Consider the following 72,089-nt stretch of genomic DNA (forward strand, 5'->3'; position numbering starts at 1 on the left):
GTTAAGCCCAGTCGTGCATTTCGAGGATCATTTGTAAATTCTAGATGTAATAGATCAAATGCTTTCCAAGCCTCGAATCTCTAGGATGCCTCATCAACCCATCTTGGTTATCCTCTTATGCATGCCATGTCATAGATTCAGTTGTCTTATAACTCAAACAATCGTTGCAATCTTGATTTTAATGGAAAGTAACGCAAGATTTTTGCATATTGTTTCTTATCTTTATCTTTCCACTTAGACGTTTTTCACCGTTTACATTCTTTTAAGCTTTCATTCTTTTTACCCCAATATAGCATGCAATATTTTGGACAAGCTGGTATTTTGACATAATTAAGACCAAGTTTGTTGATCACATTTTTGGCCTTATAAAATGAGTTAGGAAACTTATCATGTTCAAATGCATCCTTTAGCAAATCTAGAATCATGGTCATTGCTTTATCACTCATTATAGACATGCATTTTATATGACACAACTTCAACATGAATGATAACTTAGAATACTTGGTCCAACCTTCATATAATGGTTCGTTATTGTCCTTGAACAACGCATCAAAGTTTGTATTTCCTTCATCACCCACCATATTAGTTTGCAGACCCTAAACTTCAGTATCCTCATCATGCCCCGCAAACCTTAATGCATCATTTGACATGTGTTCTATTGGATTTTGAGATTTCAATAAATCTTCAATGACATGTGCACTTGTAGCGACCATAGACTCAGTTACACTTGGTCCTTCCCCGTGCAAATACCAAGTTTTGTAGTTTTGAGGGAAAGTTGTACATGTTAAGTGTTCTTGAACTACATCCCTTGTTTGCCACTTTTTGAAACCACACTTTGCACATGGACACTTAATTACAGGACCATTAGCAAGTTGAAATGCAATATCCAAAAACATGTTCAACCCATTTGCATACTCAATGGTGTTTCGTGGTTTACAAATCCACGATTTATCAATTGGCATGACTACAACAAAACAACAAAATAAAACATTACTTATCTAGTAATGCGTACATATATCAAACTAAAGTTAACTTTGTTAAATAAAACAGAGTTAACTAAAATAAGTAATTACATGTCTGGTAACTAAAGTTAACTCTGTTAAATGAAAAAGAGTTAACTAAGAGAAATACTTAACTAAAACAATAGTTAATTGGGTTGTAAAAAATAGTTTATTCAAACAAGTAAGAAATAAATAGTTAAATAAAAAAGCAAAATTACCTGAAGTGATGGTTGTAAAAACTGAATCAGTTGCTAAATGATTGTGAAGATGAAAAATGTCCATTAGACACCAAAGATAGACGTTATCATTAGATTACTTCACCAATCAAAAGAGAAAAAAAGCATACAGAATATGTAAAACTGTAAAATGTTCTATATATTAACTGTTGCTACTGCATTTCAGTGCCATATTACCTCATATCAAACTCATATCAAGGTTGTTTATTTTGATCCATTTCAAAATTTAGTATCTAAATATTGATTGATTCATTACACCCATAAATTATTAATCCATAGTAGACTTTTTAAGGATTTACTATCCCTAACCTATTTTTATTTACAAGTGTAAATTAATTTTTAAAATAATCAATGAAATTATTATTTTAAAAAAATAAACTATAAATACTAGCAAGAAAAAGTTATTCAAATAATAATATTTCATAATTTTTCTGTAAGGACCATTACAAGAAAAAGCTGATTTAGCTGGAAAAAAAAACTAAAGGTCTTAGGTCGATACTAAATAGTGTCAAATAAGCCTTCGCTATAAACAAAATTCAAATAAAATGTGAGAAAGCGTAGATTATACCCACACAAACTTTTAAAAAAAAAAAGAGGCTTGTGTGGGTGAAACAGCCACTATTAAAAGCATAAAAATAATAAAAATTTAAAAGTTTGAAGGTTTAGCCCACGCTAAACATTTTAAATTAAATTTAAATAAATAATGAAACTTTGAAGGTGAAGCCCACGCAAACAATTAATTTTTATTTATTTGAAATCTTCTTAATTCTTAAGGTTTCGAATATTTTGAGAAAATTTTAAACCCTTTTCAGAGCGAGCGCATTTCCACGAGTGAAATTAATGTGAGTCACCGTTCTTACAGAGAGAAGTCACCGTTCATAGCGCTTGAGCAGCGTGCCACCGTCGTTCATACAGGGAGTAGTCACCATTCATAGCGCTTGAGCTTGAGCAACGTGTCACCATGATAGAGTAGCCATGCCACCGTGGGAACACAAACGGAGTCTTCGTGGTTTTGCCCTAGGTTTTCATCTCGATTCCTTTCTTTCTATGTTGTGTGTAATTTTATTTTTGATTCCTACTCTCGGTTTTGCCCTAACATTGTGTTATTGATTTTCAGTGATTCTCGCCCTAACACCTTATTTAAGTGATTTAGCATTAATTTAAATTTTGCGTGCATCTCTCATGGTGGCCAATAATTTGTATTTTGCGTGCATCTCCATGACAGTCCAACTCAACAAGGTCATTGTATAAGCTATGGTGAGGGTAAACTTAATGTTGTTTCCAGAATCATAAAATCACCAGTAAGATCAGTCTTAGCCGAATCCCCATCTTGTAATCCTGAATCTCCTCGAAATTTCAGTAGAGTGTTGGTGGGACATCTAATACACATTTACAAAATCAGGTTCATTATTTATTACTTTTGATCATATTTTTTTATTTGAAAAACTTTTGATGCCATGCTCTGTTTGGATTATCTATTTGTATTGCCAAAGATGTCAACTAGCATTTATTTATAGCAAATAAATTAATAAAGAAAAACTATCAGCAATAAACCACATCAAAAAATAGAACAATGATCACAATCAATATACCATTATTTATAGAACAACCATCCACACTTGTCTCCACATACTAATGCATCATTCTCTTTTAGCTGTTTTTTGTAGAATTCAATTAACTGAGTGTTTCATGATTCATCCTTGTATGTATCAGAGGTTTTGTGTGATTACAGAATACCATATTTTTTTTGTATAATTTCAAATAGCTTATGGGTTGTATTTGGGCCTATAGATAAAATGAAGGAGATGAGAAAGGAGAGACGGGAAAGTAGCTAAGAAAAAGACTGTCACAAAAATTAGAGGTGTAAGGAAGTGTTCACAAAAAAAGCATAATGAACAATAGAAAATACAAAAACATGAAATAGTATGGTATTCAAGCAGTCATTAGAGCCATTTATTACTGTCCTCTTTTTGCATATCTTGTTTTATGCAGCAAAGCATCTTCAACAACCTTAAATGGAGAATCAATAAATTAATCATCATGGATTTAAGATGTGAATGAAAAGGTGTTAGACACAAATTATACTCTTTGCAAAACTCAAATGGAAGATATCATTTTGGTTAAAGGGTTATTTATTGGATTCTTGTTTGAACATTTATATCATAACATTGTAAGAGATAATAGTTATAATACAATGTATGAGTATAAAAAAGACTAAAATTTAATCTTGAATATGTTAAATATTCTTGATATTATTTTAAAAGAAAACATACCATAAGGGTATGACAGTTAGTATGCAGAGTAGATTAGTCAAACGATATTAAATAAAGCAAATTGAATAGTAAGATGTTGTCATTGGTTTAACAATAAACATATTTGTTGGTGCCCAAAGAAGTAAATGTTGTACATATTTGTTGTTCACCAACACGTCCATCTACAATTTAGAGGTCCCCCTGTTTTTATTACTTTAGGGATTCCTCAACTGACAAGCAATGCAACATTGACCTTGTCTCTGCATGATATAACTTCTTAGTTTTTTTTTTTTTGGACACTGCTGGTGGCATTATTATGGAGAGGAGATTGCTATATTTGGATCTGTTGAAGAAAAAACTAAAATGAACAAAATAAATCATCTATTCTCATAGAAGAATTTGGCTTCTAGTTTTTATCTAAACTAGCTAGTTTTGCCAATAAGTATGTACACACATACAGTTGGTTCAGAAACAAGGCTGAGAAATTTGGAGAATATGATCTTATTTGTTGGTATATGGTTATGAATAATTCTTATTTGCAAAATTTTTAGCCTCACAACTAATCATATTAACTATACTATTGCTCTTATCTGAGTTTAGCTTTCACCCCCACAAATATAAGCCTTCAAATATGCTGCAGAAAGTTAGAAAATAATTTATGTATAATAATGTATATGGTGTGTAAACTAAGAGATACAAAAGTTCCATTATTGTGAGACTGTCTAGTTAATTACTAATGTAACTAAACTATGTTATTAGCTACACTACAGATTATTTTATAAAATAGTTATTTTAATAAGAAAATTTCATATTATTGGTTGTGTTGGTGAGTTGGGTCATGATAGCTCATTGGAATTGATTTGGGTTGATATTCCACTTGATTGCTGCGAAATCTTTTTATGTGAGATTTTGTAAAGGATACATATGCTGCTACTACATTGTTATGGTCATTGTTATGTACTTTTCCTCTATACAATACCATTGTCTATATCACGCGTTTAGACTAATAAGCAAGGCTACATAGATCCTATCATCTTATATGATTCCAAACTTTCATAAGCAAGCTAATTAATTTCTCTTTTTATGATAATAATCCTTGTGTGATTTTAAAAATCCACTATTAAATCTAACTATTTGACTTGCCTCTTCAAATACATGCAAACTGTTATGAGCTTAAGTTTTACAAGAGTATTTTTTTAAAAAAATTATGACCCACTCCACTTTTCTTTGACGGTGTCATTTCAGGATTGTGTATGAAATCACGATTACCCTACACACTTCAGTAGTCGCTTTAGCCACGTGGTACAATGGAACCTCTATACACAGGTAAGCGCATGCTTGGTTTAACTTTTTTTTTCTTGTGTTATATATAGATCTTTTTAAGAAGGTTGGTTCCAAGCACAAAAGTAATGCTAACATATAAAAAGAAGCTTCAAGATGATGAAAGAAAACTAGAGAGAATTTTAAGTGAAACCATGTCTAAGTAAAAATGTAGAAGATACAGCTATTGGCTACACTTATAGGCATTCACTATAGAGAATTTATTCTACAGATAAAATGTTCATATTCTTTTTCTGTTTTCATTTTCTCAGCAATTAGACAAAGAAAACATAAAATTTATGTGAAAAGTCTATATAATTGGATGTAGAATTTGGACCAGACTCGTTCATAATGTACTTATGTGACCATTTGACCATATTCACTTATGTCATTTATCTCTGTCATGGCACTCCTGTAGTTTCTTTCTGATAACTTGAAAATATGGTATAGAAGTTCTGGAGAACCCTCTTAAACTTTGCTTGAATGAAACATTTGCTTGTTTGGAGAATGATCAAATGATCTTGTTTTGTGCTTCTTTATTGTAGGATGGACGCCGAGTACATGTGATTGAAAGGGATTTGAGTGAACCTGACAGGATCGTGGGTGAATTGCTACAACCTGGGGGATATTTGAAGTTAATTGAGTTGGGTCTTCAGGGTAAGCAACCTGAAAATATGAAAGGGTTTAATTTTCATAATGTAACTGTAAAGATTGTTAGACCATCAATTAAATAGAAACCTAAACATACAAACACGTAATTATCCTAGGAAGAGAATTACAATAATAGGAATAGAAATCGGAATTATGGAAAGGGTTAGTTACCAATGGAAGATTGCAAAAAAGGAATTAAATTTGGATAGATGATGAGAGAGGTAAGAAGATTAAACAATGTGTGGTTTCACATGAAGATCAATAGTTTGTAGCTTGACCATTCAAAGGAGGAATTATAGAGATATAAGTTGGCGACCCACCCATAAGAAAAATAGTGTATGAGGCATGATATATTATCCCTCTCACACCACCTGAGCCTGCGTTTTTTGCTTATTAACCATCAATTACCATTATCATTATAATAATAAAAGTGCTCAAATTTAAGTTAATAATATATTATTACTATTAGTTAGTATAAATTTATGGCCAGAATAAATATCTGGGTTTTAATTATTATTTCTCATATATGTATGGTAAAAAGAACTATATGTATTATTATGTGCTTTTTTTAGTAGATTTTAAGGGCATGGTTAGTTTATGAATGAAAGTATGGTATGTGCAGAGTGCATGGTTATGATTCTCCATTGTCATCATGGCTGGTTCTTCAAACCACAATTTTGTATTAGATGCTGTGAAAATTTGGCTTATGCATTGTTTATAAAGTAATTTGCTTCAAGTTACTGTTTATAAAGTAGCTTTTTCTCTAAACAAAATTTCTGGGGAAGAGGTTCTTGTAAATAGAATCTTAGGCTCGAAGGTTCTAGTAAAAAGACATAATAATAGTTAATAAAAAACAAAAAATAGCCTACAAAATTAAACTCACCCAGACCTATTCACTGTTTAAGTATCTTAAAAGTGAAAGAATTCACAATTTCTTTCATTTGTCTAGTGATCAATTCATTCTTGATCCAACATGTGTTTCATATTTTGGTAAAAATATCCTTACTATCAAGTTCATTACAAACTGAATTATGATATGGTATGATAGTTTTGTTTGATAATTCTTATATATCACTACTCATAGAGCGGTGTTATATTGGCTAATAATTTATTCACTACTATATACATATATTCTATGCAAAAAAATGAATCGAAGTTGGATGTATGAACGACTTGATCCTTCAAGGAGACTTAGCAAACAATTCATTATTGGAGTGAGTGAATTTGTTTCAAAGGCAATGGATCAAACTTTTTATACTTTAGAAGGAGGGATAAGGTGTCCTTGCATAAAGTGTGTCTGTGAGAAAATTCTTCCACCATCACATGTGAGGGCTCATTTGCTACGATATGGTTTTAAACCTAAATACACACTTTGGGTTTAACATGGAGAAGAGATGTCAAGTGTGGACAATGTTGGTTATGCATCCAGTAACTATGGAAGAATGAAACTTGTTGATAACATTGGTTTAATGACCAATATGGTGTATGATGCATACATGCAAGAAACAGACATAACAAGTCATTATGATCACATGGACAACGACGGTGCATATGTAGAAGAGTCACCTAATGCAGAAGCCCAAAGGTTCTATGATATGTTAGCAGCTGCAAATGAACCCATTTATGATGGTGTCACCAAGTCAAAATTATCAGTAGCCATCAGACTACTAGCAGCTAGAACGAATTGGCATACACCTGAAAAATGTTTAGACCATTTCATAAAATTGTTAGTTGATGTAGCTCCCAAAGATAATTGCATACCAAAGAACTACTACGAAGCTAAAAAAATTCTGTCAAGTCTTGGATTAAAAGCCCAAAAAATTGATTGTTGTGAAGTTGGATGCATGTTATATTACAAGGATGACAACCATTTAACTGAATGCAAATTTTTTCATCTTCCTCGGTATTTTCCTCCTAAAGGTGACAAGGGAAGATACAAACAAATTCCAAGGAAGAGAATGTTTTATTTGCCAATCATCCCAAGATTACAAAGACTGTATGCATCAGTAGAATTTGCTAACCAAATGAGATGGGATTTTGAAAACAAAAGAGAAGATGGCATACTACGACATCCATGTGATGGGGAAGCTTGGAAGCACTTTGAAAAGATATATTTGAATGTTGTTGTTGACCCACAACATGTGAGACTTGGTTTATATTCTGATGGGTTCACTTCTTATGTCCAAGCTTCAACATCCCCATATTCTTGTTGGCCTGTATTTCTTACTCCTTATAATTTGCCCCCTGGAGTGTGTATGACCAAACCATATATGTTTCTAACTAGTCTCATACTTGGCCCAAGTAACCCAACTAAAAAAATAGATGTCTACTTGCAACCTCTTATTGATGATCTTAACCAATTGTGGAATGAAGTTGTAATGACATATGACATCTCTACAAGAGAAAACTTTGCCATGCGAGCTTGCTTGATGTGGACAATCAATGATTTTCCAGCTTATGGCATGTTGTCAGGATGAGGGACTAAAGGGAAATTATCATGTCTTCATTGTATGGAGGACACGAAAGCTTTTACATTACCACATGGTGGTAAAAGTAGTTGGTTTGACTGTCATCGTCGATTCTTGCCTACTGATCATCCATTTAGGATAAGCAAAAGGAGATTTATGAAAAACAGGACTGAGTCGGATGGGCCTCCTAATTTCCTAAATGGAGAGCAATTGTGGGAATTTATTCGAGACTTTCCAAAGGTGATTGATGGTCCATTTGATACCTTATTAGGGTATGGACAATATCATAATTGGACAAAAAGATCAATATTTTGGGATCTGCCATATTGGAAACACAATTTGATAAGACACAATCTTGATGTCATGCACATTGAAAAAAACTTTTTTGATAATGTCTTCAATACTATGATGGATGTCAAGGATAAAACAAAGGACAATCACAAGGCAATAATGGATGTTGCTGAATTTTGTGGACAAAGTGACTTTGAATTAATTCAATTACGAAATGGGAAGTTAGGAAAGCCAAAGGCAAACTACACTTTCACAAAAAAGATGCAAAATCAATTTATAAATGGATTACATAGTTAAAAGTGCCTGATGGATATGCCTCTAACATTTCCAGGTGTGCAAACATTGATAAATGGAGTATGCATAGTTTGAAAAGTCATGATTGTCATGTCTTCATGGAGTGTTTACTACCAATTGCATTTCGTTCATTACTATAATTTGTTTGGAATGCAATAGTTGAAATAAGTCGATTTTTCAGAGATTTATGTTGTAACTCTTTGAGGATGGATGATTTAATTCAAATGAAAGCTAATATATATATATATATATATATATATATATCATTATATGTAAATTGGAAAGAATCTTCCCACCAGGTTTCTTTGATTCAATGGAACACCTGGTTATTCATCTTCCTACTGAGGCAATACTTGGTGGTCTTGTCCAATATAGATGGATGTATCCATTTGAAAGGTAATCACCCAATCCTCAGTTTTATTGTTCATAATTATTGTTCAATACTTAAAATTTAACATGTGGTGTAGGTTGATGAGAGATGCAGAACGATCAGTGGCTAATTTAGTAAGGGTAGAAGGTTCAATATGTGCATTCTACTTACACTGTGAAATAACTTATTTTTGTTCTCATTATTTCCAACATGTAAGCTTGTTGTCAAATACAAGTTTGATAAATGATCCTCGGACTAGTTCAAATGAGGGAGTTGAATCAACATTGTCTGTTCTCAACAAATGTGGTCGTCCTAGTGGATCATACAAAGAATATTGGCTAAATGATGATGTATATCGTTCTGCCCATGTACATATCCTCATCAATTGCAATGAAGTTAAACCAATACTTGAGTAAGTTAACAACAACACAATCGTTCTGCCCATGTTTAAAGTGCAATTTATGACTGATTACTTATTTATTTCAATATTGTTCTTGCAAGTTAGCAACAACACCGAAGACGGTTCAATGAATATACATAGACATTTTCCATAATGGTTTAAAAACTATGTAAGTATTATTTAATTTAACAACTAAGTAAGTGTTACTGAATTTAACAACTATGTAACTATTTCATAGGTTTCTGATGAGAGGAATATGGTGATTGACCCAAACATGAAAGCATTAGCTTGGGGACCTAATTCATCTACAACATCGTGGAACATGTACTTCGTTAATGGATACAAGTTCCATACAAAGTCATGGAGTGAAGGCAAGAATGAGGACAAAATGACTTCTTTGACGTCATCAAACATATTTATGAATTAGAATATCTTGGTTTGAGTAAGAAGATTCCTCTTTTCTTTTGTGATTGGTTTGATCCAACCAATAATAGAGGCACCAAAGTTCATTCAGAATATAACATTGTAGAAATCAAAATGAGTGGAAGATATATTCCATATGATCCCTTCATTCTTCCACAAAAAGTAAGACAAGTTTACTATGTGCCTTATCCAAAGATATGTAGGAACTTGCGTGGTAGGAGCGTGGCAATCACAACAAAACCCCGAGGTCATGTTGAAGTTGATAACATACAAGATGATTTACCTTATCAGTTTGATGAAATGCCTAACATGTTACCAATTACAAGAATTGAGGAAGTAGAAGGCTTAGCTGGCACATTAATTGTTGAACTCGTCAATGATGATGTTATCGAAACAGTATGTGATGATGATGATGAAGATAAGGTCAATGAATCAAGTCAAGATGATGAAGAACACGATGATAATGACATGAACAATTGGGACTTTGAAAATATTTATGATTAATGTATAATATATTTTTTATTATTTGACAACTAATATGAAAATGTACCCAACTTAATTGATGATGCCATTTTTTTTTCAGGAGAAATGCCTAGGACTAGAGGAAGGGATGGTTCTGTTATCAAACATAACAATACTAGGTTTGGAGTTCACACATCTATGCATGGTCGTCTTGCAATAGAACTAGGGTAAGTTTATGATCACATTGAACTTTATTGTGAATTGTTTGCTATACTTCATGTTTAACATTTTGGTTTGCATGTTTTGCATATGGACACCTAATCATTGTGCTACTAAGGCAATTGGGCATGCAATTAGGTCACAATTTAGGGGTCCTTACTATCACTACGACGAAACACCAGAGGAAGTCCAACTTAAATGGTGGACTGAATTTAAGGTAATCTTAACATAACATTTTCACTCATTTCCATTTAAGCATTTATTATATTCATCAACTTTTATTTAAATTTTGTTGTTCTTTTTACATACTCGAGTGACTTGGGCCCCTCATGATGAGTGGCAAATTAGAAAAGTATAGGAGTCAAAGGTGAGAAAACGCCTTTCTGATATGCTTGGTAAAGCTAGGATGAAAGCGACTAGACCTAACTGGATTAGTGAACAAGCATGGATTGGTCTTTTGGACTATTGGGATTTAAAAAAGTTCAAAGAACAATCAATCCAAAATAAATTGAATAGGTCATCGACTCGAGGTGCGGCATTGCACTCTACTGGTCGTAAATCACACCTTGACATTACATTGGGCCTAGTAAGTATCTATATTTTTTTGCATAAGCCTAAATTTAGTAGATAATATCTAATGTTGGTAACTTTTCCATTTATTTTAGGAATGAAAATTTGGTCGGTCGGTTCAACCCGACGAATTATTCATAGCCACACACACTAAGAAGAATGGACTTTGGTAGATAGTCGTGCCAAACACACTTACGTAAGTTATTACTCTACTTTTGTATACATGATTTATATTTCTAACTTATTATTTGTTGAACCAAGTGTTGTTCAAGCTTTGAAGAATCCAAACCCTTTGAAGGATGTTGAAGGCTAGGTTGTGCTTGTTGTTGCTGAGTTGTCTTAGGTAGGATCTGGGGTAGATTGAGTTTTGTAATCCACTCTTGATTGAATCCAAAGCATAGGCATTCTCAATCTTTTTAAAAGAAAAGTGTTTTTCAAACTAAGTGAAAAACAACCGATTGTTTTGTCGAAACAACCGATTGATTCAAGGAAACAACCGATTGTTTGTTTTGGTACCATAACAGAAAAATGGTTTGTGATTTGACTAAGTATTAAATGTTTTTCTAACTGTTTACTCCAGTTTTTAATTCTTTGACCAATCTTTAAAGGAAATTAATAGTTTGTTAATATTTGATAACAAACAACAACTTTGATATATACAGAAAAACAGATTTGAGTTTTTCACTGATTTTGAGTTTTGAAAGAGTTGAGATTGCTAAGTTTTTTAGATTGATCAAAAAGTGTAAGCTAGGATTTCTGCTTGTATTGATTTCAGATTTTCTTCTGTAACAAGTGTAATCCTTGTATCTGTTGAAAGAAACTTTGTGTGTTTGCTGAGAAGTGTTGTGTGTTCTTGAGGGGATCAAGATCAGCATTCTTAGTGTTGGTGTGTTGGCCAAGAGAAGTGTGTTTCTTGAGGGGATCAAGGTCACTTTCTTGGTTGTGTTGTAAGTGATCTAGGTTTGATTACTTAGTGGTGTTCCTCAGTGGTTTCTGAGAAGACTGGATGTAGCTCTGGGTTTAGAGTGAACCAGTATAAATCTATGTGTGCATTTTCTCTATCCCTTAACTCTTTAAATTCAGTTTTGATATTTGCAAACTGGTATAAACAACTGATTGTTTCTTCGAAACAACCAATTGTTTTTCTGGTGCTGTGCTTTTTGCTTTGTGTTTTGAAAAACTGATTTCTTTATCAATATATTCTCGAAGCAATTTCATTCAAGGCTTAAAAGTTTTCGAAATCCCTCTTTAAACCATTCACCCCCTCTAGTTTAAAGCCATACATTCTAACAATTGGCATCAAGAGCTTGGTTCTTGAAAGTTATTCAAGTTGATCCAAAAACCTTTTTCTATGGTTGGAAAACAATCTTTTGAGGAAGGTGCTTCAATCTACAAACCACCTTTATTCTGTGGATTGAATTACAAGTATTGGGAAGCCATAATGAAAATCTTTGTGGAATCTATTGATCAAGGAATTTGGGATTCAATTGAGAATGGTCCTTACATTCCAAAGTTTAAAAAGAATGGTTCTTTCATTGCAAAACCTTGGTCTCAATGGACCAATGATGAATGTAAAATGGCCAAGCTTGATTGTACTGCTCAAAACATCATAGCTTCTGCACTAGATACTAATGAGTTTTTCTGGGTATCAAAATGCAAAACTGCTAAAGAGATGTGGGACACACTCAAGGCTGCTCATGGAAACAATGAACAAAAGGAGGCAAGGTCAAAGAGTCAAGCAAGAAGGAAAAGAAGGCAAAACAATAAAAGCCTCAACCTCTGCTTCATGGCCAGAAAGGAAGATGACTCAAGCAGTGTAAGTTCATCTAACTCATCAAATTCTGAAAATTATGGTCAATTGCTTCAAGCCTTTCAAGAAACGCATGAAGAAGCCAACCAATTGGCCCTCTTGAACAATCAGTTAAAGGAAAAGAATAGCTGGCTTGAAAACAAAGTCAAATCACTGGAAGAGGAATTAGAAAATTCAAAAACATATTTTGAAAACCTTGAAATTGTTTACAAAAACTCCTCTTGCAAGTGTGATACTCTTGTTTGTGAAAATTGCGAAAATCTTGAAAAGAAGGTCTACTATCTTGTTAAAATTGTGGATAAGCTTTCCAATGGTCAATCCAACTTTGAGAATGTCTTGGCATCTCAAAACTGTGTTTTTGGAAAAGCTGGATTGGATTTTAACCCACAAAACAAACAAGATAGATTTTTGTTCCGTCCGGTTGACCGGGACGTCTTCGTGCGCGACCTCAACCGTCAGCTAGGGACTCCTTCCCACTGATTGCCTGTGGATTCCTGCAAAAAAGAGGACAAAGAGGCGCCCTAGCGGCCGTTTGCACTCCGACGCTCAAGTCAGCCAGCAAGAAACACCAAAAACTGTCCACCTACGTGTCTGAGCACCGCGTGTGGTACTCTGAAGGTGGTAAAAGAACTGTGTATATTTGTGTGTTGTCTCCTTCTGGCAAAAATATTTCCCCAGTCACTTGTACGTAACCTTAAAGCACGAGCAAGCAACTAGAGAGTTCTCTGGTAAATTTGCCGAAAGTTCCAACCCTTTTTCCAACATTCTCCGCGCTATTTAAACTACCCAAGCATTTAAAGCGTCTTAAAGCGCTTTTAATCACAAACGTAACGCACTCATTAAAGCGCTTAATTAGAAAACGTAGCGCATTTAAGACGTTGAAACGCTCGGGAGCCATTATAGTACCTGAATGCTCAAAAGGGAAACTGTATTGAATGACTTTTAATTACCTGGCACCTGACTGAAAGGTGTTTCTATTCTGGCATGGCTGTCGTACACGTGGAGGGCCTCACGACGCCATGACCCCATCTGGGGCGCTCCTGCCCACCTGGGGACGTTTCTACGTGTGAGTCCTCCTGTTGGGAGTGCTACTGCGCTAGGGGTGACTTTTTGGGTGCCAACTCATGCCCCCAAGTATCTAGTCACTTACTTTGAGAGCGTATCTGCCTTCCTTTTGTACTCTGCACCCGGTTGCCCTGGGCGTGACTTTCCTCTTGAGTCGTATCTGCCCCACAGGCGTCTCTGGGGCGGCAGGAGCACTTCACGAGTGATGGATATCCACTAGGAGAGGATTTTATTAATGAAGGAAGAGGATTTTCACCTACACATTTGAAGTTCTTCCTTCTAGTCTTCTCACAAATTAAAAGAAGTCAAAGAGAAGATCAAGCCTAAAGATAAAGAAGTCTACAAACTCTCAAATAATAGGCTTCATATTAAATATCTCTCTTTATAGTTTCTTTTAAATTGTAAATAATATAGAATAATGTTTAGAAAGGTGCTTAGAGGGAAACATGAGACACCTCTTTTGTAAAAGCATCTTTAGGCTTTAGCTTAGCAAATTCTAGAAGCTTGGGGAGTGAGCTTAGTAAGGGGAGTGTGATCTTAGGAGTTTTTTGGGTAGCTTAGGGAATAAGCTATGTAAATGACCAGCCCTTACTCCTATAAAAGGAGGGCTTAGGTCCTTCACAATTCAGATTGGAATTTTATAGTAGAGAGACTATACTCAAATTTGGTGAGAATTTGTGAGTTTTGAGTCTTCTTCTTCTTTGCCTTATCTTGTGAGCTTTGGTGAGCTTCAAGTGGTGGCACTCCATCACTTATCTTGGTTCAAGGTTCCAAGTGGCGTGAATGGCTTCTTCCAATTCTCAAAATCCAGCAAGCATCTTCTTCTATAAGTGTTCTTCTTCCTTTTGTCCAATTTCCATTCGGTAGCTTAATTTCCTAGTGTTTTCCTTCATTTTTCTACCGTTTACATTTCTGTTTTCAGCTTGGTTTCCATTTATTATATTCGGTTCAGTAGCTAGCTTTTCAATTCTGTCCAGTTTTTAATTCTTGTTCTTCATTCCTTGTGTTTGATTCAATTTGACAATACATGGACTTCCATATGAGTCTTGGTTGGTGCTAAGTTTTGGTGAGTTCTTGAATTTAGAACATTGATCCAATTCTAAAGTAAAGTGCCTTTCAAATCCAGCTCAAGTTGCTCCTAAGAATGTCAAGAATCATGTGTTCTTGTAGTTACATTCACATCATGTGGTATCTAGAGTCTAGGCTTGTTTTTGCTTAATTCTTGAGTTGTATTGCACTTCACTTTCAAGAGCTCTTTAATTCAAGTTGTTTACCATTCTGTTTTAGGATTTATTTTGAGTTTTCTTGCTGTTTTCTTTTGTTACACCATGTTTTTGTGAAAAGGACTTTAGCACTCATTGTTCATATGAGTATGGCTGCTCTTTTGGAATGGCATTCTCCTTCCTAGAGCTGACCTTAAGCTTCCTTTCACTTGTGGTTATATCTTGTTATATGTCTTTTAATTTTGTAATCATGTCAAGTTTTGTCTTAGTCATGTTATTCCATAATTGTCATTACTTCTAGTAGTACTTTTATTGCTTTAATTGTTTCTTGCTTTGGTTTACTTTCTGTTTTTTGATTTTATTGCTTGATCCTTTGTGCATTTTCCTTTTTAGATTTGAGTTCATGCTTGTATTTTCATTCTATACAAGTTCCTTTACACAATTTCCATTATGTCTTTGCTAGTTCATCATACTGTTTTTCATTCCTAAATAGGCTCCTCTGTTTTCTTACAAACGTGCTACTGTTTTCAATTTACTGCAATTAATTGGCTCATAGGAAATTTCTGAAAATTTGGATTTACACACTTCAAAGTGTTACAAAAGCATAGAAAAAAGAATCACTCAAAAATTCCAAGTACACAAAAAATGATAAATAAAATACGAAAAGTGTACAATACTGCCGAAAAGAATACGGTAATTGGGCAGCAATTTTGAAAAATTTATTTCTCTCAATTGGCTTACTGTTTTTACCTCATTCCAGTGCCATTTTTGAGTTAAGACATTGAAGTTTCTGTGGTTAATTTTTCACATTCCAGTTCGCTTTCAATCGGTACAGTTAAATCTGTAAACATAGCACAGTTTGCTTTTAAAAAAAAAAATTCCAGTAGCTGTTTTCTGTTTTCTTTAATCTACTCTAGCACTTTTCTTTAGGACTCTTTTTGTGTGCCTTCTTTATTCATTGAGTTCCTTATTTTTCTTGATTGTCTTTCATTCATATTCTTTCTAGTTTGTCATACATTACTCTCTGTTTTTGGTTTAGCTTTTATTGTTTACACCTTTTTCTTGCTTGTCTTTTTGTTCTTCTTAAAGTTGTGTGGAGACTTGTTCTTAAGTAAGTTGGTTTGCTGTAACATATTTCACTTGAAGCTACTCCATTTCACAAGCAAGGCTTGGTTGAGGACAGAATATTTTCTTGGAGTGGTTTGAGTGCTTTCTTGGGCATTTTCCAGCAACCTATATCTCACTGTTTTTAATTGTTTAACAAGTTTCTTTCACTGTTTTTGTTTGCTGTTTTTGTGTATTTTCTGCTCATGGCTCATTTCTCTAGTGGAGAATCCTCCAAACCGTGCTCACCACAAAAGGCAGCCCTTTATGAAGACTTAAAGAATGCCAAGCAATCCAATGCTCACTATCTTGAGGTGATAAGGAAGATGGAAGCACGGCTCCAAAGTTTGGAGTTAAACCGAGAAGAAATGCATCAAAACCGTGAGAGAAGAACTCCTCCTCCTAGTCGGCATTCTTCAAGGCACTCCCATGGTTATTATGAAGATAATCCAAGGCCAAGACATCATCACCATGAAGAGAGGCGCCAACATGTGGCTGGCCCTTGTTCTCCAAATGTAAAACTTCCTAGTTTTAGTGGTGATAGTGATCCCAATGTATACTTAGGATGGGAGGCTAAGGTTGACCAAATTTTTGATGTAAATGGGGTTAGGGATGAGCATAGGGTTAAGTTAGCTTCTTTAGAATTTTTGGACTATGCCATGCAATGGTGGCATCAATACCTCATGGACATTGACCTACACAAGAGGCCGCCCGTGGTCTCTTGGAACGATTTGAAAGCATGTTTACGCGCTAGATTCGTACCCCCACACTTTAGGAAAGACCTAATGTTGAAACTCCAACGGTTTCATCAAGGCACGCTAAGTGTGGATGATTACTTTAAACAACTAGACACGCTTTTAATTCGACTTAATATGGATGAGAGTGAGGAAGCTAAGATAGCTAGGTTTGTGAGTGGCCTTCGAAGGGACATTCAAGACGTGGTAGAGTTACAAGAATATTCTTCTTTGGAAAATGTGGTGCACCTTGCTAGCAAAATTGAAAATCAACTTGCAAGGAAAAATGCTTTCAAAAATTCTTCTAAGGATAACTACTACCACTCTTCTTGGAAAAATAAAAATAACTCTTTTTCAAATATCCCTTCTAAGGACTCTACTTTCAAACCTAGAGAGTCTAAGCCTTCCACTTCCAATTCTAGGCCTAAATCACCACCTAAATCGTCTAGTAAGAAGTGTTTTAAATGCTTAAGCTATGGACATATTGCTTCTAATTGCCCTTCTAAACGAGCTATGTATATGCATGATGGGGTAGATAGTAGTGAGCATGGGTCCGAATCTTCTAGACATTCCTCACCTTCTAGATCCCCAAGTGAGAGTGAAAGTGAAAGCCCACATGAGGGTGACCTATTAGTATGCATGCTTGGACAAGTTTTAAAACCTTTTGATGAAACTCAAAGAGAAAATATTTTTCATTCAAGGTGTCTTATTAGTGATAGAGTATGCTCTTTGATTGTGGATGGGGGGAGTTGTGCGAATGTGGCAAGCACAAGAGTGGTAGACAAACTTGGATTGCCTACCATCTCTCATGCCAAGCCCTACAAGTTACAATGGTTGAGTGAGGTGGGTGAGATAGTTGTTAACAAGCAAGTCCTCATTACATTTTCTATTGGTAAATATAAAGATGAGGTCTTGTGTGATGTTGTCCCAATGGAAGCCACACATATTCTTTTAGGTAGGCCATGGCAATTTGATAGAAAAGTTTTTCATGATGGCTTTACCAACAAAATGTCTTTTCACTTCCATGGACACAAAGTCACTCTTAAGTCTCTCTCTCCAAAGGAAGTACATGAGGACCAAGTTAAAATGAGAGAAAAAAGAGAGAAAGAAAATGATATAAAAAATTCCAAGAGAAGCCTTCTCATGTCCACACAACAAGTTAAAAGGGTAGTAGTTACTCAAAAGCCTATTTTTTTAGCTATTCCTAGGACTATTGACTGTGAGTCGGCTAAGGATAGTCCCACATGTTTGGACAATTTGGTAAAGGACTGTGAAGATGTGATTCAATATCCTCCTAAAGGCTTACCACCTTTAAGAGGGATTGAACACCAAATAGACTTAATGCCCAGGGTTTCTTTACCACATCGTCTAGCATATAGGACCAATCCCAAAGAAACTCAAAAAGAAAATGAAAAGGAAATTGAAGTACATGATAAACCGAGTCTTAATACCTTCTCAACTCAATCACTTTTGTTGACTCGTGCTACGCCTACAAGGTCTTCTTCTTCTTTCTCATTTTCATTACCTAAGGTTCCTACTTCCACACCATATTGGATAAAGAATGTTAAGGATGATTTTTTCATATTTCCTATTTTACCAAATAATATCATTCCTAAACAATCTTTTCCAACATGGTCTGTGTATAGACCATCTTTTTCTGAACTCCCAACATTTCAAAGTGATAAGTCATGTTTGCCCATTTCTTCTTGTCTTCTCTTATATAATAGCAAACTGACTTTGTTTTATGCAGGAGTACTGAATTCGTGGACGAATTCTCTCCAACTCGGGGAGTATGATGGATATCCACTAGGAGAGGATTTTATTAATGAAGGAAGAGGATTTTCACCTACACATTTGAAGTTCTTCCTTCTAGTCTTCTCACAAATTAAAAGAAGTCAAAGAGAAGATCAAGCCTAAAGATAAAGAAGTCTACAAACTCTCAAATAATAGGCTTCATATTAAATATCTCTCTTTATAGTTTCTTTTAAATTGTAAATAATATAGAATAATGTTTAGAAAGGTGCTTAGAGGGAAACATGAGACACCTCTTTTGTAAAAGCATCTTTAGGCTTTAGCTTAGCAAATTCTAGAAGCTTGGGGAGTGAGCTTAGTAAGGGGGGTGTGATCTTAGGAGTTTTTTGGGTAGCTTAGGGAATAAGCTATGTAAATGACCAGCCCTTACTCCTATAAAAGGAGGGCTTAGGTCCTTCACAATTCAGATTGGAATTTTATAGTAGAGAGACTATACTCAAATTTGGTGAGAATTTGTGAGTTTTGAGTCTTCTTCTTCTTTGCCTTATCTTGTGAGCTTTGGTGAGCTTCAAGTGGTGGCACTCCATCACTTATCTTGGTTCAAGGTTCCAAGTGGCGTGAATGGCTTCTTCCAATTCTCAAAATCCAGCAAGCATCTTCTTCTATAAGTGTTCTTCTTCCTTTTGTCCAATTTCCATTCGGTAGCTTAATTTCCTAGTGTTTTCCTTCATTTTTCTACCGTTTACATTTCTGTTTTCAGCTTGGTTTCCATTTATTATATTCGGTTCAGTAGCTAGCTTTTCAATTCTGTCCAGTTTTTAATTCTTGTTCTTCATTCCTTGTGTTTGATTCAATTTGACAATACATGGACTTCCATATGAGTCTTGGTTGGTGCTAAGTTTTGGTGAGTTCTTGAATTTAGAACATTGATCCAATTCTAAAGTAAAGTGCCTTTCAAATCCAGCTCAAGTTGCTCCTAAGAATGTCAAGAATCATGTGTTCTTGTAGTTACATTCACATCAACGAGTCAGGCTGCCCTTCACTGGTACTATTACTATGGCCTTGAAGCCACCTTTTCCTTCTCTTTACCACTGCCCCGTGCTATTAGGACCTGAGGCCTTCCCACGGCGTCGCTCCCTCCATGGTCTTTCCTACCCATGGGTATCGGGGAACCACACCGCGATTGCCTTACTTTAGCGCTGTTTGATCTCGCGACACCTTGGTTGGGCGACGCCTTTACTTAGGCGACGCCCTGCCTTGGCGACGCTTCCTCTTGGCGTCTCTCCAGCGAGGCGATGCCTTGCCTTGGCGACGTTTCCTCTTGGTGTCTCTCCAGCTAGGCGACGCCTCGCGTTGACTTTGACTTTGACTTAGTCAACGCCCGGGTACGGGACGGTACACAAGCCCCCCAGTCTTAAGCTGAAGACTTGTCTTCAGCGTAAAGACTAAAGCCTCGCCTACGCCATCCACGTGCCCTCCCGGTGACGTGCCATTCTCTGCTGACTCAGCAATTTTTCGAATTACTGAAGTGACATTTTCTGAACCACAGGGGCATTCTTAATGACTGATTGGACATTCCCTGAAATGAGGATGATAATACCTTTTGGGCTACCCTTGATCGCGCGCCACGTGGCCCATCGCGCGGCCATCCTCTAGGGACCTTTGCGTTTCCCTTGGGTAATTGATCCTCTGACGCGTGGCGCGATCCCACGGCCTTAGGTTAGCGCCTCTCGAGTTGCGAGATGTAACGTTTAAGTTACTCCAAGCCCCGCGCTTACCCTACTGTTACATTCATCCACTCTGTAACTCCACACTGTTCATCGCCTTCAAAATCCCTTCTGCAATCGCGATTCTCTCCTTGCTGCGCTCGTCTACTGCCTCCACTCCAAGAACAAAGGTACGATCTCGAGCATTCACGACTCTTCCCTTTCATCGCATTATAGGATTCATTGAACTGCCTGGGACTGTTGTTATTCTCGTTATTACTGCATTTCTCCGCTTCTTCTTCCTCCTCTGATTTTTCTCGCGTGGGTGACGCTTCCTGGGGTTCTTTCCCCTTCTTGCCATGGCGAAACTTGCTAAACCCTTTTTCTTCTCTTCTTTCTCCAGCTATCTATTTTCACCATGACGCGCACGAACGCGGAGCCTGATCCTTCTCCCACGACCCCCGAGTCCAACTACAAAGCCTTCTACCCCTGGGCCCCCGACGAGCTCCTGAGTGAGTGCACCAGCCTGACTTCCTTCCAGGACCTGGAAGCTCACCGGGGGGATCCTCATTTGTACAACTTTAACGCCTTCTGCCGCACCCACGACGCCCATATTTCCGTCCGTCCCGGCAGGCCTGGGGAACCTGTTTGTTTGGACGACAGACCTAGAAAGGGGAAACCCTTTTTCTTCATGTTCCAGACCGTGTTCAAGCGCGTAGGAGTGCGTCTCCCGTTCACTCCCTTCGAACGAGAGCTTCTTACTGAAATCAACACTGCCCCCGCCCAGCTTCATCCCAACAGCTGGGCATTCGTGAGGGGCTTTCAAATTCTTTGTGGATACCTGGGCATTCCCCCTTCTATAGACATCTTCCTACATTTCTTTGAGGTGAAGAAACAGGGGAAAAGCTTCTGGGTAAGCTTTTCCGGGATCGCAGGCAGGATCCTCCTATCCCTTTTCTAGAATTCTTATAAAAACTGGAAAGGGAAATTCTTCAAGGTGTACAGCGCCAAGCACGATCCTACAGCTTTGGATGGCTTTCCCCTTTACTGGACGGAGCGCCCTAAATTGCTCAGGGCCAAAACCCTGGAGGAGCTATCTCCCGCCGATAGGGAGGTAAGCAAAGCCTTGGCGGGGTTGGGGATCGTCTTTGATACCTTGAAGCTGGTCGCTAGCGAGTACAATGCTCACGCCCTGACAACCTATTTTGGTAAGGGGTTCTTCCCTCATCTTTCTTGCTGTGAACAGCCTGCCATCGAGTGTTTGTTTCCCCATACTATTATGCTCGTTTTACGCTGTACAATGTTACTTGCATTTCACGTCTCTTCATGTATCGTGAATTCGCATAGCTGCTTTAGTACTAACCCTTGCTGTTTGGCCTGTCTTGATGTAGGATCGGTGATGGGCGCTTCCAAGAGAATGATGCTGGCGAAGGCAATGAAGGAGGCACGCGCCGCCAGGGCGGGCGCCTCCTCCACCCCTGCTGCCGATCCTGTTCCCCCACCGACCGTGTCACCGCCACCTCCCCTCACTGCTGAAGCTCCCTTTAACCCGCCTCCGTCATCTCCACCTGGTCCTGAAACGCTTCCAACTCCCAACTCTCCTCCGCCTATCGCCGCCGTTCCCCTAGCTGCAGCCTCGTCACCAGCTCCAACCCCTCTTGACAAGGAAAAAAGGGTTTTGGAGATTCTATCAGATGATGAGGACTCCGAAGGCGTGGCACCCTTCAGAAGAAGAAAATCCGCGCGGGTTCCTCTTCTGGTAGAGACGTCGCCGCAGGGAGGGAACCCCTTCATGGACAACCCTCCGAGTGCAACCTCACTCCCTCCCCTGACACTCCAAGAGGAAAAGGGCGAAGGCGCCGAGTCTGCCCCGCCTCCGCCGCCGCCAGAAACCACTGCTTCCCCGGCTCCCGGCGCTGCCGCCCCCGATTTCATCGCCATCCCTCCTCCAATCATGCATCTGATGAGGGGTTTCAGTGGCGGGAGTATGCCAGAGGGTACCGACAGGAGGGAAGGCATGCCTTTCTACTTGGGGGCCTTCTTGGCGGTGGCTCTTGAATGGCGCTCCCAGGCCAGAAACGCGGTCTTGCAAGCTCAAACTCTCCAGGCCTTGGAAACAAAGGCAACTACCCTGGAAGAGGAAATGAGGACCCTGGGACGCCAGAACGAAGCCTATCAAACTTCTCTGAAACAAATACAAGAGTCCAAAGCAGAAACAGAGAGGCAACTGGCAGAGGCATTGGAGCTCCAGGCTGGCTTCTACACTCGGGAGGTTGCTCTCCAAGTACAGGTAACAGGTCTTCAGGAATTGGTCAAAGCGGATGCGGAAACTCAAAAGGACCTGAAGGACCGCTGCTGCGAACAGGCTGCCAAGATGGAGCGGATGGAGGGGGAAATGGCCACCCAGACCAAAGTTATGGACCTTCTCCGAGCTGACTACGACAAACTACAGGTCGAGGTTAGCCGGCTTCGCGTGGAGAAAGAGGCTCTGGAGAAGCAGGTGACCTCTGGAGATGCCGCCATTGAGGAGCTGGAGAAGGAGAAAAAGTCTCTTATCCAGGAGATGGCGGGTACTTTCGAGGAGGGGTTCCAAGAGGCCCTGACCCAGGCGTCCTGCGAGAATCCTGGCATCAACCTTTCGAACTGCGACCCCACACACCACGTCGTCGACGGGAAGGTCGTGCCCATGGACTTGGATGACTAAACCGCTGCCTCTCACCCGCCACCTTCCCCTTCGAGCTTGACTCCTTTATTCTTTACCTTCGTTTTTTGATTTTATCTGTTAAAATTTGTAATTCTTTGAACTATCCGTACTCTTGTTACTGATTTGGGATGTTCGTATGATTGCCTTTATAATCTTGCCACATACGATTCTGCTTATGCGATCTCATTCTCATCTTTTCCCTTCACGCGCTTCGACTATTTTATCTGTGTTTCGCCCATTTCTTTCACTTTGTTGGGCGATTTTGTATGATTGGGAAAGGTTGCACGTCAACCCTCACGCCCATGGAGAGGCTCACTTAATGATGCCACATCGTCCACGGGACGTCTCTGATACCGAAAGGTCCTTTCTCTGATCCTCAACGCTCGGCGCCCACGCCTAAGGAGAGGCCTGCTACAGCAGCACCGTATCGTCCCCGGGTGTCTAAAACGCTGAGTGCTATGGGGGGGGTATGTTCCCTCCATGGTCTTCCCTTCCCATAGGTATCGGGGAACGCCCTGCCAGTGATTTGCTGGCGTTTGGCGGTCTCGTCTCCCTCCACAGTCTTTCCTACCTGTGGGCATCGGGGAGGCGACGCCTGTGTCTAGCTTTGCCTTCTTTGATTTCGTCTCCCTCCACAGTTTTTCCTACCTGTGGGTATCGGGGAACGCCCTACCAGTAATTCGCTGGCATTTGGCGATCTTATCTCCCTCCACAGTCTTTCCTACCCGTGGGTATCGGGGAAACAACGCCAGTAACTAACTCTGCTTCCTTCACTTTCGTCTCCCTCCACAGTCTTTCCTACCTGTGGGTATCGGGGAAGCGACGCCGGTTGATATTTGGGTTGGCGACGCCCGTGACGTCTCACGCTGGTGTCGCCCTTCACATCCTTCCGGGCGACGCCTCGGGCGTTACCTTTACTTCGACATTGACTTTGATTCTTGCCTTGGTCGATGCCTGATGGCAGCGAAAAGCCCAAGGCTTTGTCTGTGCCATCTACGTGGCGCTCCTTGTATAGCTGATGGGACATTCCGTCATTCGACTTGATCCACGTGGCGCTGCTTGTATGGTTGATGGGGCATCTAGTCATTCCATTTTCTGACTCCTGCTGTACCCCTGACTCACTTTCGACGGCGCATCGTACCACTGGATATTCTGCTGATACGACGTTTTCTGATTTAAACCAGTGGTGCCAGCGTCATCCTTTCATCTTCTGCCACGTGTATCAATCGTGCGGGCATCCATTCACGTCGTGTGGCGCTCTAACCGCTTTATTTAACTCTTCAAGCTCTGGAACTATCTTCATCATTTTCTCACTCTTCATAACCTACTTGCGTTCTTTCTTCTTGCACCCTTCCTTTTTGCACCCTTTCTTCTCTGTCGAAGGGTTGTTCTAGTCTTTGCTCCCCTCACTCAACTCTTGCATTTCTGGCAGTCCTAATCTTGTTAAAGAATGTCATCTCACGCTGCTTCCTCCAGAGTTCGTCCCAAAGACTTGTACCCTTGGGCTTCGAATGAACTTCTTGACGAGTGTTCGTGCTTACTCTCTACCAGGGCCATACGGGAGCACAAAGGGGAGTCATGTTCCTATGACCACCGGGCCTTCGCGAGGAGGCATGACGACGACATCGCCGTGCTCCCCTGCACTCTAGGGGAGCCAGTATGTGGAGACGAACGGGCCAACGACGGGGTCCCTTTCTTTTACTTTTACCAGGTGGTGTTCAAGACCATCGGGGTGCGCTTACCCTTCTCCTGGTTCGAGAAGGAACTGCTGTCGGAGATCAACGTCGCTCCGGCTCAGTTGTACCCCAACAGCTGGGCCTTTGTCAAAGCCTTCGATGTCCTCTTCGGGTTTTTGGGTTGTGCACCCTCGGTTGACCTCTTTCTTCACTTCTTTGAGGTGAAGAGGCAGAGACACAACCTCTGGGTAACTCTCAGCAATGTACCCGGAAGAGTTCTCTTCACACCCTTTCAAAGCTCGTTCACGGGGTGGAAAGGCCGGTTCTTCAAGATCTGCCGTACTGATCTTGTTCCCGACGCCCTGGATGGGTTTCCGCTGTACTGGGTGAGAGAGGAAAAGGTCCTCAAAGCCAAACCCCTCAAGAATCTAGCTCCAAGTGATCAAATAGCTTGCCGGATTCTTGCTAAGGCGGGAGGTTTTGACTCTGCTACGGTGATCAGCCTGGAGTTCAACGCTGGGACTCTTGAGAATTACATACATAAGAACCACTGCCTCAGGAAACTCGACCTTCGCTGCTTTCTAACTGTGCCTGTCTTTCTTCATGGTGTCTCTAACACGTCTTTTCCCCTGGTGCAGGTTCGAAGCTAAACCAAGAAAAGAGGACACGACTTACTCGAGCGCTGCGGGCTGGAAAAGAGGCTTCGCCTTCCTCCAGTGATGACTCTGATGAGCGCTGAGAAATGGCCTGTTCGTGTTTTTGCATGATTTGTAGCGTTTGTGTCGTTTGTGCTGTTCCCATTGTACTGAACATTGCTTGTAACAACAATTTTTCAATGTCATACTTGATTTTTGTAACGCTACTTTACTTTGCATATGCTTCATGTACTGCGCGCTTTCTTTTCGTCTCGTTCTTCCAACGATGCATGCCTTCACTTCACTTGGGCGACGCCCTTATCTTAGGTGACGCCTTCTTTCTGGGCGACGCCATGACCTGGGAAACGCCTTCTTTCTTGGCGACGCCAAGACCTGGGCGACGCATCACATTACTTCTGACAAGGAAAAATAAAGGCTGAAAACCAAGGCACTTCTTTTTCTCAACTGGTTTTTCCTTTTATTAGGGTGACCTCGTTAAAAAACCCCCGAAAGGGAAAAAGAGCGTCCCCTTCAACTAAATTGTTACATACTGCTTACATAAGTCAACTGAAATAAAATTTTAAGTTGGCTGCATTCCAACTGCACGGGATAGGGCCTCCATCTAAGGTCTCCAGGTTGTACGAACCATTGCCCTTAGCCTCAGTAACCCTGAAGGGTCCAGTCCACTTGGGAGACAGCTTATTCTCCAACTCGTATGGGTGGGCTTTCCTCATCACTAGGTCGCCCACCTGAAACTGTCGCGGCTTTACCTTAGAGCTATATTGCCGCTCTACTCTTCTCTTCATCGCTTCAGCTTTTATTCTCGCTTCTTCCCTGGCCTCTTCTAGCAGATCGAGGTTTACCCGCCTCTCTTCATTGGACTCCTCCACCACGAAGTTTTGAAAACGTGGTGAGCTTTCATGTATTTCTACTGGAATCATCGCGTCCGACCCGTAAACCAAACTGAAAGGCGTCTCCATAGTAGAGGATTGGGGGGTGGTGTGATAGGCCCATACGATCCTTGGTACCTCTTCCGCCCACGCCCCTTTGGCTTTCTCCAACCTTCTTTTTAACCCCCTCGGCAGAACTCTGTTTGCCGATTCTACCTGCCCATTAGTCTGGGGGTGCTCAATTGATGCAAACACCTGTTTGATCCCTACTTCAGCACACAGATTTCTCAACTGCTGGCTGGCAAACTGGGTCCCGTTGTCAGATATCAGGCGCCTAGGTACGCCGAAGCGACACACAATGTTTCTCCACACAAAATGTTGTACCTTATGCGCAGTGATCTGTGCCACGGGCTCTGCCTCTATCCACTTAGTGAAGTATTCGATGGCGACGATCAGATACTTCATTTGCCTGATTGCCAGTGGGAAAGGGCCCAAGATGTCAATTCCCCATGTATGAAAAGGCCACGGGCTGTATATGGACCGCAACTCTTCTGGCGGCGCCTTGTGCCAGTCGGCGTGCTTTTGGCATTGCTTACACCGCTGGGCGTGCCGTGCGCAATCCTCTTTCACTGTTGGCCAGAAGAAACCTGCGCGTATTACCTTGGAGGCTAAGGACCTTCCTCCCACATGGCTTCCGCAGATGCCTTCGTGTAGCTCCGCCATTATCCTGGTGCACTCATCGCCACTGACGCATGTTAGGATAGGGTGAGTGAAGCCGTGCCTGAACAGCACCCCATCCACCAAAGTATATCTTGCGGCATTTCTTTTGACTTTTTTACCCTCTTCAGGGTCCACTGGAAGAGCCCCATCCGCCAGGTATCGTTTATAGGGCGTCATCCAGGTGTCTCCCCTGGACAAAACGCAGACCTGCATCTGCTCTTCTTCAGGCACACCCGCGTATATGCTGATGCGGGGCGCCCTCTGCGTATCTTGGGTCAAAGAGGAATGACTCCTCGGCCTTCCCCTTGATGTATAAATCTGGAGGACATCCACCCTGTTGTCTTCCACGAAACGACGCGGAGCTTTGAGGGTTTCCTGGATCACTGTCCTCTGTCTACCCCCCTTGCCTGAGTTGGCCAGCTTTACGAGCAGGTCAGCTCTGGCATTCTGCTCCCTCGGGACGTGTATCAACTCAAGAGCATTGAACGCCCCCCTCAACAACTGGACGTATTTTAGATACGCTGCCATCTGTGGGTCCTTCGCCTGGAACTCACCCGACACCTGTCCTGTAATCAACTGAGAATCGCTCTTCACCAGGAGGTTCTGTGCGCCCATCTCCTTGGCCAAGAGCATTCCTGCTATCAGGGCCTCATATTCTGCCTGATTGTTACTTGCCTTGAAGGCAAAACGCAAGGCCTGCTCGATCAGTATGCCGTCGGGTCCCTCCAAAACTATTCCTGCACCGCTCTCTTGTTGGTTTGAAGAGCCATCAACCGAGAGCAGCCACTGCGAACCCGCTTCCACCTCTTGCTCACCTCCGGGCGAAAGTTCTGCTACAAAATCTGCATACACCTGCCCCTTGATGGATCCCCTAGGCTCGTACTGGATGTCGAATTCTGACAGTTCCACTGCCCAGCGTACCATTCTTCCTGCCACATCGGGTTTCTGCAGCACTTTTTGTATAGGGAGATTGGTCATCACCACCACCGTAAAACTGTGGAAGTAATGACGGAGCCTCCTAGCAGAGAACACTACCGCCAGCGCCGCCTTCTCTAGTGCTTGGTACCTCGTCTCAGCCCCCTGTAAGGCCTTACTTACGAAGTAGATGGGCTTCTGACTCTGGTCCTGCTCTTGGACCAACACGGAACTGATGGCCCGCTCTGTTACAGTAAAATACAACCGGAGGGGCACGCCCGTTACCGGCTTGCAGAGGACTGGTGGCGTCGCCAGGTACTCCTTCAGTTTAATGAAAGCCGCTTCGCATTCATCAGTCCATGCAAAGCGACTGTTTCTCTTGAGGCACTGGAAGTATGGGTGCCCCTTTTCTCCTCCGGCCGAAACAAACCTCGAGAGCGCCGCCATCCGCCCCGTCAACTGTTGCACCTCCTTAACTGATGTCGGGCTCCGCATGGCGATAATAGCCGCACATTTGTCGGGGTTCGCCTCTATCCCCCTCTCGGTGAGCAGAAAACCCAAGAACTTACCGGCCTCTACCCCGAAAACACACTTCTCGGGGTTCAACTTGAGGCGGTACTTGGATATTGTGTGGAACAGCTCTTCCAGGTCTGCCATGTGCTGCACCTTATTTTGCGACGCCACCACCATGTCGTCTACATAAGCGTACACATTCCTCCCAAGCATTGGCGCCAGGACCTTGTCCATTAGTCTCTGGTATGTGGCGCCCGCATTTTTCAGCCCGAAGGGCATCACCTTATAGCAGTAACTGCATGTCTCGGTCATGAATGCAGTCTTGCTCTCGTCTCTTGGGTGCATCTTAATTTGGTTGTACCCTGAAAAGGCGTCCAAGAAACTTAGCACCTTGCTGTCGGACGCACTGTCTACTAAGGCGTCGATGCTGGGCAACGGATACGAGTCCTTTGGGCATGCCTTATTCAGGTCCGTGAAGTCAACGCACATCCTCCACTTTCCGCTCGCCTTTTTCACCAAGACGACGTTGGCGAGCCACTCAGGGTACTGAATCTCCCTGATGTGGCCAGCGCTCAGCAACTTCTGCGTTTCGTCTTTCACCACCTGTTGTCGTTCCTCATTGAACTTCCTCCTTCTCTGACACACGGGGCGGACCGTGGCGTCCATGCTGAGGTGGTGACACAGGAAATCGGGGTTGATGCCTGGCATATCCGAGGCAGACCATGCGAAGGCATCCAGGTGGCGTGAAATCACTCCTGCCACCCCCTCCTGTTCCTCTGGGCTTAGCGAACTTCCTAATTTGAAAGTTTTGCCGCCAATCTCCCTTTCTATGGCGTTAGCTGCAGGCTGTTCCCTGCTATTATCTACGACGGGCGCCGCCTCTTCCGCGAGCGCCGCGGCGTCAGGGCCTTCCTCCATTGGCACATCTGCTTCGGGCATCGGCCCAACGGGCGTCGCCTCAATCATCGTCGCGTCCACGCTTGGCGGACGCTCATACACCATGAATACGCCTCTCTTCGCTTTCAGACTGTTTTCATAGCATTTCCTCGCCTCCTCCTGGTCTGACCTGATGACTATCACCCGACCACTGAGGTCCGGCAGCTTCATCTTCATATGACGGGTGGAGGACACCGCGCTCAGACGGTTCAACGCCGGTCTGCCCAGCAAAATATTGTAGGCGGAATTAGCGTTCACGACGAGGTACCGAATGCCCTCGGTGCGGGAGGCCTCTCCGTCTGTGAACGTAGTTCTCAACTCCAGGTACCCCCGGACTTCTACCTGGTTATCCCCGAACCCATACAGGCACCCAGTATAGGGACTCAACAGATCAGGGGACAGCCGTAACTTATTAAAGGTCGACAGAAACATGACGTCTGCCGAGCTCCCTTGGTCAACGAGCACTCTGTGGACCTTCCTTCCAGCTGTGACGACTGAGATGACAACGGGGTCGTTGTCGTGGGGTACCACATCCCGGAGGTCTCTTCTCGTGAACACAATATCTGACTTCCAAGGCTCCCCCAAGAGCCTCTCTTCGACTGAATTCACCCCCCTCGCGTATTTCTTCCGCTGGGAGGCGGTGGGTCCTTCGCCGGAAAAACCTCCAGCAATAGTGTGGACCTCGCCAAGCACTGGCATCTCGTGTGCTGGCTCCTCTGCCGGCGGCGGCAAGGTGGCGGTCGTTGTGGTATCTGCGACATAATCTTTCAAAACCCAGTCCTCACCAGCTCATCTAGCTGGTAACCCAACGACAGGCAATTATCGATTTGGTGCCCGAAAGCCTCGTGGAATTCGCACCAAGAGTCTTTACGGGGCCCCAACACCTTGTCAGTCTTCGCCGGTCTCCTCAGCCTCTCAGCTATGTTGGGCACGGCGATTAAATCCTTCAACTCAACCACGAAGTTGTACCTCGCCGGTCTTGCTCTTTCTCTAGCGGGGCGTTCGCCTCCTGCTGGGCCCCGGGGCTGGGGCTTTCTGGCCTCGTAGGGGCATCTCGCCTCTGGCTTCTTTCTCCCCGTCGTGGTCTCATTGACTCTGACGGGTTGAACACGCGCCGGTCCCCTCGGGCGTGAGGGCACGGCGCTGGTGCGCTTCACACAGACCTCCCCTTCCGATGCAATATGCTCTACCGCCCTGCGCCGTAATTCAGCGAAAGTCCTAGGGCGATTACGGATGATGGATTCTCCGAAGGGGCCGGGGCACACGCCTTTTACAAATGCGTACACGATCATAGGCTCCTCTGTCGTGCCAACCTTCACGACCTGGGCTCCGAAGCGATTGATATACTCCTTTAGGGTCTCTCCCTGATACTGCTTTACGTCGAACAGATCATAGGAGACCGGCGGCGGGGCCTTGTTGGCTAAGTACTGTTCTCGGAACAATCGCGACAATTGGCGGAAAGATGTGATATGACCTTCTGGGAGGCTAATGAACCAGTCCATAGCCATCCCGGTCAGGGTGCTCATGAAGAGCTTGCACTTGGCAGCATCAGAACCGCCTATCAGGACCATCTGCGTGTGAAATGCAGCCAGGTGCGTCTCTGGGTCCTCCATCCCGATGAAGATCACCTTGGGTCCCGCGAACGTGTTTGGGATCGCTGCGTCTAGGATCTCCTGCGAGAAAGGAGTGGAAAACTCCCTTGGTGGGGAGTGGTTCTCCATTTCGTCTTGCCCAGGTCGTCTCCTATCGTTTCTCAGGCCCTGGCGCAACTCCTCATTCACACGGTGGAGCTCTTCGTTCCGTTCATGCGAGGCGTCAAGGTTTGCCTGCATGCATTCCTGCTCCATTTTCGAATCTGCCATGTCCTGCTGCAGCCCCCTCATTATTTCCAGGACTTGCTGCATGGATAGGTCTGCTGGGGCTGCGTGTGCTGCTCTTCGTCTGGTGGGGGGCATTGTCACTCCAACCTCCTTCAACGTTATTGTAACTTGGTAGATTTTCTCGAACTTGTGATGGGACTGATGTTTTATATCGGCCCCACGGTGGGCGCCAAATGTTCCGTCCGGTTCACCGGGACGTCTTCGTGCGCGACCTCAACCGTCAGCTAGGGACTCCTTCCCACTGATTGCCTGTGGATTCCTGCAAAAAAGAGGACAAAGAGGCGCCCTAGCGGCCGTTTGCACTCCGACGCTCAAGTCAGCCAGCAAGAAACACCAAAAACTGCCCACCTACGTGTCTGAGCACCGCGTGTGGTACTCTGAAGGTGGTAAAAGAACTGTGTATATTTGTGTGTTGTCTCCTTCTGGCAAAAATATTTCCCCAGTCACTTGTACGTAACCTTAAAGCACGAGCAAGCAACTAGAGAGTTCTCTGGTAAATTTGCCGAAAGTTCCAACCCTTTTTCCAACATTCTCCGCGCTATTTAAACTACCCAAGCATTTAAAGCGTCTTAAAGCGCTTTTAATCACAAACGTAACGCACTCATTAAAGCGCTTAATTAGAAAACGTAGCGCATTTAAGACGTTGAAACGCTCGGGAGCCATTATAGTACCTGAATGCTCAAAAGGGAAACTGTATTGAATGACTTTTAATTACCTGGCACCTGACTGAAAGGTGTTTCTATTCTGGCATGGCTGTCGTACACGTGGAGGGCCTCACGACGCCATGACCCCATCTGGGGGCGCTCCTGCCCACCTGGGGACGTTTCTACGTGTGAGTCCTCCTGTTGGGAGTGCTACTGCGCTAGGGGTGACTTTTAGGGTGCCAACTCATGCCCCCAAGTATCTAGTCACTTACTTTGAGAGCGTATCTGCCTTCCTTTTGTACTCTGCACCCGGTTGCCTTGGGCGTGACTTTCCTCTTGAGTCGTATCTGCCCCACAGGCGTCTCTGGGGCGGCAGGAGCACTTCACGAGTCAGGCTGCCCTTCACTGGTACTATTACTATGGCCTTGAAGCCACCTTTTCCTTCTCTTTACCACTGCCTCGTGCTATTGGGACCTGAGGCCTTCCCACGGCATTGCTCCCTCCATGGTCTTTCCTACCCATGGGTATCGGGGAACCACACCGCGATTGCCTTACTTTAGCGCTGTTTGATCTGGCGACACCTTGGTTGGGCGACGCCCTGCCTTGGCGACGCTTCCTCTTGGCGTCTCTCCAGCGAGGCGACGCCTTCACCTAGGCGACGCCTTGCCTTGGCGACGTTTCCTCTTGGCGTCTCTCCAGCTAGGCGACGCCTCGCGTTGACTTTGACTTTGACTTAGTCAACGCCCGGGTACGGGACGGTACAATTTTCAAAATCATTTTCGAAAATGCCAGAAAAACAACTGATTGGACCATCGAAACAACCGATTGTTACATGCTTTTATTGCATGAAAAGAGGTCACCTATGGGGACAACAACACGGGAAGGATTCTTGGGAGAGGATCCATAGGAGACAAAGACATGTTGGTCATCCATGATGTGCTCTATGTAGAAGGTCTAAAGCACAATCTGTTGAGCATTAGCCAACTATGTGACAAGGGATATCAAGTGATGTTCAAGTCAAACACATGTGAAATCTGTTTACCCAACACTACAGAGGTAATGTTGGTAGGTAAGAGAGTCAATAATGTGTATCTTTTAGATATCTCTTCACCATGCTCAATTGGTTGTCTTCTATCCAAACAAGATGAATCTTGGCTTTGGCATAAAAGAATTGCTCATATTCACATGAATCACTTGAACAAGTTAATTTCAAGGGATCTTGTGATTGGGCTACCAAAGCTCAAGTTTGAGAGGGACCATATTTGTGAAGCTTGCCAAAAAGGGAAACAAGTGAAAAGTTCTTTTAAAATAAAAAATGTTGTTTCTTCTTTAAAACCCCTTGATCTTCTTCACATGGATCTTTTTGGACCATCAAGAACTATGAGCCTTGGTGGAAATTATTATGCTCTTGTTATTGTTGATGACTTTTCTAGGTTCACTTGGACTCTTTTCTTGGAATCAAAGAGTGATGCCTTTTCTGCATTCAAGAAGCTAGCAAGAAGGTTGCAAAATACAAAGAACAACAACATAGGCTCTATTAGAAGTGATCATGGAGGAGAATTCCAAAATGAGAAGTTTAGCAAGTTCTGTGAAAAGATGGGGATTTTGCACAATTTCTCTGCACCAAGAACTCCACAACAGAATGGTGTGGTAGAGAGGAAGAACAGGTCTCTTGAAGAGCTAGCAAGGACAATGCTTAGTGAATGATCTCTTACTAAGTACTTTTGGGCAGATGCAATGAGCACTTCTTGTTATGTGATGAATAAAGTGCTTATTAGGCCTATTCTAAAGAAGACTCCATATGAACTCTTCAATGGAAGGAAGCCTAACATCAATCATCTCAAAGTCTTTGGCTGCAGTTGTTTCATTCTCAACAATGGAAAGAAAAGCTTGGGGAAGTTTGATGAGAAAGCGGATCTTGGCATCTTCATAGGGTATTCTCTCACAAGTCATGCATACAGAATCTACAACAAGAGGTTGATGACTATAGAAGAGTCAGTTCACGTTGTCTTTGATGAGGTAGATCGCAGAAACATCCAAATCCCGAAGATCAGTGCTGAAGAGGGTGAACAGAGCATCAGTTTGGTGAAGCTGGAAATCTGTGCAGAAAAACAACCGGTTGATTCGCAGAAACAACCAATTGAAATTCTGCAACAGAGTGAGTTGCCCAAAGAGTGGAGGATTCCTAGAGATCTATCAGTGGAAAACATCATAGGGTAGATAAAGGAAGGTGTCTCCACACGTAGCTCCATCTCAAACTTCTGCAGGCACACAGCTTTCGTCTCACAAATTGAACCAAATTCAATTGATGAAGGTCTCAAAGATGAGAAATGGGTTGAAGCTATGCATGAAGAGTTGAATCAGTTTGCAAGGAATGAGGTATGGTTTCTTGTCCCTAGAACAGATGAAATGAACATTATAGGTTCGAAGTGGGTGTTCAGGAACAAGTTGGATGAAGATGGTGTGATCAAAAGGAACAAAGCAAGGCTAGTTGCCAAAGGATCAAGAGGAGGGGATAGATTATGGTGAAACCTTTGCCCTTGTTGCAAGGTTGGAGGCTGTAAGGCTGCTGTTGGCTTTTGCTTGTATGAGTGGTTTCAAACTCTTCCAAATGGATGTCAAGAGTGCCTTCTTGAATGGTTACATCAATGAGGAAGTGTATGTGGATCAACCACCGGGCTTTGAAGATCATCAACATCCCAACCATGTCTTCAAGTTGAAGAAGGCTTTGTATGGACTGAAGCAAGCTCCAAGGCAGTGGTATGAGAGGCTTAGCAACTTTCTGCTATCTCATGGTTATGAAAGGGGAATGGTAGACAAGACTCTCTTCATCAAAAAGTCAAATTCAGAAATAATTCTTGTGCAAATCTATGTTGATGACATCATCTTTGGTGCTACACAAGATAGTTTGTGTGAAGAATTTGTGGCTGCAATGAAATGTGAGTTTGAAATGTCTATGATGGGAGAATTGTCTTTCTTTCTTGGATTGCAGGTTAAGCAAACAAAGGATGGGATCTTTCTATGTCAATCAAAGTATTGCAAGGAGATTTTCAAGAAATTTGAAATGGAAAGCTGCAAAGAAGCAAGCACTCCAATGCCATCAAGCTGCTACATGGATGCTGATTCTGCTGGAAAGAGTGTAGATCAAACCAAATACAGAGGATTGATTGCCTCTTTGCTATATCTAACAGCAAGTAGGTCGTACATCATGTTTGCGGTGTGTCTATGTGCTAGATATCAAGCAAATCCTAAAGAGTCAACTTCAAAGCTGCAAAAAGAATTCTGAAATATCTCAAAGGAACATCATCTGTTGGATTATGATAGAAAGAGCTCAAGTGGCACTTGCCACCTTCTTGGCTCAAGCCTAATCTCATGGCATAGCAAGAAGCAAGCTTGTGTTGCTATCTCTACTATTGAGGCTGAGTATATTGCTGCTGGAAGCTGTTGTGCACATATTTTGTGGCTCAAACAACAACTTGTTGACTTTGGATTGAAGATCAGCAAAATACCTTTGATGTGTGATAACACAAGTGCCATCAATCTTACCAAAAATCAGATTCAGCACTTTAGGACCAAACATATTGAGATAAGGCATCATTTCATCAAGGATCATGTAACAATGGGAACTGTGAAGTGAAGTTTGTGGAGACCAAACTGCAGTTAGCTGACATCTTCACTAAACCACTACCAAAAGAAAGGTTCTTCTTCCTAAGAAATGAGTTAGGTATCCTTGATCTTAATAATCTCTCTTAAATCTATTTTAATTACATGTTAAAGTCTATTTGTGAAGACAAATAGGGGAGAATTAATTGTTCATGTGTATCCTTATCTGAAACTGTTTAAATTTGTTTAAACCTCTGATATAAAATTGGTTTCTACTCCTGCTGATAGAAACAACCGATTGTTTCGAGTAAACAACCAATTGTTTATCAGGTTTTATGTTTTAAATGTGTGAAAATCTAACTTGCTGCTATAAGAAGCATTGGATGGTAGATATGCTATTTTTGCAAGTATTGCTTGAGATTCAATCAGATCAAACACAAGCACCAGGGATTTGTCTTCATCAAATAGGGGGAGATTGTTGAACCAAGTGGTGTTCAAGCTTTGAAGAATCCAAACCCTTTGAAGAATGTTGAAGGCTAGGCTGTGCTTGCTGTTGCTGAGTTGTCTTAGGTAGGATCTGGGGTAGGTTGAGTTTTGTAATCCACTCTTGATTGAATCCAAAGCATAGGAATTCTCAATCTTTTTAAAAGAAAAGTGTTTTTCAAACTAAGTGAAAAACAACCGATTGTTTTATACTTAAGCGTTTTTAGAAAATGTTGAAAACTGTTTTTCAAATGGTTGAGCTGTCAAAACCAAAACAACCGATTGATTCGAGGAAACAACCGATTGTTTGTTTTGGTACCATAACAGAAAAATGGTTTGTGAGCATTAAATGTTTTTCTAACTGTTTACGCACCAATTTTTAATGCTTTCACCAATCTTTAAAGGCAATTAATAGTTTGTTAAGATTTGATAACAAACAACAACTTTGATAAATACAAAAAAACATATTTGAGTTTTTCACTGATTTTGAGTTTTGAAAGAGTTGAGATTGCTAAGTTTTTGAGATTGATCAAAAAGTGTAAGCTAGGATTTCTGTTTGTATTGATTTCATATTTGCTTATGTAACAAGTGTAATCCTTGTATCTGTTGAAAGAAACTTTGTGTGTTTGCTGAGAAGTGTTGTGTGTTCTTGAGGGGATCAAGATCAGCATTCTTAGTGTTGGTGTGTTGGCCAAGAGAAGTGTGTTTCTTGAGGGGATCAAGGTCACTTTCTTGGTTGTGTTGTAAGTGATCTAGGTTTGATTACTTAGTGGTGTTCCTCAGCGGTTTCTGAGAAGACTGGATGTAGCTCTGAGTTTAGAGTGAACCAGTATAAATCTATGTGTGCATTTTCTTTATCCCTTAACTCTTTAAATTCAGTTTTGATATTTGCAAACTGGTATAAACAACTGATTGTTTCTTCAAAACAACCGATTGTTTTCCTGGTGCTGTGTTTTTTGCTTTATGTTTTGAAAAAATTATTACTTTATCAATATATTTTCAAAGCAATTTCATTTAAGGCTTAAAAGTTTTCGAAATCCCTCTTTAAACCATTCACCCCTCCTCTAGTTTAAAGCCATACATTCTAATATTATTGTCCCACTTACAATTTTCACAATGAACTAGGAAACCTACCATGAGCGATTGAAAGCCCTCCAATCAGACAACTCTGAAGGATCAACTTCCAACAGTCAACCGATCAATCCAACAACAAAACTTCAATGTTGGAAGGATGTTGTTGAAGGCAAGAGTAGAGGTCGATGTTATGGCATTGCCGACTTGGCTTCCAACATTTGCCATGGAGTGTCTTCCCTAACCCAGCCTTCAATACTTGCTCCTTCCAATGATTACTTTTCTCATAATGAATAACTTCATCAACAAGTGATGCAAGCAAATGAAAGAGTCGATCAAGCAACTCAAATAGCTGCTCAAGCAAGTCAAAGGTTTGCAATGTTGGAAGATAAAATAAAGTTCATGGAGCAAAAGTTAACCATGATGATGGAGTGACAACAGGGTGACACCTCAACAAGCACAAGTCAGGTTCACCCTCATTATGCTCGGAACTTTGATGATCAACCCCTGCCTTGAATTCATCATTTTGTAAGTTTTCTTAAAACAATATTTGTGTATGGTACTATAACTTGTTTTTCCTTGTATTAACTAGATTGTGTTTCATTACCTAATTAAGGGTGTAGTGTTCTCTTGTGTTCTCATTTGTTAGTGCAACATATTGCTCTACCCCAGCACTAATTTAATGAGTGCATTTTCGTTTAGTGAATAGGACGTGTGCACTATTTTTTCTTACTCATAGAAAAAACAAAATTTTCAAGACAAGTAATAAGTATAAAAAAAAAAGTTATAAATAAAACTTTTTTTAGTAAGAAAAACATTTCTTCATCATCAAATTGTTCCCTAAAATAATTGTATCTTTAATAATTATATTGAAAAAAATAAATTGGTAAAAATTAGGATAAATGCAATAAGAAAGAGAGAAATAGAGTAATTTTAAAATTGATTTTACATTAGTTAATTTAATTTTAAAATTTCAATAAAAAAATATTTTTGTTTTTAATTATAATCAGATAATTTTAAAATATGTTTCAATAAAAGAATTTTGCGCGCCTTCTTTGTGTGCCAAACTTGTAGGCTAAGCCTACACGTCCTCAAATAAATAATATAAAATATATTTTGAAGGGTTAGCCCACGCTAATTTGTGGCCAAGGCTAAGCCTACTTGTGGCCAACAGGCCCCGCTCATTTAAAGATGGTGTGGCACTTTCGTGGGTTAAACTCACGCTACTTTAGAAATATTTTAATTGTAATATAATTTTGTGTGGAGGAAACGTTCGTCAAACCCACGATTTTTTATAAATTTGTTAACTACTTGTAGGCTAAGCTCACGCTTGACCTACGCAGAAAAACACCCGCCATGTGTCTCCCGCGCCCGCCAATATATTTACGTCGACTAGATTAACTTCCAAATTCGTATTGTCGCTATGCCCACGATAAATACGCTTTTGCAAAAGTTTTTCATAGTTAGTGTCGGTTTTCGGCAATTCTAATCAATATTTTTTTTAGTGGACATTGAATTCGTGGAAGGGAAAAGAATTAATGAAAATTTAAATTAATTTAAAAAAAATTTGAATAATTTAGTATTATTTAAAGCAATTAAATAAAATATTAATACATTTAAACGTTATGTTATTTTATAGCAATTAATGTATATTTGAATAACAATGAATAAATGTGTTCCGTTCTTCGATTTTTAGTAACAGTATTATTACAGGGATATTTATAATAATATTTAAATTTATTTTCAAGTATTTAAAAAGTTAAAATTCAATTGAGTCAATTTAGTAAAAAAAAATACTAAATATGACTTAATTTGTACTCCACCAGAGGTAAATATTTGAAAAAAGTGATAGACAGCAAAGAAAGATGTAGAGAGAGTAATTAAGCATATAAGAAAAGGTTAATTAATAGTTAAAATGCTTACCTTTAAAATGCTTTCCAAATAATCTGGAAACTAATGAACCGTCTGAAACTAGTATGACACTTGTCCTGAATACAAGTTCACATAGTAAACCTATTTAATGGGGTGGTATCATTTAAAAGAAAAATATTAAAAGAAAAAAAGTACTCAAATCAAAACCAGGTTTTAGCCTCTAAAAAGATAGCATGGATATCTTCAAAAATTTTAAAGATAAAAGCCAAAATGATCTATGGTATTTAAAAAATAAATTTAAGGGTACAAAGAAGCAGTGTTATGTGACATAGGAAGTTAAGCCTAACTAGAATAAAATTTGACAAAAACTGGATGGAAGCAAATGGTTCACAAAAACAGAAAATTTTTTCATCACCCTACTTTTATTGCAAATTGTTGATCCAAAGATTACAATGAAAATTTCTTTTGGACAGTCTATAGTTATTCACACATGCTTGCAAGAAACATTAGCCATTCTAGCATACTTACTACTATCAAGAGAGCAAAAGCAGTATAAGTAGGATGTGTATATTACCCGAGTTGAAAAATGTTCTCCTTTTTCTTATTTTTAAAGGTTGCCAATTGAAATTCTTCCTGCAAAGAAAGATCATCCAAAACCACTGGACATTGAATTCCATGTGAGAACAAGTTCTAATAATTGACTGGTAACAGACCCCAAGACAACTATTGATTTCAATTGATATAAGGACACAAATAAACTGACAACTCACTCCAATTTCCTTACTTAAATTTGCAAATCTGCTATTGTGTTTCAAAGAGTAGAATTTTTTTGTAGCAAATGGAAGAAAAAAAAAAGGCTTTTCTGCTCAAGTTAGTGACAAAGTGTAAATTTCAAAACCTATTGCAGACTCGGAATCTAAAATAACAGCAAATATGTAAGGTTCTTCTTTAATCTCTTCAATTTAGCAAGCGACCAACAACGTTTTCTTCGATTTACTTCACTAGATACAGAAAAAATAAAATATACATAATCACCTTACATTTATATACCCACAGATACAACAATACTGACAAAGCATGGTGTTTTCACCTTAATGTAGGCAAAATTAAGACAGAATAAGATTGGGTATGACCAAGGGGAAGAGGCTGTTTCTAAAGTTCCACGCTTGCTGACTTTCAACAATAAACCAAACAAAGTAACTTTGTTTTGTTTGTTACAAATTTTCAATCTTCCCCATCCCAAAAACCTCCCAGGCGCTGGAAACATACCATACATAATAGCAAGCCCTAACAGATAAAATACTATACAACATATACACTATCAGAAGAGAAGAGAATAAACTGCAACCCAATTTAAAAGTTAGCTATGACTAAGAATAGAAACTTGGAGAACCAATCTAAAATTGGAAAATACACACAAAATTCTAACTATCATATCCCAACACATTAGGACATATTCATAAAATTGAATTTCTTCTAAATAGTTGAGAGTTGAGAAAATAACTTGTAAAATGTATGTATCTTGGAGTTGAGCTACCTCCCACACAAATATGAAATAGTTTGAAAAGGGAAGAAAATGATAAGGCATTGGACCACACAGACCAATTATTTAGAAAATCTATTATATGAAATATGCATAAAGTCACTAACACTCTATTATAGGGCATTAGACCTAGACCAATTTTGAAGACATAAATTTAGGCACACAAAAACCTGAACAAAGTTTCAAATCCTTAAGCAGAGACGGTGATGACGGACAGTGAAAAGCACGAAAGTGAGCGTTAGGTTTAGGGCGCGCGAGATGTTTCGTGGAGCACAAAGGGTTTCGTGAAGGTCAGAGGGCTCCGTGAGGAGGATTTCGTGAAGGCCAGAGGTTTTTGTTAGGGTTTCGTTTGGAGGCAATGATTGTTTAGCAGAGAGAGGGAAGAGTCACAAGTGTTTAGCAAAGAGAGACAGAGAAGAGATGTTTTGGTTTCCAAGAAGGAATAATCAAAGCAAGTTTTCAAAAAAAATTGAGAATAATGAGGAATGATGTATGAAGGGAAGCAAAACGCGGGGTTTTTATTCTGAAGGATAATTGTGACAGTTCAAAATGATACATTCTGAAGGATAATTGTGGTGGTAACTAAAATGTCGTATTATACGAAAACTACTGGCGGTTATTAATAACTGCCATATTAAAACCGACACTTTATACACGTTTTTTTGTACTGATGCACTTAAATGGATGTATCATCTGGGTCACTATATTGAGTGTTTCATCTTGCATTTTCGCTCAAGTGGAGACATCGTCCGACTTCTCTAATTGCATGGTTTTCTTGGTTTCCTTGGCTAACAAGGCTTTGGAGGTCGGTGCTCCGTCACGGTTTTTTCCTTAAAAGGCGCCTCGGTGGATTAAGGGAGGAAGGTGTATTTAAATTCTCCTTGACCTCGACTCTTAAGCGATGTAGGACTATATTGGTTGTACCGGAACAATAACCCTCCATTCGAGGGTTAAAGGAAAGAGTTTATGATCCCCACATTGTGTATAATTTTTCAAATTGTATGCTTGAATGATATGTTTGCTTTGATTAGTTGAATGATCATATTGGTTTGTGTGTGTATATGCACATGATAGAGATGTGAATTGTTAGAAAAGATGGCTTTAAATTAGAGGAGGTGTGAATTGTTTAAAGGGGTTTTCGCAAACTTTTCAAAACTAGAATGAATTTATTTCAGAAACCAATTGATTCAACAATTCAGTTAGCCAAAACGGGAAGCAAAAGTTGTAGTACCAGAAAAACAATCGGTTGTTTCGTAGAAACAAACGGTTGTTTATACCAGCAAACAACAAATAAACTGAATTTAAAGAGTTAGAGATAAAGAGATTGTACACAGTTGTTTATACTGGTTCACTCCAAACTAGAGCTACATCCAGTCTTCTCAAAAACCCTGAGGATATCCACTAAGCAATCACCACTTGATCACTTACACCACAATTGAACACCTCAAGAAACACACTCTCCTTGGCCAACACTAAGATTGCTGATCTTGAACACCTCAAGAACACACAGCCAATCTCAGCAAACACAGAAACAAATTGTTCAACAGATTACAAACATTACACTTGTTACAGATGAATATCTGAAATCAATACAAGTAGAATCCTATTCCAGCACCTTGATCAATCACAAAACTCTTAAGCAATCTCAGCACTTTGAAAAACTCTTAGAAAAACTTTGTCAAAAGATTCTTAATTCTCAAAACTGTTTTTCTGAATATATTCAAAGATATAGTTTGTTATCAAATCTTAACAAACTCTTAAATTGCATTAAAAGATTGGTCAAAGCATTTAATGACTGGAGCGTATACAGTTAAAGCATTTAAAGCTCAGTCAAAGAAAACAGTTTTTATGTTATGGTCCCAAAACAAACAATCGGTTGTTTCTTCGAATCAATCGGTTGTTTTGGTACTTAATTGTTTCAACCATTCAAAAACAGTTTTCAATCTTTCTCAAAACACCTAAGTATAAACAATCAGTTGTTTAGATAAAACAATCGGTTGTTTCAACTTAGTTTGAAAAACATTTTACTTTTATAAGAATTGAGATGCTAATTGCTTGAGATTTAATACAAGGGTGGATTACAACATATCAACTACCCCAGAACAAAGCTTAAACCAGCACAGTAACATCAAGCAAAGCAGAGGCTTCAACATCCTTCAAAGGATTTGGATTCTTCAAAACATTGAACACCACTTGGTTCAACAATAACATGTTTATGAAGGATATATGAATTGAAGTCACCAGTATGAATGATTCATGGACATAATTATTATAACAATAAAGAGATATATGGTTTTACTGATGCTCTAAGTCACATAGATTAAGATATCATGTAGTGAGAAGCTGAAGGGGTTTATAGCACATATGACATGCTATGAGTTCTAAATTTTGGATGTCTTAGTACTTAAGAATGCTTAAATGGTAAGTGTGTTAGTCTATGATTAACATGTGTCTTCTGGTAGACGTTAGTAAATATTTGGGAAATATTCTTCATATATGATGTCTGATTTGAGTGAATATTTATGTACATAGTGCACACATATGATAAAATGATGAAGAGTTGTAGTGGTTAGTTTATGATTTGTTCTTGTTTAAATGTTTTATCATAGACCATTAACATCCCTATTTTTACTCACATCTAATAATATAATATGCATGTAATATCTAATAACATATAAACATATACAAAAGTATACAAATATCTCATGTTGTATCTCAAAATATATCCCTCTTCGTAGGGATTTTAATATATACACATAAGTTTAAAAACAAAATATTCAAAAATAAAATAAAAACATTACATCCTTCAGCTGCTCACTGAGGAGCTATCACCTGCAATCCATGTAAATACATGATCATCGTAAATAAAGAAAACAAAGCACAACAAACAATAGGATAAGTTAGCTATAAAAAAATTCTATATAATTTCAACTTCAATTAGGAAACATAAAATCATAAATTCTCATACATTTTCACAAAATCATTAAGAATCTATCTTAATTCATCATTCACATTATACTCATGTCAGACTTCTACTGACTCACATACTCATACACTTGACTCTACTTCCAGAAGACTCGTGCATTGACTTAGACTCAAATATTTACACCTATCATACTACCTCACTGTGAATCCACATAATTATGCGTATAAATAATCTCAATATCAAATCAACTAGTATGACAAAGTTAATTTATATGACATGTAAGACCATATTATATTTCAAACCGCAGACAAAACCATATGAACCTCCTTCAACTCTCAACACCTAATAATATTCATCTATGTGATTCCAATATATCAGGAGAATCAGGATACCTCTTTGTAGACAAATCCCTAGTAAATTCACATCCTAAAAAATCTCAACACGGTATTTTCTTTACTGAAAATAGTATGTCTTGATTAAGATTCATATTCCACATCTCACAATTTCTAAAATCTGACATATTTCAAATTTTCCTCCAAAAATTTCAATTCATATTGTTATGTTATCAAACATACCAAACCAAAGTAACAATTTCTTGCTAAAACTGGATAATTACTCTAATATAGCCACTCTTTAAATTTATATTACCATATATATCCTACATCTCTAAATCAAAATCATTCCCAATCAACCAACTAATAATTAGAATCTCTTATAAATTTATTTTATCATAATACAATTCATTCATTCATACTAACAATTCAACACTTTTCATCCCAAAACAAAACAAATTAAATACTTATTCTCATAAAAAATAACATATATTATACAAAATATACAAAATCAATTACTTCACAGTTTAAGTTCAATCAAAACACTACTTTACTCGGAATCAAAAAATTCTGCAAGGAAAATTTTAGAATTGGTGACCACATCACCCCCACATCCAGATCTTCTAACCTAGGGTTCTATTTAAAATTTAAACTAGTTTTCCTTACCTGAGTTTGAGCAGGTGCTCACTGAAAGCTCCAACTCTTACAGGGCCTAAGGACAACTTAACTTGCACCACAATGTTCTAATAAAAAAATATAACTATATCATTAGGACTTTGAGGTAATAGGGATTAATCCTGAACCTAAAAGCATCACATGCAAGGATCTAAATAGAGACCAACCTAACAAGTTCAAAATTTAACTCAAAGAGAAGAACAAAAAATGAACTTACTCTAGTGACGAGGTCAGAATTAGAGAAGGGAGAGAAAAGTAAAAAAGAAGTTTTAAAGAGATAGTGATTCCTTTAAAATGAAACATAAATAATGAAATTTTTTATTTATATACTATTTTCATTTTAACAATAAAATATTTAGATGTAACTTAAAATATATTTTTTCTACTCTAAGGTTATTTTTTAATCCTTACAGAACATGGTATTATGATATTTTTCTTTCAATAGTTTACTCTATTGACTTGTTATAAATGTATTGGATACATGAGCAGATGAAGGTGTAGACTCTTAAGTTGCATCTGAAAGGACGTAAGGTTTTAATCATACATTGAACTTTTTTTAGTGTGAGATGAACCTTATATGTATACATGTTATGTTACATTTAGACTTTGCATGCACAATTAAGTGTTACTCACTTTCTTACATTTTAACCTTATAGGTATACATGTTTTGGGTGTTACATACCCAAACGCGAGAGAACACATATTATACTTATTTAAAATATGAATAAGGCATTGTTATAGAAGTTTATTAAAATTAGTAATGTAGCATTCCTATTTTTACCCACATCTAATACTATAATATGCATGCAATATCTAATTAATATTAAAATATACAAATAACACATAATGTATCTCAAAATATATCTCTCTTCATCGGAATTTTAATATATACACCTAAGTTTAAAAACAAAACATTCAAAATAAAAATAAAAATCACATCCTCCAGCTAGTCACTGAGGAGCTATATCACCTGCAACATCATCTACTCTCATGTAAATACACAATCATCAAATATAAAGAAAACAAAACACAACAAACAATAGGTAAGCTACCTATTAAAAATTTCTATATAATTTCAATTTCAATTAACAAAGATAGAGTAATAATGTGTCATACATTTTTACAAAATCACCAAGTGTCTCTCATAATTCATCATTCACATTTCTCATGTCAGATTTCTATTGACCCACATACTCAAACACTTGACTCTACTTTTGGAATACTCGTTCATTCACTTAGACTCAAATATCTGCACATGTATTGTGAACCCACACAACTATGTGCATAAATTAATCTCAATATCATATAACCTAGTATGATAGGGTTCATTCATATGACTTAAAAGACCATATTATATTTCAAACAGCAAACAAAATCATATGACCTCTTTCGACTCTCAATACCTGATAATCTTCATCTATGTGATTCTAATATATCAGGAGAGTTAGGATACCTCCTTCTAGTCGAATCATTATTCAATGCACATCCTAAAAATATCAACACGGTATTTTCTTTCCTTAAAATATTATGTCATGATTAAGATTCATATTCCACATCTTAAAATATCCAAATTCACACCATTAAATCATACCAAAACTCATAAATTCAAAACACACAAAAATCTATCCAAGAAATCACATAACATCTCATTAATAAATTTTCAATTAGAAATATATATATATATATATATATATATATAAAATTGTACATACAATAAAATTAAAAACAATAAAACAGGAAACCCAACCTTTTAAAAGTAAAAATAAAAATTTAAGTTTTTTTAGCTTGAGCAAAAATTATTTCGCTTGAGCAATAATCAACCCAAGAGCACCCCAAAATTCGACATCTCTAAATTAAAGTCATTCAGAATCATACAACCAATACTTACACATTCTTAAATTTTAATTATATCATAATACAATTCAACTTATTCATACTACCATTCAAACACTTCCAATCTCAAGCAAAACACATTCAATAATTTATCCAGATCAAATTCAACATATAGTATACAAAATTATCAAAATCAACCATTTCACATTTAATTTCACTCAATACACTACTTTACGCAAAAGCAAACAATCCTGCAAGGAGATCTTGAAACTAGTGACCACGTCACCCACCCCCCCCCCCCCCCCCCCTCACGTCCAAATCTTCTAACCTAAGGTTCTAATGAAAATTAAAACTAGCTTCCCTTACCTGAGTTTGAACAGGTGCTCACAAAGAGCTCCAAACCTACACCACAAAGTCCTAATAAAAAGTCTAACTATATCACTAGTTCTCTGAGCTAACAAAGACTAATCTTGAAGCTAAATGAGTCACATGCAAAGTCTAAAATGAGACCAACCTAACAAGTTTAAAATTTGACTAAAAGCAAAAGAGCAAAAATGAACTTACTTTGTATGAAATTCTAATCAGACAGTCTTGTAGTCTCTATTGTCAGGAGTCCAATGGCGAACTTCGATTGTTGATCTGATAAGCGAGGAAATTAAAATTTTAGAAAGAATGTAGAAAAGGAAAAAAAATTAAACTTTTTTAGAGAGATGATGGTTCTTCGAAACATTAATAACTTAAATTTTTTATTTATATATTTTTTTCAATTTAATAATAAAATTTATCGATCGGTACTGTTAGAATAGATGGCTTTAAACTAGAGGGGGGTGAATTGTTTAAAGAGAATTTTCATAAACTTTTAAAACAAGAATGAATTTATCTCAGGAAACAATTGATTCAGAAATTCAGTTCGCCAAAACAACAAGCAAAAGCTGCAGTACCAGAAAAACAATCGGTTGTTTATACCAGCAAACAACAAATAAAACTGAATTTAAAGAGTTAAAGATAGAGAGATTGTACACAGTTGTTTATACTGGTTCACTCCAAACCCAGAGCTACATCCAGTCTTCTCAAAAACCCTGAGGAAATCCACTGAGCAACCACACCTTGATCACTTACACAACAACCAAGAGAATGACCTTGAACACCTCAAGAACACACAATCTCCTTGGTCAACACACTTACACCAAGATTGTTGATCTTGATCCCCTCAAGAACACACAACCAATCGTAGCAAACACAGAAATGAAACTTGTCTTTACAGAGTACAAGGATTACACTTGTTACAGAAGATAATCTGAAATCAATACAAGCAGAATCCTATTCCACAACTTTGATCAATCACACACTCTTAGCAATCTCAGCTCTTTGAAAAACTCAAAAACTCTTATCAGAAACTTGTCAAAGATTTTTTCTTAAATCTGTTATTCTAAATTTATTCAAAGATGTAGTTTGTTATCAAATCTTAATAAACTCTTAAATTGCATTAAAAGATTGGTCAAAGCATTTAATGACTGGAGCGTAAGCAGTTAAATCATTTAAAGCTCAGTCAAAGAGAAAATAGTTTTTCTGTTATGGTCCCAAAACAAACAATCGGTTGTTTCCTCGAATCAATTGGTTGTTTTGGTACTTAATAGTTCAACCATTTTAAAAACAGTTTTCAATCTTTTTCTCAAAACACCTAAGTACAAACAATCGGTTGTTTCAACAAAACAATCGGTTGTTTTAACTTAGTTTGAAAACATTTTACTTTCACAAAGATTGAGATGCTTATGCTTTAGATTTAATCAAAGGGTGGATTACAAACATCAAACTACCCCAAAACTATACTAAACCAGCACAGCAACATCAAGCACAACAAAGGCTTCAACATCCTTCAAAGGATTTGGATTCTTCAAAGCTTGAACACCACTTGGTTCAACAGGTACCGGACGAGTCAACCTCGGCCTTGGCGATAGACTGACAATGTCAAAAACATCTCAAGGCACTTAATAAATGACAGTAACGATAGTTACAGGAGCACTTAATGAGTCATATTCATGCCCGTGATTATGCGAAAATTATCTCTGACAAATCAGTTAAATACTGATTAATTGAAAGATATTAAAGATATTCTTCAAATATGCAAACATAGATGTTCTTCAAATATGTCAACATACTCATATACCAATATATCTCCCTATAAATCAGCGATCACTACACATCTGTGAACAACTTACATTCAGCCCATCACGACAAGGACCCATGATTAACACTATAAATAAACCTTTTACAAAATTTTAAGGTATGCTTTAATAAAATCTACAATCATTACACGAAGTACTTACTTGATCATCAGAGTACCTTTTTCAGGTCACCCCCGACCGAGCACCGGCATTTGAGGAAGAATGTTAGAATGTATGGCTTTAAACTATAGGAGGTGAATGGTTTAAAGAGCGTTTTCGCAAACTTTTTAGTCTAGAATAAAATTCCTTTGAGAAAACTTGATTCGGAATTCAGTTGCCAAAAACACTAAGCAATTTAGCACAACACCAGAAAAACAATCGGTTGTTTCGCAAAAACAATCGGTTGTTTATACCAGTTAACAAATATAAACTGAAATTAAAGAGTTTAAGGGAGAGAGAGATTGCACACACAGTTTATACTGGTTCACTCTTAAACCAAGAGCTACATCCAGTCTTCCCAGAAACCACTGGGGAATCCACTAAGCAATCAAACCTAGATTACTTACACACACCACCAAAGAAGTGACCTTGATCCCCTCAAGACACACACTTCCTTTGGCTCAGCACAAATACCACCAAGAATGTTGATCTTGACAACCTCAAGAGCACACAACACTTCTCGGCCTCACACACCAGAGTTTGCACAAAGTATAGAAGGATTACACTTGTTACAGAATGATCTGAAATCAATACAAATGAAAATCCTATTCCACTTTCTCTTGATCAAAGCAATCTTTAACTCTTGAAAGCAAAATCAGTGAAAAACTCAAATCTGTTTTTCTATGATTAAATCTCAGTTCTTATTTGTTACATAATCTAAACAAACTCTTTATAGCTTTCAAAGACTGGTCAAAGCATTTAAGACAGGAGCGCATTCAGTTATAAAATCATTTAAAGCTCAGTCAAAGCACAAAACAGTTTTCTGTTATGGTTCCAAAACAAACAATCGGTTGAATGCTCGAATCAATCGATTGTTTTGGTTTGATAGCAAGTCAACTACCAAAAACAGTTTTCAACCTTTCTCAAAACACCTAAGTATAAAACAATCGGTTGTTTCGACAAAACAACAGGTTGTTTTTCACTTAGTTTGAAAAACACTTTCAATTAAAAAGGTTTGAGAATATTTAAGCTTTGGATTCAATCAAGAGTGGATTTACACAAATAATCTACCGCAAATCCTATTCTAAAACACCACAGCAACAGCAAGCACATCCAGCCTTCCATCAAACTCAAAGGATTTGGATTCTTCAAAGCATGAATACACTTGATTCAACAATCTCCCCCTATTTGATGAGGACAAATCCCTGGTTGCTTGTGTTGGATTTGATTGAATCTGAAGCAGTTCCTGTAAAACAAAGTTTAAGCAAAGCATAATATCTCTGATAGAAAGTTAGAGCAAAAGAACAAAAATAGCATATTAGTAGTATTAACAACCATTCTATCAGCAGAAATAAAGCTCACTTAAACACTCAAACATAACATAGAGTTTGCAGATAATAAAAGACAACATCAACACCAGCATAAATCTCCCCCTATTTGTCTGCACAAATAGACAATAAGAAGAGATAAAAAGGCAATTGTTCCAGATTATACAGAATTGAAAAACAAAAGCACTTAATCTGATACAGGGAAAAAATAATCGGTTGTTTCGAGCCTTCAACCAGTTGTTTTTCCTTTAATCATCCTTGCCATACTGGAGTTCAAAGATCTGATTCTGAACAACTTCAATCTGTTCATCCAAGGTCATAAACCGAGTATTCATGTTGTTGAATCTGTTGTCTATACTCTGGAAGTTGCTCACACACAAATCATGGAGATTTCTTTGATTCTCGGCAAAGCCATCAAGCCTATTCACCATGTATCTTTCAAAAGAAGACATGGATGGCATCTCATCTCCTTGATTTCCTGCACTGGTTCCAGCACCTAAATTGGTTTCAAGTTGTTCTTCATGGGGAATATCCATGTCAGCAGCTTGATCTTCTTCATCAAAATCAGCAGCTGCAGCACTTGATGAAGCACCATGATCACCATCTTTGCTCACCCATTTTCCATTTATTTTGGTGAGTCCCATCTTGCTAAGAGAGCCATTGTTCATTTCTTGTGTTGACTTAACCAACTCAGATGACTCATCGTCAAGATTCACTTCAAAATAGAGCAAGAATTTAGAGATTAAAACAGCATAGGGATAGTGGTAATCACTTAACCTCGTGGCTTTTTGCATGTGTTCTTTAATGATGTGGATCCAGTTGATCTTGATCTTTTTCATGATGTAGTAGATGTATACAAGGTCTTCTTCTGTTAGGACATAATGGTTGCTCCCCCTTGGAATAAGAATCCAAGAAGAGCAAGCACCCTTTCATCTAGCTTTAAGCCTCCAACCGAACAAGTTCTCACTTGGGCATTTTGATTCTTCAAGCAACTCTTGTAGTATTGGACTTTGTTAAAATCCTCTACTACTCCAAGATTTCCCTTGTTGATTCTTATACCAGCTTATTTCAAGCTAGCTACAACAGTCCACATATCATGAGTGATCTCCTTGTCAACTCCCTTCACATGAGAAACAAGATTGTTTCCTTCAAACTTGAGATTGGTGTAGAATACCCGAATCAAATCAGGGTATATGTTTCCCTTCATCTCCAAGAACCTTCTCAGTAGCTGGTCCTTGAGAAGCTTCCTCACATTGTCTAGCTTTTGGCTTTTCAGCCAATCAAAGGAAACAACTTTGGGGTTGTTGATCACCTTTGTGCTAGTTTCAAAGTGATACCTTTCAATGAGCTCATTGTCTCCAGAAAACTAGCCCTCTAGTCTCCCTCCAAACCTCACAGCTCTAGTTTTGATCCTTTTTTATGTAGGAGGAGTGGATTTCATGATAGCAGAAAAAGAGGCAAAGAAGACTCACATAGGGAGAGCAAGAGATGGCTCAATTGATTGTTCTTGTGAGAGAGAACAGATGCACCATAATTTAAAGAAAAATTGAACCATACTGCATTCAATTGATGTGAGTGGGTTTCAGTCATCAAAGAGAAAAGACTTGACCAAGACCTGCACAGAAAACGTCAGAAAAAGCAGAAAATCACATGGTCATCACATGTGATATTTGACTAGTCATAAAGGCTCTTAAAATTTTCAAGATTTTGGAATATATTCCTTTATGATATGTTGTAACTTCCTTCAAAATATGATCAGGCTTTCAACACAGCTTTATTGAGATCTGCAACAGACAGAATTAAAAAAAAAAAAATCATTCTTTCACAGTGCTGTCAGAGAGGAAACAATCGGTTGTTTCGTGAAAACAATCGGTTGTTTTTTTGCAGCAGTAAAATAGATTTTGAATTATTTCGAATGAGCAGATAGGATTCAATGTAGATGAAATTGAACATTTAACAAGAGATATTTAAGCATTAATTTGAATTTAAAAAGAATTAAAGATAGAGATGAGGAAGGTCTTATCCTTTATGAAGTTCCTTCAACGAGTCATTGGTTTGTGATCAAGAAGCCTCTTTTGACTATTGAGAACCTTGGACTGGTACATAACATTGATTCAGCTTCAATGTTACTCTTATCCTTCCAAGAACCTGATCAGATGACTCAGTGCCTCATGTTCTTCTAGATTCCCTGCATAAACATGAATTCAAGCAACAAGGTTTGGTCCCCTTACAAATGTGGGTCCCTTTGGTTTATTTTTATCATTTGAAACCTCACAACCTTTGGGAATCCGTTTCATAAAGCCTCTGGGAACATACTATTTCCTTATTTTGCAGAATCTAACAGAATGGCCTTTCTTCATGCAATAAAAGCATGTAACAACCGGTCGTTTCGACTTAACAATCGGTTGTTTTACTGCCTGTTTTGAAAAATTCTTTGAAAACTTATCTTGCTTGTTCTGTGGATTAAAACCTAATCCAGCTCTTCCAAAAACACTGTTTTGAGATGCCAAGACATTCTCAAAGTTGGATTTTCCTTTTGAAAGCTTATCCACAGTACTCACAAGATAATGCACTTTCTTTTCAAGATTTTCACAATTTTCACAAATGAGAGTGTCACACTTGCAAGAAGAGTTTTTGCAATGAGTTTCCAGTTTTTCAAAATCACTTTTTGCTTTTTCTAGCTCTTCTTCAAGTGTTTTAACTCTCTTTTCAAGCCATCTGTTAAGCTCTTTCAATCGGTTGTTTGAAAGAACCAATCGATTAGCTTCATCATGTGTTTCTTGAAAAGCTTCAAGCAATTCACTATAATTTTCAGCATTTAGAGAAGCACATGAACTTACATCACTTGAGCTACATGACTCATCATCTTCTTCTGCAATCAAGCATATGTTTGCCTTTTCTTCTTCACTTGATGATGAGCTTGATAAGGAGACTTCATTCTCATCCCAAGCTATGTAGGCCCTTTTTGACTTTCCCTTCTTTTCTTTATAGCTTGACTTCTTCTCCTTGCTTTCTTTATTTGGGCAATCTGCCTTTATGTGCCCTTGCTCACCACAACCAAAACAAGTATAGTTATTGGAATTAAAATCATTGGATTTTTTGTTTCCATGCCTTTCTTTGTTGGTGTCTTTGTTGCGGTTCCTTTTCAAGAATTTGCTAAACTTTCTAGATAGCAAACTAAGGTTCTTTTCATCACTTTCATCAATGGATTCTTGCTTGCTTTTGTTCTTGACAGCTTTTAAGGCAATGCTTCTCACATGCTTGTCTTCACTTTCTTGAACACTGAGTCGATTCATTTCCAACTCATGTTCCCTAAGCTTGCCAAACAAAGAAGTCATACTTAATGATGTTAGATCTTTTGATTCAGAGATAACAATTACCTTAGGTTGCCAAGACCTATCAAGACATTTGAGGATCTTGATGTTTAGCTCTTCTTTTTCAAAGGTTTTCTCAAGGCTCATAAGGTGGTTGATGATGTGAGTGAACCTCTTCTGAACTTCAGCAATAGTCTCACCCTTGAGCATTCTGAACATTTCATACTCTTGGATTAGAGTATGCTTTCTGGCTCTTTTCACCTCATTGGTACCTTCATGAGTTACCTCCAAGGTGTCCCACATTTCCTTTGCTGATTTGCATTGAGAGACCATGAAAAATTCATCTGAATTCAAGGCAGAAGTTATTATGTTTTTAGCAATGCAATCAAATTTAGCCTTCTTGCTTTCAGAATCAGTCCATTGACACCAAGGTTTTTCAATGGAAGATCCATCTTTTTCAAATTTTGGAACAAAGGGACCATTTTCAATTGCACCCCAAATTCCTTTGTCAAGGGATTCAACAAAGATTTTCATTTTGACTTTCTAAAATTGGTAGTTCAAACCACAAAACAGAGGTGGTCTGTTGATTGAAGCACCCTCCCCAAAGGGTAATCTATCAGCCATATAAAAACAGTTTTAGGATCACACTTGAATAAATTTCAAGAACCAAGCTCTTGATGCCAATTGTTAGAATGTATGGCTTTAAACTAGAGGGGGTGAATGGTTTAAAGAGCGTTTTCGCAAACTTTTTAGTCTAGAATGAAATTCCTTTGAGAAAACTTGATTCAGAATTCAGTTTGCCAAAAACACAAAGCAATTTAGCACAGCACCAAAAAAACAATCGGTTGTTTCGCAGAACCAATCGGTTGTTTATACCAGTTAACAAATATAAACTGAAATTAAAGAGTTTAAGGGAGAGAGAGATTGCACACACAGTTTATACTGGTTCACTCTTAAACCAAGAGCTACATCCAGTCTTCCCAGAAACCACTGGGGAATCCACTAAGCAATCAAACCTAGATTACTTACACACACCACCAAAGAAGTGACCTTGATCCCCTCAAGACACACACTTCCTTTGGCTCAGCACAAACACCACCAAGAATGTTGATCTTGACAACCTCAAGAGCACACAACACTTCTCAGCCTCACACACCAGAGTTTACACAAAGTACAGAAGGATTGCACTTGTTACAGAATGATCTGAAATCAATACAAATGAAAATCCTATTCCACTCTCTCTTAATCAAAGCAATCTTAAAGCAATCTTTAACTCTTGAAAGCAAAATCAGTGAAAATTCAAATCTGTTTTTCTATGATTAAATCTCAGTTCTTGTTTGTTACATAATCTGAACAAACTCTTTATAGCTTTCAAAGACTGATCAAAGCATTTAAGACAGGAGCGCTTCAATTATAAAATCATTTAAAGCTCAGTCAAAGCACAAAACAGTTTTCTGTTATGGTTCCAAAACAAACAATCGGTTGAATGCTTGAATCAATCGTTCTTTTGGTTTAACAGCAAGTCAACCACCAAAAACAGTTTTCAACCTTTCTCAAAACACCTAAGTACAAAACAATCAGTTGTTTCGACAAAACAACAGGTTGTTTTTCACTTAGTTTGAAAAACACTTTCAATTAAAAAGGTTTGAGAATACTTAAGCTTTGGATTCAACCAAGAGTGGATTTACACAGATAATCTACCCCAAATCCTATTCTAAAACACCTCAGCAACAGCAAGCACATTCAGCCTTCCATCAAACTCAAAGGATTTGGATTCTTCAAAGCTTGAACACACTTGATTCAACAAAGGAGACTTGAAGGAAGGAACAAAAATATCAATGATACGTCAGCAATTGTACAACTAGTCTCAGGTACTATCTAGGCCCTTTTTTATCCATACAGGTACATAAAACATTCAGGTGTCATTTAAATATACAACTTTTACTCTAAGGTTATTTTTTAAATCCTTACAAATAATTTATTAACTACTTTACTTTTGAATTCAATAAATATTTCATGAATTTTAGATGTTAGTACTAAAACTATAGAAAGTTAATTTAAAGAAATTATCTTTATTTTAATACATAAAATGTTAATTTGATATAATATTTCCTTTAAATTTGATTATGTTTATCAAAGGAATTTGAAGAAATTATTCTCTATCAATGATTATAAACCATTGAAGTCTTTATAATAAAAATAGTAAAAAAGTAATAATATACTTATATATTATAATCTTAATTCACTATATGAAAATCATTAAATAAGAACCAAATTTATAGCAAAAAAAATAATTAGTCACTATATTGACTAAATTATATAGTATTTTAGAGACTAAAAAAGTTTTGCTATCTAAAGTGGTTTCTATTATTAATAAAAAATTATAAAATGGTTTCTAAATTAATATCTAAATTAGCTACCAAGATTTTAGCTATTAATATTTTATGTTCTAAATTAGTTTATAAAAGACCAATAGAGACTAATTTAGAATACAAAGTAGTTAGTAGCTAATTGTTAGATATCAATTTAAAAACTACTTTATAAATTTTTATTAATAATAAAAACTACTTTAGATATCAATAATTTTTTTAATTTATAAGATGGTCTCTAATTTAGTCAAATAGTAACTAATTATTTTGATATCTAAAATTAGTTTTTATTTAATGATTTTTTTTAATAACACCAGAATAGAAGAAGAACTTTATATGACTATTGCTATTTTATTTATATAAAAAAAAGTAACTATTTTACTTTGATAATTTCATCAATTATTTTAAGGATTTTAGATAATGCAGTTTTAAAATTATATAAATTTAATCTAAACACAATTTATTTATTGTTTAAATATTATTAAATGTTAATTTAATATAATTAACTCTATTAAGTTTGATTTGGTTTGGTTAAATTGGTATGAAGAAATTATATTTCTAAAGATGATTATACATAATTTAAGTTTCCTTTACAATGTATTGAAAAATAGAATAATTAGAAAATTAATTTTATGTTTCTAGTTTGAAAATGTGATAAATTTTAACAAACATACCTTATTTTATTTATTTTTATTTGTAAATTTGTTGTTTCATGATTTTTAAAAATATTTGTAAAAAAACACTTGAATGTCCTGAATTTATTTTAACTTCAACTCTATTCAATCAGATCTCGAAATATATATTACAATTTTTTATATATTTTAATAATATAAGATTCTTTAAAAAAAAATTACCTCATATACCTTCTACAACTTTTTAAAAATAATGTCGTTTTAACTTAACAGTATAAAATCAGTATCTTTTTAAAGGTATAATTACTTATTCAATTTAAAAAAAAAATCAATTTGGTCTCTATGTTTTTTAAAAAGTATCCAAATTGGTATTTTCTGTTAACTTTCTCCCAACAACATAAAATGTTACTGATGTGGCAGAGAGAACAAGAGACACGTTGGATTGGGTGTTTGTGTGAGGTGGCAAGTTTAGGGGTTTGGCTAATGGTGTCATTCTCATAAATCAATTCCGCAAGGTTGTAGGTTGTCTCCAACTTCTTTGTGAGAGGCAAGGCCAGGTCGTTCAGGTGGTTAACGAAGTGGAAGGTGCAGTCGACGAAGGCACAGACGAGAGAGACACTCTGACTAGCGGCACACCAAAGTTCGAGGTGGTGGGGGGAGGTTGAGCGGGGGCGAAGCGTGGCGGCAAGGGGATAGAATTGGCGTGAGGTTTGGGAGTTTGGAGTCACTATCTCCAACCAAAAACAAAGGCATGGTTTATATAATTAATGATATAATAATTATATTTTTCAATTTTTTAAATATAAGAGGGAAACCTCCTCAGTGCCTACAATTTCCATAAATTGAAACCTCCCAATAGCATCCTTCTCCCAGATCTCTGCATTGAAACCTTAAACCTTGGAGCATCTCTTAGATGGAAGAAACCTTAAACCCCCAATGTTGAACATTATTAATCTCTACAAAGCCCCTCCCCATGGAGCATCTCTTAGGTGGAAGAAACCCTAAACCTCCCAATAGCATCCTTCTCCCAGATCTATAATACCACCACACTCATGCCGAATTGATGTCTCTATGCAATTTGTGCCCGTATCACCCCACCAATGACCACAACTTTCTTTTCCTTGGCAAAAATGAAGTTACTATCCTGGAGATTGCTATCAAGCAAGCTTTTCGTGTTTACAAGCAGAAACTCCATAGCAAAATGAATTCTATACAGCTCCCACCCAGGTACTGGGAGATCTCTGCATTGAAAGTAAAACTTCCCATGGAGCATCTCTTAGATGGAAGAAACCTTAAACCCCCAATGTTGAACATTATTAATCTCTACAAAGCCCCTCCCCAAGGAGCATCTCTTAGATGAAAGAAACCCTAAATCCCCAATGTTGAACATTATTAATCTCTACAAAGCCCCTCAACATGCCACCTCACACAACACCCAATCCAATGTTTCTTTGTTCTCTCTGCCACATCAGCAACACTGACGTCGTTGGAAGAAAGTTAACATAGATGACCAATTTAGGTACTTTTTAAAAAAAACACAAGAATCAAATTGATTTTTTTTTAAATCACAATACTAAATTGAATATTGATCCTAAATATAGAGACTAATAAGGTAATTATACCCTTTTCAAAAATTTATGATACATCATATTACTATAATACGAGAATTAGGAGAAGTTTAAATTTGGTTTAAGTATACTCTCAAATATTTAAATATTTTTGTGTGTATTAGATGAATATATTAATGTTTAAATTTAATCAAAACATTTAAATATATATATATATAATATATAATATATAATATATATAATATAATATATATATATATATAATGCGTATATAACTATATTAAGAAAAGATACATTATTTACATTTTTATATGTATATTTTATTTTTGTAAATATCAAAATTTTATTATATAATCTTATTTATATTCTTTAAACCACTCGTGTTCTCTAATAGTACACCATAGATTATTAACAATTTATTATTTAACCTCAGTTATCAGTTTTTTTTCTTAATGCTTTAAAAAGATATAGAGTGTCCTTTTTTCTTAATATAAATTCATATTTGTCGTTATTCAAATATCCCATTACACCAAACAACACATCATAGAAAGGGAGTAGGTTGAAGAGATAAATCATGTGTATGATTTAAATTATATAAAACATTTCTTTTCCAATAATTTTTCCAATTTAAAAAAAAAAATCTTACTTGAATACTCTCTATTTGGTATATATATACATACATGTTCCATACACATACTAAAATATTATTAAAATCTACTTTTAGTTTTGGCCCATAAGAATTGCTGTGACCAATGGAAGGAAGCGGGGTTGTTGCATTCTGCATCCCTATCTTTTAAATCTGCACCCTGGTGCTGAAATCACAAAACTACCCCTTGTTTCAATTTAGAAATCAACCCCCGTTTTCCCTTTATTATCTTCTTCCTTCGCATCTGTACCTGCCATTTTCTGTGTTGTTGTGTTTGTGTGTGAGTGGCCCTGTCAGAAATCATTACCTTCCTAAGAACTAGCCAATTACTTCCTGCACCATATAAGTGTTCTCAATTTTAGTATTTAAAAACGAAAATTCTCTAAATAGAATGGTACATATAAAAATACATTTCGATCTTTTTTTTCAAATATGTTTTTAGATTTTTTTTTATAATGAATTTTTTCATTACGGATTTTTTTTTTCAGAATTGGGTTTTGATTTTTATTTTCAAAACATAATAATCTTTTGTATATTTACTTTTTCAAAATGTATTATTTCTTATTTTGGATTTCCATTTCTGGAATGAAGGATATTTTCAAAATCTTTAAACTATGTAGGATGCAGGATCTAAAAGATTGGGTGTACGAAGAATTTGTGTAAAATCGATTGTCCATTACACTAGCGAATCCATTGAATAAGTTAATTTTTTTTTTCTTTGTCCTCATTAGCATTGCTTTACTCCATCCTGGTTGATTGACTTTTTTTTTTAAATTGTATAATCTAAAATTTATTTGATTATTTTTTTATATTTTGAATACGTATTTCATAATGTATTTTTTTTAGAAAGTTTTACTACTAATGAAATTATTTGGAATTTCGCAGATATATGGTTAAGACTAAAGATGGAGCATCTCAAGTCATAGCTAAATAGAGATCGACAACATCGATCCGTAGAAGAGATAGCGAATAAGTTGTCAGTGCAACTTATATAGATGTATTACCAGCAGTTGTAATTGGACACAAATGGGCAACAATTGATCTGTTGGCAAACCTTCTGATATGTTACATTGACCACATAATCTTATGAATCTGGGAGGGTGAGAATTAAGAAAAGTTGAAGTTGGTCTCTCACATCGTAAGTTAAGTAAATATGGAATCATGTATCCCCAAATCGAAGTCGTGATTCTTAACATCGATTTGTTGTCACTGTGCAACATTAGCTATGAGACCATTGATAAGAGTCTTGTTTTAGCCTTTGTGAAAATGTGACACCATGCACCAACACTTTCCACCTCTCTACTGGTAAGATGATCATCACATTGGATGACGTGCTTTCATTGTTACATCTCTCCACAATGGGACAAATTTGTTCATATATGACATTGCATTTCACATCAACGTCAACATTGTTGGTTGAGCTCCTTTGGGTGGAGTTTGGTGATGCCACAATAGAGTTTATTAGTGTCGTGATGCTCACATCAAATTGAGTTGGTTAAGTGAGGTATACGAGAAGTGCATCATCCAGTAGAGATGAAAATATACAACTAAGACTTATTTATTACATCTTGTTGTGTGTACAATATTAGCTGATAAAAGTGTGATATTTGTTAGTGTGTTGTATTTGGCTTTTTCAGTGATCTAGGTATGTGTGGTGGGTACACAATGGAACTTGTCACAATCACCCACATGTATGACTAGCTAGGAGATGCATGTTTTGCCCAGACAAAACAGTTAAGAGTTTATGTCACGCTTTTACAAGTAAATAATATACATAATTTGAACAACTTAGATTTATTTTTAGTTGAATAAATAAATAATATTTTATTCATGATGGAACATGAACACTTTTCAGTGGAGGGATATGAATTTCACATATTAGGAGGCTCTACCTTGGAAGTTACGTTACGTGACCAAATGCCATATATGCACAATTGGTGTTGTGCACATCCAAATAGATTGTGTTACCCATGTTGGGGTGATTTTGACTTTTTATGATGATCATCATCCTAATAGGTCATTTGAGGCGATATTCATGTGCTCATGATATATCCAGATCGGGACATGTTCACGTTACCATTTGTTAGAGCGTGTATAGTGATAGTTTGGGTATGACCAAACGATTCCTTGACCTCTCTTGTAATTTGAAGAAAGTTCATTTGTTGTTATTGATGATTGATGGTTACACTTTGATACTCATCTTGTTACCAATGTTACACTACTTTCACACCCATCAGCATGTGCAATTAGATACATGCACTGGTTCATATTAGTGTCACACATGTACCTACTTTCTAGAACGAACGAAGATCGATGTCCTGTATTGCATAATAGGAGCATGCTTGTCTAGTGAGTAATTTATCTTATTTTGTATTTATTATTATTTTACCATAATTATTTGTTTTAATATTTTAAGTGTCTTATGTCTTTTCAATTAATATAGGGTATATTAAAGAGGATCATTGCATCTTGTAACACATGATCAACTATGGACATCTATTAGAATATACTCTAACATGGAACAAAATCCAAAATACATTACAGTTAGCCCGTGATATAACGGGTGAGAGAGCCATTTACACCAGACATTCACATATTGTATCAAGCATGCAACAAAAACATAATTCTTAGATAATTTTCTTATATGTTTTACATTTTAAAAATAAAAAAAATAGTGTATAATAACTTTTAATCATTAATATATGAGATATTATGAATATTTATAACAAATATTTATGTTCTTAATTTATGTTAATATTATTACTATTAAAAAAATTGTATTCAGCTGCTTAAAAATAAAAAAATAAAATTAAAATAATATATTTCAGAAATTACAATTCAAAATATAAATTTTAAAAGATAAAATTAAAATTAAAATTTATATGAAGGTAGAATTTAAAATCATTGAGATCCATAAGCAGTCCGGGATGGGGCCACCACGATTTCATGAGCATCGAAAACCGTAATGCCATTAAAACTAAAAGAAGAAAAAAAAAAAAAAAAGACAATGTATATTTGTTCATTGGAGACCGAAAAACAAGGACACCTTAACAACGTAATCAATACAAACATAGAAATAAGGAATATTAAACAAAAATATCAGATCTTGTTAGCAATCACATTCATGCTGTCTCCCATCAATCATGTGCGCATATGCTATGACAAAAAGAGAATAACTCATGCTTTATTTTCAGGTCACCAAGAACACCTCAATTATGGCATACTAAATAATAAATACGCATATGGTCCGAGTGGAACTTGGGACAGCTCAAATCCCGGATTTCATTCAAGATTATCTTACAGAAGCACATGATCGATCATCACATTCTTTTTAAACAAGAAAAGAGCTTCTGCTGCATGAAAATCTGTGTATGAAAGTCTTAAGCATCTCATAATGAGACCTTATTAGAGGTGCATGAACATAATTATGATGCGTGAGAATCTCACAACTCATAATCAAGTACCTTTGATCCCAATATAAACTCATATATTGTTCATTAAATGTCAAAAATGTTCTATTTGAATATGTTGGCAAAGTACATGTATTGGGGGAACATTGGATGCAAAGTACATATATTTTTAACAGCTGTTCTACAAACAAATGAACCATCAGTAATCTTTCTAGTTGGGGAGTTATATAATTCTTCATGTAAGAAATCCAAACCAAAATGGAAGAAAGCCTAGAAACCACCCTTGCACTTGCAACCAGCACCATGACGCTCCTTCTACACAGATCAGAACAATCATTTATTCTTCCACAGTTCCTGTGTTTCCAGCTGCAATTCCACCAAGAGTCTGAAAGTTAGTCAAAAAGGAAGGGGTTACTAATACCACATTGCACACCATTTTTTACACTTTTAGCGAAACTTAAAATAGACAGAATGCCTTTGAATTAGTGCGTGCTTTTTTCTTGTTTTCTTGTTCCTGTCTAAGAGTGGTAAAATGGTATAGAATTGTTGTTATTATTGGAAAAGGAGAAAAGAACAAACAAAAAAGACAAATATTCTCTCTCTCTCTTGTGTCCCCTCTTCACCATGATCTCGCCAATTCCAATTATAAGCAGTGAGGAGATCATGGTGAAAACAAAGAAGAATAAATTGGATCCATTATAAGATGCTAAATGAACATAAACACAATAACAGGTTAGGGTGATCTTGAAGGTTTAACATGAAACTGATGCTATGCTAATTGGAATTCATTTGAAAGAGACTATATATGAAATAATGCAATTAAGTTACCAGAGCTGTCATCGTGGTTCTCCATGCAATTCAAGAGGTATTTAAAGGTCTCAATTTCACATGGAATCGTGAGTCCACCACTCTGATCAAACCCAAATTCCTCTGCAGCCTTTTCCAACAAAACCTTGAACAAAGAGTGGCTAAGGTAGCTTGTGGGGATGATAAACCTCCGAAGCTCAGGCCCAACATAGACGGCTAAGTAGCCTTTGGGAACATCATGTGGTGGTTGAGGACTGTAGCAGCTATCCTCATCAGAGTCACAATACAGAACATTCGTTAGCCTTTTGTTAATCATTGGTGGAATGCCCCCAGGACGAGCCACATCAGAGTCATGGTTCGACTCTTTTGAGCCCAGAGTCACCGTTTGCCACTTCTGAAACATTTCCTTCAATCTCACAATCTGCCTAATTCCACTCAATTTCGAACCTCCACCATCATCCATTGATCAACTCACCAGATCCAACCCCAACTTATGCACTCTCTTCAGATGTTACACTAAATTCAGACAAATAAAACATCAAACGTCAAGTTAAGTTGGTATCATGTTTTTCTTCATCATGCATCATAAAAGTATTTAAAAAGGAAAAAAAAAAGTCAAAAGATAACTAAAATATAGTCTGAGATTTAACTACTCAAGATGAATCACCTATAATCAAAAGGGAAACATTCATTGATCATCTCAGCACAAAAAAGAATATAGATTTAATTCACGCTCGATAAGCTTCAGATACAGCTAAATTGCATACTTTCCTCCTGAATATTCTTAATGGAACATGAAGTTTTCAAATTTCCTTGTACTTCAAGGTGACACATTCAGCAACAAGAGTAACAGTTGATGGAGAAGATAATTAAATTGGATTGAATAAAAAGAAGTGAACGGAGAGATTGATACCTGTTACGGAAGAGGTGGAGATAAGAAATGTTATCTTAGTTTTACAGAACCAAATTTGATAGTAATGTGTATGATTGGTTGGAGAAAAACTATATCTAATCTATGGTTGGAAAACACTCAATCATTAGTTGTGTTGGCATTCGCGTTGTTTGGTTCTATTTCTTTTTCTTGCCTTCTGTTCCCTCACACGCTACTCTCCATGTATCTGTTTTTCAGTTTTCTCCACCAAAACCCAACCCAACCGTTATATACATACATATATATATATATATATATATGTATATATATATATGTATATATATATATGTATATATATATGTATATATATATATGTATATATATATATAGCAAACCAAACACGTAAATCATTCTAAAAAACAAGGTGTCATTAATTCAACTTAATTACAAAGCATTGGTGTGGTAAAACATCATCAAACGCATGTTAAATCTTGTTAAGACTAACACTTCAACAAAATTTAATTTAATTTTCTCATTTCTTTAAAAAGGTTAAAGAATTTAAGTCATTAATATATGCATTTATTTTTATATTATAAAATGCAAGTGCAATTAAAATAATTATATGACTATCATTTATTTAATATGTCGGTGATTCCATTTGGATGACTTTGATTGATGCATGATATATGATTAAAGTTGTACAGTTTAATTGAACTGTAAGCGTCTCCTTTACTAAACCAGGTTGTTTAAGGATGGTATAAAATCGATTAAATTATATTTTGTTTACTAACTAAAACATAAACTTCACCTATATAAAAAAAAGGCTAATTTTCTTACTTCTAAATTGTAAAACTATTCTATGTATCAATTTCATCATAAAATCTCCAAATATATGAATAAAAATAGTAATTGTTGTTTTAAAAATAGTTCAGTGAACTTAAAATGTTGAGATGTTCTTTTTATTAGAAGCAACTATGATGTCATTCATTTTTTTAGTACAAAGAGTTATTCTTTAGGTGACAGCTGAAAACTAATTCGTTCCTTATAGAAAAAGATGGATTACCAAAGTAAATAAAATATCTTCCAGAGTATAGTGTTTTCTATGTGGAATTTTGTCTTGTTATTATAAATTTCACCAGTTTTAAGTATACATGTTAAGCTTTATATATTCCGTAAATATTACAAAAAAAATTACCATAATTTATTTTTAGAGTTCAAGTGTTTGCTAAAATAAACATTTATCTTCTTTATTTTTCAACTTTTTAAAAATAATTGATTATAACTGTCATAAAAAATAAATTTATTACTGATATAATTTATTTTACTTTTAGGTTAAAATTAATAAGAAATTTTGAGAGAGAAAATAGGATTACAAAAATATTAATGTTTGTAATAATTTTATTTAAAACAGGAAAAATTAGTGATTTTTTGTCATTTTGGATCTCTAAAAAATATATATTTTTTAATAAAAGTATGCTATTTATTATTTTAAAAAAAATACAAGTATTTTGCATGAATTTTAATTCTTCTATATTAATTGAATTTTGGTCTCAACTAGTCGTGGATCCTAGTTTTTTTTTCTCTCCGTACACTACTGGAAATTAAACCCTTTTAACATACTTTAAACTATCCAACACTATCTACCAATTTTACGAAATGTGTTGTGTTATTTTATTCATAAGTTGAACTTAAGTAAAGTCAACTTCTTTTTTCGTCAAAATCAAGTAACGTTGTGAATAAGTTGTGCAAGTATGACCCATATATATTATATACTCATATTTATTAAATATGTAATTAGATATTAACTCCCATGTTCATATCAATGAAAACTTAATTACTAAGATCAATTTAATGAACTATCATTTGGATGATTGCTACTTTTTAATTTGCAAAATTAATTTTCAAAGTTGAGGGATTATAGATTACTTAGATATTATATGATTAATTATTTTATCAGATAATTAAATTATTTTAATTTGATAAAAGGCAAAATCATCTAATACACTCATATCAGTTAAAAAAGAGATTATATAATTGATTATCAATATCATTACGAAACTAACAAGTATCTTGAACCGTGCAATATTGTTTTAAAGTTTTATTATTGTTATGATTTGTTTAGAACCGGGCTTTAAGCATAACTCAATCCCATAAAATCGACTCATGAGGTGAGGTTTGCACCCACTTATATACAATGAAATGTCCTAATCTCTAGTCGATGTGAGATCTCCAACACAAACCCCTCACGCCGAGACTACCAACTCGTGCGTGGAGATATATGTTATGGGTGGTCTGATAGCGGGTGGTCTGATAAGTCCAACAAACACTCGCTAGGATAGGCTCGAAATGGCTCTGATACCATATAAGAAACTTGTATGTAAGAAATCATGTCTGGCAAAGAAGACACTAGTAACGTGTCCGATAGAAACCTCGTACAAGGCTTTACCGCCGAACAAATTTAGCAATTGGCAAAGGCTATTTACTCGCTCAACAATAACGGTAAAAGTGACACGTTTGTTAGCATTGCAGGTCTGTTTGCTCATAACTCGTCTACGAATTCTGCTTTTACAAAACCATGGATTTTGGATAGCGGAGCAACCAATCATTTTGCATCTGATTCACAATTTTTCACACACACTTCATCATCATTTATTCCAAATGTTAATTTGTCCACAGGCTCAACTGCGCCCATCTCATCTACGAGCACAATTAAATTCAATGACAATATCACTCTCAAAGATGTTCTTTGTGTTCCTTCTTTTAATTTAAATCTCATGTTCGTTAGTAAGATAAACAGTTCACTAAATTGTTGTGTCGTTTTTACTCCACATGGTTGCGTTTTGCAAGACTTAGCTACGGGGAGGATGATTGGCTCGGGTAAACAACACATAGGCTTATACTACATGTCCCCTCTTCCAAACCAAGCCCACGCATCTCAAATTTCGACTACTGACCCTGATTTATGGCACAAGTGCCTCATACATCCTTCTCCAGCGTGTCTACAACTTGCATCTTCCTTACTACATATCCCTATCACTAAAAATCTCATTCCCATTCATAATAATTGTAGTATTTGTCCCAAAGCTAAACAGATAAGGCTACCTTTTCCTTTAAGCACAATAAAATCTCATTCTCCATTTAATCTATTGCATTGTAACATTTGGGGTCCTCATAAAACCCCAACTCATTTTGGAAAACGTTTTTTTCTCACTAGAGTCGATGACTATACTAGATGTACTTGGTTATTTCTTATGAATCACTAGTCTGAAACCCAACATCTCTTATAATCATTCATTACTTTTGCACAAAATCAATTTTAGGCATCTATTAAAACCATCCGCGTTGACAACAGATTGGAATTTATTTCTATGCGTAATTTTTTTTCTCAAAAAAGGTATTGAATGTCAACGCACTTGTGTGTACACTCCTCAACAAAATGGAGTAGTAGAATGCAAACATGGACACATTTTAAATACAACATGGGCCCTCCTATTTCAGTCCCATTTACCATTAGAATTTTGGGAGCAATGTGTTTTAACCGCCACATATATCATTAATCGTTTGCCAACACCTTTACTAAAAACTAAATCACCTTTTGAGATGCTATATAATCGCCCACCTTCACTTTCTCACTTAAAAACTTTTGGTCGCCTATGTTATGCAACTGTTGTTTCACCTAAGCAAAAATTTGATTCGCGCGCTCGACAGTGCATCTTCATTGGTTATCCTCTTAATAAAAAAGCATACAAATTATTTGATATAGATGAAGACATTTTTTTTACAAGTCGGGATGTCATCTTCCATGAAAGTGTTTTCCCATTCTGCCAACCGTCCCAGACATAATCCTCACCTCCATTACAAGGTATTTTGCCCACTATGACATTGACTTACCCACTCCTGTCCAACATTCACTCGATCAACCTTCTTCTCTTACTCATCACAATGCACTTGAACCTCCATCAAACCAACCTTCTTCTCTTACTCATCACAATGCACCTGAACCTCCATCAAACCAACCTTCTTCTCTTACTCGTCACAATGCACCTAAACCTCCATCAAACCAACCTTTTTCTCCTACTCGTCACAATGCACCTGAACCTCCATCAAACCAACCTTTTTCTCCTACTCGTCACAGTGCACCTGAACCTCCATCAAACCAACCTTTTTCTCCTACTCGTCACAATGCACCTGAACCTCCATCAAACCAACCTTCTTCTCCTACTCGTCATAATACACCTGAACCTCCAGTAGACCAACCTTCTTCTCCCATGCCAAGAAGTCTAGCACCCATTACCTTCTTCTCCAACCGACCTTCCTGTTCGACGATCCAGTCGCACATCAACCTCACCTTCTTAGCTTCAAGACTACGTAACAGGATCCCAAGCCAATCATTCGACCACTGTCCAAGATCGGCCGAATGGAACCAAGTATCCTATGCATCTTTTTCTTTCTAATTCACTGTTTTCTTCTACACATAGTGCATATCTTGCTAACATCACAACCACCAAAGAACCTCACACTTATGCTCAAGCTATCCTTAATCCAAATTGGCAAAAGGCAATGGACGAAGAGCTTTCCGCCTTGCACCTAAATCAAACGTGGACCTTGACACCGTTACCCGCTGGGCAGAAAACCATCGAATGCAAATGGGTCTATAAAATAAAGTACAACTCAGATGACAACGTCAACAAATATAAGGCGCGCCTTGTCGCAAAGGGGTACACTCAGAATGAAGGTATCGATATTCTGAAACTTTTTCACCAACAACAAAATTAACAACTTTGAGGTGTCTCCTCACCATTGCAGCAGCCAGAAATTGGTTTACTCACCAGCTAGATGTGCAAAATGCCTTCTTACATGGCACATTGCATGAAATTATTTACATGGACTTGCCACCCGGACATCATCGACAGGGGAGAACATTGTATGTCGACTCAACAAATCCCTTTATGTTCTCAAACAGGCATCCCGGACATGGTTTTCAACATTTTCTCACATGATTAAATCTATAGGATTTCAACAATCCTAGACAAAATAACTCATCATTTACTACCCTTTTGATTTATGTGGATGATATTCTTTTGACAGGAAATGATTTGACAGAAATTCAGCGTGTTAAAGACTGTCTATTACAACAATTTCGCATTAAAGATCTTGGAGATTTAAAATATTTTCTAGGGATTGAATTTTCCCGTTCCAAAGCTGGAGTTTACATGTCACAAAGAAGATATGCGCTTGATATTTTGCAGGATACAGGACTCACAGGTGCTTGTCCAGACAAATCTCCAATGAAGCAATACCTAAAACTCACACCAGACAATGAATAGTTATTAAAGGATCCAGTCAAATACAGGCGACTTGTGGGACAACTGATATACCTCACGGTTACTCGGCCTGACATAACATTTTCGGTTCGGACCCTAAGTCAATTGATACAGGATCCACGAAAACCTCACTGGGAAGCCGCAATTCAAGTCCTAAAGTACATCAAAGGATCAGTGGGACAAGGATTGCTATTGCCATATGAAAACCATCTGACATTGACAGCTTATTGCGACTCAAACTGGGGAGGTTGTCAGACAACTCGGAGATCAATATCTGGGTATTGCATTTTTCTTGGTTCTTCTATTATCTCATGGAAGTCAAAAAACACACAAACGTATCTAGATCATCAGCAGAAGCAGAATATCGCGCGATGGACAATACTTATTTGGAGATAGTTTGGTTGCGATATCTGTTGCAGGATCTAAAAGTGTCATGTAACTTGCCAGCTCAAATTTTCTGTGACAATCAAGTGGCATTGCATATAGCAGCAAACCCAGTATTTCATGAACGCACAAAACACATTGAGATAGACTGCCACATTGTGCGAGAAAAATTACAAGCCGGGATAATCAGTCTTTCATATGTACCAACACAGTACCAGCTCACAGATATTTTTACGAAGGCAGTGGATAAGGAATAGTTTTTGACGCTACGACACAAGTTGGGGGTTCATGATCTTCACCTACCAACTTGAGGGGGAGTATTAAGAAAATAATAATTATCAAATTATACGCAATTATTGTATGCAATATTGTACGATATTGTACCCAATTATATGCAATTAATTTAATAATGATAGAATCTCATGATGAGTGGATCCCTGCCTAATTAGATTGTAATTTGGAGAGAGAAACTCTCCCTACACTAGTATATATTTCCTATACATGAAGTGATGTAAATACACACATAAGAGAATAAAAACATCTTCTTTCTTCTTACATACAATTTTCTTATATGATTCATTGTCTTGTTCACAAAACTAGCATACTTAATCCGTAAGAGGAAAAATGGATTCTCGAGAAGGATAATGATAGGATTTATCTTGTGAGTGTTCATTCACCAAGTTAGTTACTGCTTCTTCCAGCATTTTCTATGGTGAAGCCCATGGCAATGAATGAGGTGCAGCAAATTAGAACATAGGTTGAAAAGTTGTAGGAAGCTAGTAAGCTAACCCGAGTTAGGCTTAAGAAAATGGAACTGTTGGATTTGAAAACCTAAAACAAACAACATCATGGAAGTTTCTTCCTGCATCCCTATATTTTTCTTCCTGCACCCCTACATTCTTTAAAATACTGAAAGTATTCTTTCACAATTTTATGTGATTCCAGAATAGGAGTTCCGTAAACAAGTGTTTCCAGAATAGGAATTCCATAAGCAAAGAGTGTTTATGGAATAGGAAATTCGAAAGACAAAATATCATTTTGGAATATCCTTTCTGGAATACATTTTTTGATTTTCGAATTGGTAAATCCATAATTAATAAGATGTGTTTTGGAAAATATATTCCAAATATATTTTGGAAAGAACAATCCAAAAGTCATTTTTAAAAAGGGTAAAACAGTCTTCTTCGAAAATGATGGGGTTTAGGAAGAAATTTGTTAGGATGCAAGAAGAAACAGCCTAACATCATTCCACATTTGCAAATTCATATCCATTATGGAGAGCCAATTATGGATCAATCCCAAATTATTTAAGGTTGATTCTCCCTGCACCCAATAAATTCTGATTGGCACCCAATTGTCCGTGCGAAATGATCATAACACCCTTAATGATCTGTGCAAAATGACCTTAACACCCTTAATGAAGTGAAATTAGGTTACACTTAAAGTGCACCCAACATCCAAGCACAATGTCGTTCATTCTTTCTTTTGGACATTCTCTTCTGGAAGCATTACACACACACGCGGGCACGTTCAGGCGGCGTTCAGGCAGCGCTTTTAAGCCACTTTGACAACAACAAAGAGCGAAGGTAGAGAAGGAGACGCGTCTCAGAATGGTGAGTTTTCGCGTTTCTTGTGGGTTCCAGATATTTTTGTCCGTAACTGTGTTTTGAGTTCCGGATGCGTATATCCGTATGCACCGTAGATGACCAGATCTAGAAGTTTTTTTTATTAGGTATGGATTTGGAAATCCGGAATGTGCTTATTGGTGCTTTTTTTCTTCTCTCAATCATGTTCTATCTTTTCCCTCAATGAAGTCTCTTTTTGGTATGTTGTTGAAGTGGGCACGACATCTTGGTGGTTTAACTTTATAGCTTTGAACTTGGATTCCAAAGTTGTAATCACTTGATTTGGTTTAGAAGAATTGTGGTTATGGAATATTCCAATACATTTAATTTTTTTTACAAAATTTAATAATTTCTTTTGCCTTTGTGACTCAAATGTATGCATACACTTAGCTCTTTATGACTGAACAAGTGTTTTATTTGGTCTTTAGTTTGAAACGATTAGTTCCTCAAATTACCCTTAACAAGGTGTCTATTTTTTGGAGAACCAATTTTATTTTTTATTTGATGGTATTTTATGAATAGTAAGATTGTGAGGACTAGAGGAGGAGGATCTTCTAATTCGGATCGTGTCCGACCAACTGCATCTGTGAGAAGAAGGTGTGGTGGTCCTAGTACTTCAATTCCAAATGAGGACTTTGAAGATTATATTGAACAAGAGGAAGTTGAAATTGATGATGAAGGCTATCTAGGAGGGCTAGTAGATAAGTCATTACTGATTAATTATGAAGATCATGTGACCAGACAGTTATGGGATAATTTGGTAAGTAATGAACATTAATCGAGTGTCTTATAATTGAGTGTCTTACGTATGTATGTATTTGTTGATGTTATATCTTGATTCTTGTAGGATCGTGGTGTGTTGAAGGTCGTTTCTCATGGGAGAAAGATAAATAAGTTAGGAGCACCTCATGAGTGCATAGAAGCTGCAATAGACATGTGTGGCTTAGGTGATCTGGTTCATGCAAGTTATGAGAGTTTAGACCGAGGATTGCTTTGTGCATTTGTAGAGAGGTGGAATCCAGAGACAAACACATTTCATTTACTGGAGAGATGACCATCACTCTTGATGATGTGTCAAATTTGTTGCATTTTCCCATTGTCGGCCAATTTTACACGTACCAAACATTAGATGCAGATGCAGTGAATGATTTGTTGGTAGAATTCCTACGTGTTGACCGTGGAGTTGCATCTGAAGAGACACGACATTGTCGTAGAGCTCATGTGCGCCTGAGTTGGTTGGTAAATGTGTACGAGGATGCATGCCTAAGGAGGTAGTGGATTGTAG

The 72,089-nt window shown here is 37.4% G+C and overlaps 1 protein-coding gene and 2 pseudogenes across 4 annotated transcripts; 2 read left to right on the plus strand and 1 right to left on the minus strand.

The window, feature by feature from the left end:
- The first annotated feature begins 6,596 nt into the window (after positions 1-6,596).
- On the plus strand, positions 6,597-9,299 carry LOC150028808 (uncharacterized; annotated as a pseudogene).
- Positions 9,300-10,466: 1,167 nt separating this feature from the next.
- Positions 10,467-37,456, plus strand: LOC150028809 (uncharacterized; annotated as a pseudogene).
- Positions 37,457-61,629: 24,173 nt separating this feature from the next.
- LOC137807142 (protein SMALL AUXIN UP-REGULATED RNA 10) lies at positions 61,630-63,765 on the minus strand. Of its 4 annotated transcripts, none has more exons than XM_068607616.2 (3): positions 63,514-63,748; positions 62,622-63,116; positions 61,630-62,178 (listed from the first exon to the last, which is right to left on the minus strand). In XM_068607616.2, the coding sequence occupies exons 2-3, from the start codon at positions 63,061-63,063 to the stop codon at positions 61,715-61,717; spliced, it is 906 nt and encodes a 301-aa protein (XP_068463717.2). In that variant the 5' UTR covers positions 63,064-63,116; positions 63,514-63,748; the 3' UTR covers positions 61,630-61,714. The 4 variants fall into 4 exon arrangements, with proteins under 4 accessions (XP_068463717.2, XP_068463718.2, XP_068463719.1 ...); XM_068607617.2 differs by lacking the exon at positions 63,514-63,748 and adding an exon at positions 63,268-63,482; XM_068607618.2 differs by having other exon boundaries at positions 61,849-62,159; positions 63,514-63,765.
- Positions 63,766-72,089: the final 8,324 nt, after the last annotated feature.

This window comes from Phaseolus vulgaris, chromosome 3 (genome assembly GCF_051622355.1).
Source record: "Phaseolus vulgaris cultivar YP4 chromosome 3, ASM5162235v1, whole genome shotgun sequence".
Taxonomy (NCBI): Eukaryota; Viridiplantae; Streptophyta; class Magnoliopsida; order Fabales; family Fabaceae; genus Phaseolus; species Phaseolus vulgaris.

Bases quoted from the DNA above. Each gene is read 5' to 3' on its own strand.
- LOC137807142 (XM_068607616.2), bottom strand. From the start codon at position 63,063: ATGGATGATGGTGGAGGTTCGAAATTGAGTGGAATTAGGCAGATTGTG. The intron at 62,179-62,621 runs GTAACTTAATTG...ACTAACTTTCAG, and splicing joins GAACCACGATGACAGCTCTG to ACTCTTGGTGGAATTGCAGC.